The 64,215-nt window shown below is 38.8% G+C and overlaps 5 protein-coding genes across 6 annotated transcripts; 1 reads left to right on the top strand and 4 right to left on the bottom strand.

Annotated features, from left to right (window-relative positions):
* Positions 1–3,505: 3,505 nt before the first annotated feature.
* s100s (S100 calcium binding protein S) lies at positions 3,506–6,519 on the bottom strand. Of its 2 annotated transcripts, XM_055053840.1 has the most exons (4): positions 6,406–6,519; positions 4,810–4,856; positions 4,436–4,589; positions 3,506–4,233 (listed from the first exon to the last, which is right to left on the bottom strand). In XM_055053840.1, exons 2-4 carry the CDS (start codon positions 4,821–4,823, stop codon positions 4,060–4,062), a joined length of 342 nt encoding a protein of 113 aa, XP_054909815.1. In that variant the 5' UTR covers positions 4,824–4,856; positions 6,406–6,519; the 3' UTR covers positions 3,506–4,059. The 2 variants fall into 2 exon arrangements, with proteins under 2 accessions (XP_054909815.1, XP_054909816.1); XM_055053841.1 differs by lacking the exon at positions 4,810–4,856 and having other exon boundaries at positions 6,406–6,471.
* Positions 6,520–7,917: 1,398 nt separating this feature from the next.
* On the bottom strand, positions 7,918–16,982 carry s100u (S100 calcium binding protein U). Its single transcript, XM_055054002.1, has 3 exons — positions 16,828–16,982; positions 12,540–12,670; positions 7,918–11,569 (listed from the first exon to the last, which is right to left on the bottom strand). Exons 2-3 carry the CDS (start codon positions 12,657–12,659, stop codon positions 11,033–11,035), a joined length of 657 nt encoding a protein of 218 aa, XP_054909977.1. The 5' UTR covers positions 12,660–12,670; positions 16,828–16,982; the 3' UTR covers positions 7,918–11,032.
* Positions 16,983–19,521: 2,539 nt separating this feature from the next.
* On the bottom strand, positions 19,522–22,503 carry s100a11 (S100 calcium binding protein A11). The gene is made up of 3 exons (XM_055053835.1): positions 22,159–22,503; positions 21,950–22,089; positions 19,522–19,826 (listed from the first exon to the last, which is right to left on the bottom strand). Exons 2-3 carry the CDS (start codon positions 22,076–22,078, stop codon positions 19,695–19,697), a joined length of 261 nt encoding a protein of 86 aa, XP_054909810.1. The 5' UTR covers positions 22,079–22,089; positions 22,159–22,503; the 3' UTR covers positions 19,522–19,694.
* Positions 22,504–23,607: 1,104 nt separating this feature from the next.
* pbxip1a (pre-B-cell leukemia homeobox interacting protein 1a) lies at positions 23,608–35,521 on the bottom strand. The gene is given in 11 exon segments (XM_055053834.1): positions 23,608–25,543; positions 25,546–26,034; positions 27,103–27,283; positions 27,425–27,511; positions 28,042–28,097; positions 29,507–29,740; positions 30,341–30,944; positions 31,158–31,225; positions 31,305–31,389; positions 34,499–34,626; positions 35,401–35,521. Coding segments are annotated over 10 exon segments (2,313 nt in total). The 5' UTR covers positions 34,571–34,626; positions 35,401–35,521; the 3' UTR covers positions 23,608–25,106.
* Positions 35,522–37,656: 2,135 nt separating this feature from the next.
* On the top strand, positions 37,657–40,595 carry cks1b (CDC28 protein kinase regulatory subunit 1B). Its single transcript, XM_055053867.1, has 4 exons — positions 37,657–37,770; positions 37,963–38,030; positions 38,169–38,296; positions 39,949–40,595. The coding sequence occupies exons 2-4, from the start codon at positions 37,972–37,974 to the stop codon at positions 39,996–39,998; spliced, it is 237 nt and encodes a 78-aa protein (XP_054909842.1). The 5' UTR covers positions 37,657–37,770; positions 37,963–37,971; the 3' UTR covers positions 39,999–40,595.
* Positions 40,596–64,215: the final 23,620 nt, after the last annotated feature.

Genomic DNA, 64,215 nt, shown 5'->3' with positions numbered 1-64,215 from the left:
TGTAAAAAAAAAAACAGTTATTGAGTTTAGGGAGTAATAAATTTTTACATTAACAAATTAAATAACAATTAAAAACTGGTTTTGTGTTATCTTGCTGCAATATTAATATGCATTTTAAATGCAAAAATGTAATAAATCTGCAAGGAAGAAAATATTTTTCTACTGTACATGTTTATTTCATGTTGGTTTCCAATGCGGTATTTCCACTCCCCACACTTATCCTGCACATATCTGCCACATGTGCTGCAGATGCTGAGCAGACTCATTGTTTTTGGCATAAGGGACACATGGAGTTATGACTTTAGGATGATTCGTCTGCAGTTGGGAGACAGCTGGCATTAAAACGCTGCATGGTGTCAGAACTTTTTCGCTCACTTTGGAAACAATCTGCTGATCCTTTTGAAGGTGACAGCAGATTATTACAGAGGCTGTAAATGATTACGGCATGCGACTCGGCTCTCTTAAGGGTCACAGCAAGGTTAACATTTCTGGACGCTGCTTCGGATCGGGAACCTGTCAGCGGGCTGCGCACACTGAAACCATTCAAACAAATCTATCAGAGGACACCTTTAGAGAACGCAGATGGCCGAGGAATGAGAGCGGATCGAGTGAGCCCCGCCCAGAGGACAACTGGCTGACCTGGAGTTAGTTTCTAGAGTGTGTGTCGGTGTGTAAGGCAAAAAAGAAATTGTTTAAGATTAACAGTGTACACCCAGATATGAAGAAATCCCTCCGGATGATAGGATCTGTGTTTCAGCTGTTTTACATTTGGCCCTTTGTCTTAGTTTCAGTCTGAGCAATAAAAGCCAACGTGGTGAAGGAGGACGTGCTAATCTACTGATGTGCATGCATGACGGACAGAAAGAGCTGCTTACTGTAACAGCAACTCCAGCATTCCTCTGTGATTTTATCCACCGCTTCCCAAGCTCTGCAGTTCAGTAATGCACTTCACAATCTGGATCCCCTCCAAGTCTTTGCTGTCCTTTATTCACACCATACTGACACAGGCATGCACGCATATCCTCTCACATATCACGCCCTCTTTCTGTTTTCTCTTTCCTCTCAGCTCCTAAAGGAGTTTTCTATGCAGATTCAAGTCAAACATCTGGGTCAGCTTAGATCTAGCAGAGCAAGACTCGCAGAATATTGTTGGCAGGATGTGATGTGTGAGCCGAAGCAGTTTACTCTGTGGGAATCCCCAACAAAAAAGACGCACGCACACAGAGCGAAGAGCATGCTCACACACCGACACACACTCACTGCTGACATCCTAACTGCTCGATCTCATATCCAGGTGCCACAACTCATTCCAGACGTTTTAATGCACAAGTATGAGGCAGAGCGTTTCCAAGCACAACCTGGGTTTCTCAAATGTTGGGGTGCTGCTTAAATCTTTCTGTGTTGCATCACATCTTCTTGTGGAGTGTTTTCTCAAGGGAAAGGGAACAAAATATTCTTGTGCAGCACTAAACAAAAGTCTTAAGCAATCTTTAGTTTCCTTGTATTTTGCTTCGAGCCATTTCCAGAGAAAAAAGTTGTTTGAAAGACATAAAATAGAATTTCAGCATCAAAAAAGTGATTTCCAAAACAATTAGCCGAGAACTTGCTTCACAATAGGCTCCTCGGGTCGTGCATCAAGGGTTTGCTGGGTTTATTTTATGTTCAATGAACTGCATAAGCTATCATAGTAACAACTTTTCTGTTTACGTTTACACTTTACACATCATCAGTAATTAGTGTTACAGTAATCTAACATTAGAAATGTTACTGAGGAGACCATTTTTAGATTCAATAATTAGCTAAATGACATTTTGTTTGGTCTAATTACATTTCTTCAAGATTATACATGTAAAGCTTGAAGGAAAGACAAAGTACAGACACATGATCTGTTTGTTTCTTTGACTTAGATGGGAAGAATAAACATTTTGTTGCGGCAACTAATTTTTATATGTAAACGTGTTGGAGCAAAGTCTGCAGAGAGTGACGTAGATTAAATGAAAAGAAGTGATCTTTCCCCTTCAGTTACTTTCTGGGAAAGGACATCGAAGAAAACAATTGTTTTTGCCTCAGAAACTTTAGGCTCACAAATTTCACCCACGGCCACCATAACAGTCACAATACTGACTCCGCTAGTGATGTTTGTCATAGCTGTGGTTTGATCTGTGTTGTGTAATCACTCCCTCAGTTTTGAACTGAGTGATAAGTCTGGAGCGATAAGTGTTACCAGCAGAGACAGTTGTTTTTTGGTGGGGGTTTTTTCTGGATAGTTGTTCCCATAAAAAAAATGTCTTTGTCATGCTCTGCGTTCCTTGGCAGCAAATCATTTTCCATCCAGGTTGATGGCTTTCATTTCACAGATGTGTTGCAGTAAAGGCTCTGCTGGTGTCGGAAAGGGGTTTATGGGATTGATTATTTGCTTTTAAAGCAATAAAAAGCTGATTATTATGATTCAGAGTTTTCTGTCTCTAACATAGAATGACATTTGACCTGTAAGGACTTTTATTCCAAGCCATTAATCTGCTTTTGGTTCTGCTCAGTATTTGGAGTGGAGTTCTTGGTAATAGCTTTCTGTTACAACAAAAAGCTCCAACAATGTTTATTTATTTAGTTTTTAATGCTTCACCTGAAAGTGTTGCTTTGTTTATTATTTCTTGGTATGGTAATAGGTCTGGTTGAAGTGTCTGGTAAGATTTTGAAGAGTACTTACGTCCCAGCTAGTTGACTTCTACAACAGGCAGATGGTGAGGAACCTCTGTTGCATTGTGATTAGACTATTCTCAATTTAACAAAAATGTACATAAAGTTCCCACAGTAAAGACCGAAAGGTCCAAATTTAAGAGCTGCATCCTTCGAATGTTGCGTTTGTTGATAAGCATTTAAAATTTATTAGCGGTTGGAAAACAAACAAACAAACAAAACGACGAAGACTCCTCCAAGCGCGGCCTTGAATGTTTTTTTTTTCCTCCAGATTGATGAACAGGTCTGGCGTATGCTCTGGGGATCAGCTTATCCCAAGAAGCATTGCGGGCCAAACGTGAGATTTTTGTTTTTGTAATAAAAGTGGATGAAGTAGGAAAAAAAACAAAACAAAAACCCCCCACAACTTTAAATATTAGTATTTTATAAAATCTGGCTCCACTAAAATAAAAAAAAAGTTTTGTCATTTCAGTTTTTAAGTAATAAAAATTGATCAATTGAATAATGTAATAGATAAAAAGGGATTAACTGAAAGTTGTAATTTTTTTTTGCCATATTTCGAACTGAATATGAAGGTAGACTGTTCAATTTTACAACCTGAGTTTTTCCTGATATAATAATGCATGTGTGGTTTGAAGAGTGCAGTTGTTGCAAATCAATTTTGCATTGCGCAAAATAAAAGCTACTAACCATTCCTATATCCAAAATAAACTTTTGATGTTGATTTACCGTTTCTAAAACCAGAGAAAATAATAATACATTTAAAGGATCAGCATTTTGGGTAAAATGAGACGCCACGTCATCCATGTTGGTTAAATGCAATGTTTAATATTTTGCAGCACTGATTATTTCCGTAAAAGATTAAAAAATAGGTGCAACATCACCTATCTTTCAACGCTGAGTACATACAATGATATAATGATCTGAAATTTTATGTATTCATATATATGTTCACAGATACTCCATTGTGCAAGAAAGGATCAAACACACATTTCCAGTCTGGTGCCTTCTCATAACCTCCCCTACTGTAAAACTCGGATGAGTCTGAGCTGAAACGTGATGAAATAAACCCTGATGTGTACATTAAGTCTCTCGCTGCGCTGAGAGGAACTTGATCCGGATTAGTTGTGGTATGAATAACATTTGCATGAGGAAAAACAGCACTCCCACTGAATTCCTCATGTTCTGTGAACCCCATAAACTGAGCGCCGGACATCTCCTCTCATATGGGTTTGAAATTGCATAAGACGAAAAGTGAAAAAAAAAGCCATTAGTTTTACAGTCCTTTCCCCCTCCTTCTCCTTTCCTTCGTTGTTGTCTTCCTCCTCCTCCTGTTTTTACGCCGGCCTCTCTTACACAGTTTCAATCTTTCTTCTCTGCCCCCTTGTCTTCCGGTTTTGAATCCAGGAAGAAGTCGTTGCAGGCCACTGTGAGGGCGCCCATCAGGATGATGAACTCTGTGAAGTCCACCTCGCCGTCGTTGTTGGCGTCCAGGTCGTTCATCACCTTCTCCACGGCTTCGTTATCTTTGGAGCTCTGTTAGAGACAGAGTTAATAACATTAACTTTTTATTTTATTTTTATGTGTGTGCAGGATCACAAAGCTGCACAGGCTTGTCAAAACTTGCACACGAGAGTATAAATGTGCATACCTCTACTTGTGTCACACATGTTTGCAAATGCACTCTATCTTTTTCTTCACAACCACATATTTATCTTGTGAGACACTCCACACTCACCCCTAGATAACTCCCCAGCTCCTCCGTTAGCAGCTCCTTCAGCTCGCCCCTGCTCAGGGTGTACTTATCGCCCTCCTTCCCCGAATATTTGTGGAAGGTTTTTATGAGCATCTGCATGGCACTCTCCAGGTTGGAACTGGGCTCCTTGGACATGCTGGAAGGTGAGGTGTGAAGTAGAAATCATTAAACTCTTGTATTAAATGCCCGCTCCAGCCTCTGATTGCCATGTGTGGACACATGGCAATCAGAGGTGAAGCAACCTCAAAGATGAAATGACGGAGGGACAGGTAGATTGATGGACAGGAGGAGTGTGTGGTCACATTTTGGAATAAAGCTTAGGAGAAGCTTTACTTTTGCTGAACAGTCTTACACACATTGTGTCCGGCATCTTGGAGCGTCTTGTGCTGGACTCGTGGGGAGACTGTGCACACACAGACACAGACAAGTCACTGTCAATAATGTAAAGATGGGTCGTTTGAATCCAAGCAACTGATGCATGCCATTCGTCTGGTTATCTCTCTTGTAGGTTGCTCTGGTAATGCATGTAACGCTGTTGTAAAACACGTCTCCGATGTGACACCTAACACTTACATAGAGAAACTAAGGAGGCGAGTAACCCGAGGTGCCCGTGCAGAATCTACCAAGCCATTCCCATAGATGCAGTCATTGAGGTGACCTAAAAAATACGCCTAAATTTGCTCTACATGGCAACTAAACTCTTATCATCATTGTGCAGAATTCTTAAGTGTTTAGGTCTTGTAATATTGTTAATAGGCTACAACGTTACCAAAAGAGATAATTAAGCTCTTAAAATATTTGTGGATAGTTTCAAACCTGCAACTTCAAACATCTAAACATTATTTATACGAATGTTTCTCAAGCATTTGTAACGTAGAGTAACGTAATAGTCACCAAAAGAGACAAGATCTCGACATTTTTGTGCAGAATTTTATCTACTCTGAACAACATAATGCAAGTTAGTTGGAAATATGTACATCATATCACCAACTTAACAGTTGCACAAATAATACTTGTATGCAATCATAATTTCAGCCTGATATCAACAAATAAGTCACTTTTAATGTTCATTTTGTTGAATATGTTTTACACATCTTCCATAGAAATGCTGTTTAAAGGCCCATATGTACATAAAGAGTAGTTCTCTCTATAGGCTGCAAGAACAAAATGGCTGACTTCTTTTACAGGTTTGGGAGTTTTGATAATTTTTTCTTGAAATATCAACTTTTTTTGCGCAGTATCTAAAAGGGATCTATGAGAAACACACAACAGCTCTTTAGCCAAGTTTTTGTGAAGTATGAAGTATCCAGGCTTTAACTTTATTCTTCGTACCTTGAGTAAAGCAGAAATATTTCTTTCTCTTATATACAAACATATAATGTATAAAATATAATTTTTAAAATAAATACATGATTACAAAAGGCTAAAAGAAAAAGAGAAAATTAGTAGATTTTTCTTTTCAAAATATTCAAACTGTTATATTTTTAGAAATGAGGGCTTTCTTATAGTTATTTCTTGCATTAAACTGCTGTCAGTTACTGACAATCAGGCCTGATTAAGCTGCTGAGGGTTCAACACAAGGCTGGCTATCTGGAAAATCTATATGGTCAGTCGTCTCACTGGCTGACACGATACAATAGATGCAGATCGTATCTGCAACACAACACCGGACCTTCGGATAATGGACATACACTTAATGATGAAGTAGTTCAAGCTGAGGGATGCGACCAGGTTGGTAATTTGCCGAGGAAATGTTTTGGAGGAGATATTGAGGTATAAGCTGTCTTATCTATCAGTTTGCTGTCATTGTCCTCTTGTCTGTTCTCCAACAAACCCCGTCTGGACCTGTCCGGTTATCTACTTCAGCTGCACTGAATAGTTTGCAAGAAACTCTTTTATCAGCGGCAAAGGAGAAAGTCAAGAAAAGCAGCATGTCTCTGTGTCGGTCTTACCTGAGTGCTGATGGAGGGCCTCCTTTGTCTTCAAAGAGCAGCAGGGTACAGAGCCAAGGCAGAGATGGATGGGGAGAGAGTCTGCCAGTGGCTTAAATATCACCTGCTCCTCTTCTCCCTCCTCCCGCTCCCCTAAACTTTATCACCCCCTTTAGACCTGAAGGTGTCCTTCCTCCCTTCTCCCGTTCCCCTCAGGTAAAAAACATGGCAGAGTATCCCTCGAGCAAGCATTTATGTTATCTATTGGGATCTTCTGCTATAAAACAACACAAAGTGTGGCATGATAGTGGAGTGGAAAGACAAGAAACAAAGGTCTTTCAAAAATATTTTACATATAAAATTCTGCAAAATATTGCATACGTTTTTTATTCATCCCTGTTTTCTCAAACTCAGCCAGAATTGGGAGGAGAAAATCTCAACTGGACGGGTCATTCGGACACTGCAGGGTTATAATAGTTTGGGATTTTTTTTTGGTTTAATCTCAAAAAGTCACATTTTATTGTGACTTTTTGCTTGTCTAATTAAGTTAGTTCTGATGAGTTTTTAGCTATTTTTTATTAGGCATTACTAGTTAAATATTGTTTCGTTTTAGTTCCTTTTTATTAGTTGCATTTGCATTTCTAGTTTTTCATACTTTGGTTAATTTTCAAAAGGTCAATGTGTTGCATTGTGATAATTTGTACATCAATTGGGTAATGAAGACTCAACAAAATTTTTTATTATTTGATAAAAGAAGAACATTCCTGCCCTCAACTGTCACAATCTACAACAATTTTGAAGATTATTTTTTTATTACTATGAGTTACAACATTTATTTTCCATTTGTGATCCGTGAAGTATTTCTGAATTTGAATCCATGTTTTTTCCTGGGAATTAAATATTCAGATTGATTTGCAGTGTTACTTTGCTACACGGCAAATAGGGAAATACATAAATATTTTGTTTTTTTATTCAACAAACTTTTAGGGGCATTTCTGGAATAAAAGGTCAACTTATAGCTCTTGCTTTGACAGCTTTTCCCACCAGGAGGCCCTACGGCCCTCTTGGCTGAATCTATTATTCATTTTCTTCTTGCAAGTCTTTCATTTTGGCTGCGTTTCTTGTTTTATAAGCCAACCAACAAGTCGTGTCTGACTTGTTAGTGTGATTTTTGGTCTTCATGTTCCTGTTTTTTCACTAATATTCTCAAACAAACCGCTGAGGCCTTCGGAAAGCAGCTGGATTCATAATGAGATTAAATAACATGCAGGCAGTCTATTCACTAATTCGATGACTTCAGAATGCAGTTGGTTGCGCTGCATTTCAGAAAAGGATATCAGAATAAAAAGAGCTGAATGTAAATTCACACCACTTGTTTCATATTTGTTAAGAATTTGAAAACCAGGGAACTTTTATGTTTAGCTTTAACTTGGGTAAGCATCACATTGTGTTGGTCAGTTAAATAAAATCTCACTAAATATTGACGTTAGTGTCTGTAGTTAAAGTGTGAATGAACACGCCACACATTGAAAACATGTTACGGTCACAGTTTTATTCAGTTTTATTCTATTCTAGCCAGTATGGAGATTATAAGCAAAAAAACAAAAACCGATACAGCGTTACATATGAAATAAGAGAACAGTAAAGCTCACTGGGCATGACAGTGGACTGATGCAAGTCCTTCTGCCGAAAACACACACACACACATACACACTCCTAGAAAATAAGTAAGGCCTGCACGGCATCCTGGGAAACATCCCACTACCCCAAACATTTTGACTCCAGAACCCAGAAAGACACATTCGTATATTTATACACACTTGCTGCTCCAGTTTGGGGATTAATTACTTTTATCTTCGTCGACTGCATCTGAGAATGAATGAGAGATTTATTACGTGGCAATGCAAACACTCTGTGCTGCGCTCCACTTCCAGTATAGTAATCATTTAAAAGCTGGGTGGACTTTTGTTGTGGGACACAAAAATAAAACAGCATCATAAATAGTTAAAAGGACGATGGGTTCAAATGAAGAATGTTGATTATAAATCATCTCCCAGAAGATGTTAAGGCTAAGTGTGCTCACATTAGGCTGGAGTCCAGTGGTTGTGCAATTTGGTAAACCATCTTATGTACCTTAACCAAACTGTCACAGGCCCATAGGAGGTGGTGCAGGAGACAGATCAGTCCCAAAAAGTACCAACATGCATTTAAAAAAAGGAATTCATTTCAATAAAGATGTTATAATAAAATCACCAAAAAAGTCCAGGAAGTTTGTTAAAGGCAGCAGGAAGCAATGTGGACTGTGAGCGTAAAAGTTGCACCGCGTTAGTGTAAATGAGAGTATTTACAATGGGAGTGCCTCAGTGAGGCAAGGTGATCACATGATCTGTGCTTATTTATCTTTCTCATTTTCACTTCAATGAAGTGCTGCCTGCTCTGACAGGGAACAGTGTAATGTTTTAGTAGTGCGTGGAGGAGCAACAAGCTGCAGAAATGCAACATTTGGTACAGAATTTGGTACTTTGGCACGTAATCGCTGCAGTGGTTAAATGATGAGTTAATACATTTTAAAGTTAGAGGTACAGAAGAAAGAAAAACTTGAATGGCAGTGGAAATGGTTGTGAAATGGCTTTTTAGGCAAAAGGTAATACGATACACTCAGTGTTGTTCCTTGATTTCAAGAGGCACAACCACCGGCAGGCATGATGAGCAACCCCATATCCAGGATTACTTTCATGAAATTGTTTGGGTCTTTGGGCGTGTTACTCATGAAAACCCTAATCCAGTAATTTCCCAATGACAAATGCCCTCAGGATCCAGTTGCAGGCCGAACAGGGTGTTCAAAAGATACAAGGGTGGGATCAACAAAACATAAGAACAAACAGCTGCAGTTCAAACCATCACAGTTTAGAAAATAAAGGTCAGACTGTAGCGTTGCCAAGTATTTGAAGAAGCAGGTCACTATTAACCAGCTCATCTTATTTCCAATAAAATTCGTTTTTAGGCTCCTTGGTGGTTTGTTGCAGCCGTTTTTCTTTCTACTCATATCGGGGGGATAAAGTTGCACAAGCACCTTTTCTAACCTGGCCTGCTGATCCCCAGCCCACTCCCACAGGACTATTCTGGGCTCCCTTTTTGACCTTATTGGTCCTTTCGGTGTAGATTCCCTCTCAGTGACTTAATTATTTAACCGAAGGTCACACCCAACGCTTCAGTTCCCAGTTAATGTCTGAATCTGACTTAAGGGAACACACTGAAGGAAACAGACAAAGAAAAAGTGAGAAAAAGAAATATGGCAATGAGGAAACAATTAAGATAAGTATGCAGAACTTAAACGAATGAGTTTGTTTATTGTGTTGTTAAATTAAGCCACATCACCGGCTTAGAGAAAAATACAAAAAGTGATGTAAGTGCATCCAATAAAGGAACATTTGGACATGTTACAGGGACAAATTGGACATAAACAAAACAAAAAGTCAATTTCTGGGGAAAATGAAGCTAAGCTATATGTGCTACTTCCTTTAAAGTCAAAACTGAGATAACCAACTTTGCTGCAACAAAGTAAAAAAAAAAAAAAAAAAGTGGAATTTGTGTACAACTCTTACGATGGGATTTAAAGCACCAGAACAGAAAACACATCTGATTTTATCAAAACTCAAAATTTTTACCTTCCAAGTAAAATGAAACGTGACATTAGCCCATGAGAGAAGTGGAAAGTAGCTATTTTGTATCTGTCTTTCTACTTCTGCTAAATGTATAAGCCAACTTTAAAATCTTCTTTGTATCTTTCAATTTAGTGTCAAGCTACTGAATATTTAAAAAGCGTATTTACGTGCACCAAATACAGAAATATTTTCAAAATGAACAACAATAATATGCTATCAGGGTATCGAAGAAGCTAAGCCTGCATGGAAATACAGCTCTCCTTACTGTTAGCTCCAGAAGCTAACATAAAATTGTGTTTGTATGGAATAAAAACATTGATGACAATGTAATCAATAAGATTTACCGGTGCCTGTTAATTTTATTATCATTATTATCATTTTTAATGTTAAATTTGATCAGAATCAAGCGTTTGGTAAGTTCATTTGATGTACATTTTAGCTAGCAAGTTCCCAAAACGTCCCGTTATTCCTTTATGTTAGACATGCCTGGCAATGTGATTGCTGGCAAAGTATTACAAAAGAACTGTTTCGCTCTACTGTTAGTGGAAAAGTGACAGAAAGTGAAAAATTTCCAGATAGAGAATGCATGGGTGGATGGAAGGCCTTATGATTGTAGTGGTGAGTTAAGATATTTCAGTCAAGTGTGCAGGAAAATCATAGTTTCCAGGGAAGCTTTCACATAGATACTGCATGCACATTAAAGTGAACAACTGCATGCTGTCATAGTACACCATCATAATGAGGTAGATGTGCTATATAGTGGGATGCACATCCTGTACATATAAACATAGTGGTTAAAGTAGTACAAAGCTACTGTCATGTACATAATCATATATATAGAATAGTGTTTCTGTTGTGTTTAAACTGTTGTATTTTAATATATATCAAAATGGTGGCTTTCCAAATTATTTTGGAATTAATGTTATGTTTCTCTGCAGGGTTGATTTCTGTAGTGTGATTTTGGTGAAGGAGTGGATTGTCCCCTATGAAGACGCCTCTTCTGTCTTCTCCGCTTCGACCTCCTCCTCCTCCTCTGCAGCAGCAGGCGACTTCTCTGTTGGCTCCTCTGCTTTTGGTGTTTCCTCAGCTTTTTCTGGCTCTTTCTCTGTAGGTTTTACCTCCGCCTCTGCCGACCCTGCTGCTGCTGCTTCCACCGTAGTTGCCTCTGGCTTGGTTTCCCCCTCCGCCTTTGCTTCTACCTTTACCTCTGCGTTTGCATCCGCTACCTTTGCCTCAGCAGTCGGATCTGCCTTTGTTTCGTCGTTTTCTTTTGGTTTTGGTTCCTCTTTTGGCCCTGCGTTCTCTTTTGGTTGTTCTGCTGTGCCATCAGGGGAGCTTTGCACCGCTGGTTGGGATGCATTGTTTTCTGCAGGTTCCTCTTTGCTGAGGACACGCTGCTCACTGAGCGAGCAGGCCAGGTAGCCTATCAGCTTCATGTATTCCTCAAAGCCAACCTTGCCGTCAGAGTCAGAGTCTAGTCCCTGGCTCATATTGTTGATTGCTTCTTTGTTGTCTGCACCCTACAAGTTGGACATACACAACCATAAGTCAGTCAACAGTAATAGTGAGCAAAATAAGCCAATGCTCTTGATTGACACTTATCAGTCATAACATAGGCTACCTTCACATAGTAGGTAAATGCAACCCAAACTCACTTTTGTGCTGCTTTTTCAACCTTTATCTGGATTTTTCACAGCAGCCTGAATGACTCAATTCCGATCTTTTCACCTCCTGAGAAATTCAATTTGTGCCATTTTCATGTTTGGTGCTAATTTGGATACATATCTGGCTCTTTTTAAAGCATTTGTCTGAATGGTCATGCCGCACTTTATCCAGCTTTTACGTCATTGATGTGAAACATGCGTCATGCAGCATCAGAAAAAGCCAGACATGGTAAATCTGAACGTAAACGACTGAAAATTAGAATTATAAACGTATGAATGACGTTTGAGGCTCTGAGACGCATCACATCACAATCCCACCACTTCACATGTGAACAAACATTCCTACTGAAGTTGCAGTCGGTGCTCCACAAAAGGCTGTGCCGTTGGTTTTACTTTCTCTTTATTATCCTGCTTTTGTTGTTGATCTTGTGACGATAATGTTGGTTCATTGCTGAACAAACTTTGAAATCGATCCATAAACGGCTCCTTCCTTGCTGTGCGACGTCAATAGTCTGTCTGCGCATGCAGGCCACTTTGGGGCTGTAAACCGTTCACACAAAAGCCTCATTGCAATCAGGTTTAATTAGCAGTATGAACAACCACGCAAGAATAATAATAATAAAAAAAAAAATCAGAATCAAGCTTCAAGACCTCCTGTGTGAACGTAGCCTTAGTTATTTTTGGAACATTTTCTGAGATTCATCCACTACTTTCACACAACGGTTTGACTAATATTCACAAATTTCAACTTAGAACAGGTGAGTCTCATAAAAACTTTTTTATGAATCAGTTGCATAACAAACTCTTCAGAGAAGTTTGCTCTGACCGAAAGGATGTTGCCGAGCTGGGATGAGACGAGGTTTTGAAACTCTTTCTTTCCTAGACTCTCTTTTCCTTTGGATGACTTCAGGAAGGTTTTCACCACGGCCTGGATGGCGCCCTCCATGTCTCCCCTGTCTGGGATAGAAGAAGACACATTCATTAGGGAAGCAGATCAGATTGATATCTATCAATCTTTCAGTCCATTTGTCTACGTTTGGTCTGAAACTTTTTAAACCTTTCAAAACTCCCAACAGGAGCTAAAACACAAACGGTAAAATTGGATGTGCGATTGACCAAAACAAACAGCTTTTAGTTAAAAGTTTGAAAACCAGTAGGATTGACCAGTGACCAGACTAATGAATACCAATAAGAGCTTATTTTTCTCTGCATTTTCAACTGAGCTGTGTGTGAAACATTTAATGAGACAATCATCAGTAGTGCAAATAAACTGTTTATATGCAAGGCAGTCATTTTGTAAATTATGGATGCAGTTAAGAAAACCAAACAAGCAAACAAAAAGAAAACGTAGAATTTTGATTTCAGGCCTTTTAATTATTTTTTACATTTTCCAATGTTATAACTTCAAGTCATAATTTGAACACAAACAGTGCCGTGCAAATGGATAAGATTTTTTTTCTCTTTTATTTTGTGACAAAAAAAAACTTGCTGTGCAACTTTCTGTTTTAAAACATCTGCAAAAATACCTTGAAGACCAAGAAGACACTTTCCTGAAATCGTTTGGGAACCACTTATCTTGATAAATATTGAGTTTTAAGTCATATTTTTTCAGACGGTGCATGTTCTGAGAAAACTGAAACCAAGGATCCCTGCAAAGTTTTTTGTTTCAGTTGTCAGACTCCTGAGCTGCGGTTAGGGACGAACAGTGACGTGAGATAAGTGGAAAAGGTGAGAGGGAGTCTGACTGAGAGACGAGCTGTGATGGACAATGGCGGCTCTGATCTTTGATAGGTCATCTGATCTTTCTAAACTGGCAGGTAAGCTTGGATTACCAGAGGGATTACCTAGTCCTTGTCTGCCCTTCTGCCTCTCTCCCTCTCTGTCTTCCTGCCCGAACCTCGTCGTTCTCCAAGCTTTCCTCCGATGCACAGATAATCTTCACGTGTTGCACAGACTGAAACTAGCCAGTCAGGGCGACACGTTTGCGGGAATTCCTCTCATTGCTCTCTGCGGAGATCACTTAGACAGGAATTTACAGGCTGTGCCTCCGAGCTCGCTTTGCCCCGAACCACAGAGACCATGTTCATTGAAGGCAAACGCGCTCGGCAGTCAGTTTCGGTATTCAAATGCTGCAGAGCAAATAAACAGACTGTTGACTCTTTGTTTTAACAAGGATGCAGCAGAGCTTGCGCCGCGCATAGACAGCATGTTGACATCTACGTTCCTGGTGTGCATGTCAGGCTGAAAGACAAGCAGTTTCCAAAGCGCACATTAAATATTACCAGTTAGTGTCGCTACGCCGATAGAATGACAAGGACCCATGAGCTGTTCAATCTAACATTTCACTTCTCTCTTTTACGTTTTTTAAAAAAATGTTTAACACCAGCTCATTAACCAGCAGCCACCATTTAGAGTCTCCTGTGTGACCCATCAATTACACGCTTCACTAGTGAGCCAACACCAGGGCTTGCCTCTTTAATTTTTTAATTAATCTAATTTAATAAATTGCCAGGTCAAGTTTACTCGTTTGGTCTGGCAGTGGAGTCGGAGTGAAGTGCTTCAATATTGACGCAGTCGAGCTGGAAGGGATGAATCGATTTCAATGGAAGTTTGTAATTTATTGGTAGTTTCTTTGCAGCTGCAGTGACGTCATGTAGCAGATTTGACCCGTCAATATGGATCTGTGAAATATCACAATCACATCAAACTACTTGGATCATAATTGTTGGTTCTGAAACCAAAAGTAGTAACACAGTCAGGGTTTCTGTTTTTGTTATATGTGTATCTTTAAATTTCAAACAGATTTTTTTTTTTTTAAAAAAAGAATAAACATTCTGATTCTTTATTGAACTTCTTTTTTAAGCAACCAAATGGTTTAAGTTCATGTTTTCAAAAGTTGACTGATGTGAATTTGATCATTTCTTTATAATTGCCAAAATCACAGTGTTCCCAACTAACCAACAACAACAACAACAGTGTCAGGTCTGTGCATGAAATACAGAGAAATAAATTCTGACTGCAAAAAGAAATGTTTAAAAGTCCAGTGTGTAACTTTTATAACAAGTAAAAAAGTTTTAACATATTTGTTAAACTGCCACCATGTTGTGACAGTTTGTTATGAGACAGATAATCTGTGAAAAGATCACCTAGCTGGTATTGCCGACTGAAGGAAAACAACCAGTCAGAGCCAGAGGGAGGGCCTTAGCGCTGTCAATCAAACTCAAGAACTCGCTGCTAAATGTGCTAACGGTGGGGAAACATCTTATCCTCACAGGAAAAGTGTTTATCTGCCGTCATTCGTGGCCATGCTAAATAGATTTAGCATTCATGACAAGCTATGCTAGCTAAAGCGAGAGGAGAGGGTGGAGTGAGCAGCGCTACAGGGAGAGGTGATTGACAGCCCTAAAACTCCTTCTGACTTTGGCTGGTTGTTTCTATTTAGCACTGGGAGAACGCAGAGAAACTGGATTTCTTTTTTATCTGTCTCATAGCAGACAGTTTCAACAAATATGTAAAAAACATCAATAAATTTATTCTAAAAATTACATACTGTTGCTTTAAGAAGGTTTATAATATTATTTACCAAAACCCTCCTCCTCCCCCCCAGAAATAGATACACATAAACATAAGTTAGAAACAACCATTTTGTGTTTTGGTATTGTAAGCTTTAGTCTTTGAGGCAGGGCTGCACTGTACTAACACACTTTGATGCTGTAATATCTGCAAAGTATTAAAATATTGGTTATGATTAACTCTTGTGCAAGTCTTTTCAATCATCAAGCTGCCTCCTGCTGTCCAGGGGCTCATGAAACTTACTAACCTCTACCTGAGTTTTAGCATGGGGGCTGACAGAGGGAGAACATGCTCAGTGAAATATGTCAAATATGTCACTAAATATTGTGAATATTTCGTGAAATATTGTCTTTTCCAGTTACAAGCTTCTACAGCATCCAAGAAGGTTTTCACACTTTGCAAATTGGACACAGAATAAAATGACCAAGGGCTCAAGAGTAACCAAAGTAATTCCAACACTTAAAGTGATCCTGAGCTCAGCTGGGACTTTAGGGGACTTCTTCCTGTGCCGGACACGCCCTTCCAGCCCTGAGTACACAGGGGCCACACACACACACACACACACACACACACACACACACACACACACACACACACACACACACGCACACACACACACACACACACACACTGCTGGCTCCTTTCCATGAACAAGTATAGACAAACATATTCCTCACACTCAGAAAAACTCAATTCATTCAATGTCATTTACCTACTCCTTCAAGAAAAACAACAAAGAAAACAAAACAAAACGCAAAGCAAAAACACAACAGCGCAAATAATTCAACGCAAAGTCCTACAACCGGGAGTTTCGCGTTTCGCCGCAGAGACCCGGAGGGGGAGAGATTGGGTTTCAAAAAGAAGAAGAAAAAACAAACGGATGAACGTGATACGGTCCGTGCGCAGAGTAATGACAACACTACCGCTGGTGTGGCATGAAATATTAACAGAGGAACAGGTCGGGCTGCGGCTATAAACAGTCCCTGCCTCCCACCCAAGTCAAATCCACGCGTCCGGACCCGCGGCTGTGCGTAAAGGACTCATGATTGACCAGATCGATTGGTTTAAAAACAATCAAATAAATAACAGAGAAAAAACTTGACGCAAGTTGTTGCTCTCGGCTTCCTGGTCAATAAGGTAAAAGTTGTAACACCCGTGGGGTGTGTTGGGTTCAGATCACCTGGATTCTGCAGCTGATCACTCAGATCAGATCCATATTAAAATATCTTTAAGTGAATCTGATATGGTTGTAAGCTCAATGAGAAATAATTATTTTTTTAAGCTGCAAATGTAGATCAAAAAGTTGGATTTTTTAATTTCTTTCTATTAAAGCGCAACTTGAGCCGCAAATCAGCGGCCAGTGAGCGGCTCCTGCAGTTACACAGCAGCAGGGATCCATCCAGCCTCTTGCGGGAGTTTAACGAAACGTGGCAACAGGAGAGAGAGGGGGAAAAAAAGGAAAAAAGTAAAGAAAAAAAAACCCCGCCGCTCCCACGCAGGGAACACTTTGAATAAACCAAAAGAAAAACAACCAAACTCACCGTTTGCGGTCTGCGGGAGAAGATAACTGTGCGAAATGTGCGCCAAAAGTGACTTTCGCAGCTCTCCTCCGCCTTTTTTTATCTGCGCTGCTTTGAGCCCTGCGGACTTGCCAAACTAGTAGGACTGCAGAATCTCTTCCGTGATTTGGGCTCGTTTTTTTCCCCCCCTGTCCTGAAAAGTCTCCCCCCCCCTTTTACAAGTCAAAGGGCGTGTACCTGGAGAGTGGGAAGGAGGGCAGAGGAGTGGAAGACAGCGACCCTGGAGAGCAGGAAGGGAGCTGGAAATACAGGCAGGGAAATACACTCAAAGTTGGTTTTTCTCATTATTTCGTTATTTAGACGTTTCTGGTTGTTGTTGGGCTGATTGGCCAGCTGTTTGGGCGTCATGCGTGATTTCCTCAGAGGCAGGGTGGATGGGGTGACGTCATTTCGCTTTTTGAATCAACTTAAAAAAAAACACAAATTATTAAGCCACAACCCTTTAAACTTTATTTTGAGTTATGAGAATGCATTTCAAAACGTGTAAAATGGTGAACTGCATTAAAGCAGAACTGAAATGCACATTTTGATCTGAGTGAGTTTTTTCTGTCATATTTGTTGGTTTAAGAAATAAAATACATTTTGTCACATCAGACCAACAAACATTAATATGATTTATCAGGATTTTGTGAGAGACCAAAGGAGAATGATACACAGCTTTAAAAATACAACTTAGAAATAAAAATCTGCTTTAAGCCGCCAAGCCTTTTAACTCTGATGCCCCTAAATAAAATTCAGCACACCCAGATACCTTTATGTAGGCCATCTAATTAAGAGATTCCACCTGTTCTGAATATAAATCTGAATATAAATCCAGCTATTCTTTCAGATATTTAAGTAACATTAGTGAACAATGTTTTTTGAAAAACAAGAAATATTTCAGGTAGTTTTATGCAGGGTTAGGTTATAAAACAATACGCCAAATTTGCTTAATAATATTTCTGGCTATATTATCACATATAAAGGTAACAAAATAGGTTTTTAATATATATTTGCAAAGAATTTACAAAATAGGAAGTTATTCATGTTGGAACAAGCAATACTGTTTTTGCAGTCCAGCTTCTATTGTTTTCTGGCCTTAAATAACAGCATACATGTATTAAATTAAATATTTATTGTCCCACAGTGGGTAAATGGAGCTGTACCAGCAGGAAGTTATTTTTTTCAGCAGGAACAAGAAAGTTGTCAGTGTTGATGGAAAGATGGAGCTAAAACTTGTGGAAAAGTTCAAGGGTCACGAACACTTTAAAAGAATCACTGTATTTCAATCAGGTGCTGTGAAAATACAGTGGCCAACTTTTAGTCAGCTTAGATTTTGAAGACAAGCGGATGGAACAAACTGGAATATGTTTCATGTGGATTTGTTCTTTTACAGCCATGTAAAAGATTTACATCTGCAGATTTTATCTCAGTTAGAGAGGCGTGGCTTAAGGATTTAAATGAGACAGATGCTTATCTGAAGAAGCAGCCGCACTGCAAAAAACACAAAATCTTACCGAGTTATTGGGTCCAGTTTCTAGTGAAAATCACTCAATACGCTTTAAGTATGACTAAACTAACTTACAAGTAACTTTTCAGCACTCTATGGGAGCTCGTTTTAAGTAAATAATTCCTTAAAAGGTGCTAGTTATAAGAGAAATAATCAGCCAGTGCAACAAGACGTTTTAGCTAATATGGGGAAAATGTCTTATTTTACTTTTTACTCAGTATTAAGGAATTATTTACTTAAATTTCTTGCAAGTTAGTTTTGTCTTATTTCACGCGTACGTAAAAGATTCACATTAGAAACTAGACCACAAGTACTTGTTAAGATGGTGTTTTTGCAGCGTGCCTGCAGACAGACAGACAGACGTTCCCATTTCAACCGTTGCAGTGACTCATCTGACCATCCATCCGTCCCTCCCACGCCCACATTGTTACACGATGAGGGGGTGGAGGGGGGTAATTTGGATACAAAGGTCACATTTACCTATCGCGCTGAGAAAAGGCGCAGTCTCACAGTCAGGCCAGTAGCAAATTAAAACAGGCCCACAGGCGATTAAACGGCAGGGGAGCCTTCCTGCACACATAACTCTGTCTAGACATTAGCGTTAATGCTGAAATGACCCGATAAAGGAAAACACAAGAGGATGCGTTTGTGTCGCTCGTTGCTGTCCTCACTGCAAAAACACAAAATTATATTACCAAGTATTTCTAGAGCAAATATCTTAGTACAGCTGAATTGAGACAAAAACTAACAAGTAACTTTTCAGGACGACGGGAGATTGTTTTAAGTCAATAATACTTTAATATCGGCAAATAATTTCACTTATAACACTGGAAAACGTCTCGTTACAAATGAAATGATCTGCCAGTGAAACTGGCACTTTTTCATCGAAGTTGAGGAATAACTTCAAACTAGCTCCTGTGTCTTTATGAAAATTTACTTGTAAGTTGCTTCATCTTATTTTAAGTGCACGAAGATATTTGCGCTAGAAACTAGACATAAATTCTTGCTGTGTTTTTGCAGTGTGGATCATAAAGCTATGCAACAGATAGCTTTATGCAGGACGGCTGCAGACTTTTTAAGATTACAAGCTCTTAAATCACTGCAGCTCCAATCTGGGTTTGCTGGAAGTCGTATAAAGCGGTGAATAAATGACAGCCGAGTCCAAGTTGGTGGTTCAGAGTTAAAAACAACAAAAGCTTTAATTCAAAGTTCCTCCCATCAAACAAATGGTTAACTATGCAGCTACACATTTGGCTCTGGCACAGAGAGATAAAAGACATCAGATGCCCTCTCTCTCCGTCTGCAGCAGGAATCAACCGAGCCGACTGGGTCGGGTCGACTAGCTGAAGCCTCCCTGTTTGCTCGCCAGTTTTCCAATCAGCTGCCAGAACTCGGAGAAGGTCAGCTCCCCGTCGTTGTTTTCGTCAATGGAGCTCATGAGCTGGTCGATGGAGGCGGGGTCACTGGCGTTCTGCGGGCGATCACAGATGAGACGCAGATCAATATGAAGCAGGAACCGAGAAACTGAATTACTTTACGATACTCAGTTACACTTTAATGGGTGTCAATAAGTTGTTGGTCTTTTACTTTATGGCGATCGCACACAGAGGTTTTTAAAGATAGAAAACGTCTTCCTAGTTGTAAAGCCTGGCTCAGAGAACAGACTTTAAAATAATTCTGTTAGTTTACAGCAAAATTAGAGCCAAAACATTTGGTGCCGTTATATCACTCAGGTCTTCTGCTCTACATCCCCAGAACCAGAACCAAACATGACGAAGCAGCTTTCAGCTTCTGTCCACCACATTTCTGGAACAAATTTACAGAAAACTGCAAAACAGCTGAAAAACCGAGTTCCTTTAAATCCAGAATAAAAAGACACCTGATTAGAGTTGCCTTTGATTTATAACAGCTGGAACATTGATCAATATATTTTATGTGTATTGATAATCAATGATGGCATTTGCCATGATGTAACTTGCATCACCAAGACACTTTTTGTAATCTTAAAAAGTCATGAACAAATTTCTGTCAGGATTTCTGACGGCTTTTAAATATGGAAGCTCAATGTTGATTTATTAATTCCAAAGCCAGTTCTGATTTATGTTTTAGATCTCTGGATTAAACCTAAACTACGACCCTCAGAATAAACTGAATCGGTTTGGACAGAGCACCGGCCGTATGCTGGACAGCCACAGTCATTTTGACACCAACGTTGAGCCCGAGAAAGAATCTTCTACTCCAAAGTCCGAAACGTTTGACTCGGTACATAGACTGAATAAAGGTTTAGGATTTAAATGAGACAAAGATTCTTGCTTGTTGGCCCAAACAAGGAGTAAAAATCCAAGGACACTGTTACAAGGGGGGAGCATCATGCTGAGGGGCTGTAATAATAATAATAATAATAATAATAATAATAATAATAATAATAATAATAACGACATAACTTCACCTCTCATCAACAACTAGATGTTAAAACTCAAAGATCCCAAACATATCAGAGCTGATTCTGGAAAGAGAAACCAGGAGCTTTTTGATGGCATGTGGTCGAATTAAGGGACATTTATTCAAATATTAGCAGCGTATGTTTATCCTCTAGCCTGTTTGTTCAACTTTGACCCAGAGTCTTGCCCTGTTCACCTGATTCTTGTTTTTGAAATTCACTCCAGTTATTTGATGCATCATCCTCAGCAAAAAGATCCATTCAAATGCATAATTAGCACAAAACCTGCATCACAATCAGTGACATGTGGTTCTAATGGGAACCTCATGTCAGCAAGAACAGGAAAAGGAAGTTCAACCTGAAACGACTGCAACACTTAAAAGTTAATTGAGCAAGACAATATAATGTTGTAATAAAAAATAAGTCCTGTTTTACAACGAGGAGACTGTAATTACTTTCAATAATTTTCTCATGAATACATTGTTCAACATATTTAGTGAAGTGATTTTGGCCACTTTCTATAAAATAGTTTGTGAAACAAGGCTTCTTTTAACCTTGTAAATAAAATGAAACTAATGAAGAGATTATAAATAAGACAATAGAAGCTCATGTGTAGTACAATATTTAAAGCTTTTTGTGAAAATGTGTATGTTTGCATCAATATTTTTGTACTTTTGCAGCTGATATGTAGGGAATTGCTCAAAACTGCAAAAGTAGAAGATTGCACAAATATTTGTTTTTGTAAAATACAACTTGGGAAAAAAAAACAAAGAGCCCACTGATCTGAATCCCATTAAAAACCTCCTGGTTATTCCACCAAATATCGATTTCTGGACTGAATTAAAACACTAGTATTGTTGTTTCTAAACTAATAACTTGTTTTCTTTGCTTTTTTTTCCATTATTTTGATAATTTTTCATTTTCTGCTAATAAAAACTGAATGTTTGCTTTGAATTTCAGTAGTTCATAGAAAAAAAAGAACAATATTCATTTTACTCAAACATTAACCTATAAAAACTAAAGTCAGAGAAACTGATCATTTAAGTGGACTCTTCATTTCTTTGCAGAGCTGTATTCAGAGCCTTCAATGGTGGATGATAAACAAATATCAGCAGAGAGAGAGAGAGACAATAAAAGCAACTGAAGAGACAAACCTTGACGACGTTGGGAAGCTGAGAGGTCACCAGTTTGTGAAACTCGTCTTTACTCAGCGTGGAGGAGGATCCCTCATTCCCAGCGTACGCCTTAAACTGGGAGACGATGGTGGTGATGGCAGCTTCCATGGTGACTTATGCTGTGAATAAACCAGTAAAAGCTAAGAATGCATTTTTATATAAACCGGAATAAGCAGCTGATGTGTTACCGTGACGAGTTCAGGCTGAGAAGTGGCAGAAGGTGCGAAAGGTCCTCTCCTCTTCGTCGCTGTCCATCTCATCTCTAAATATATGCGCCTCATCTTCATCGCCGCTGCACACATCAGCGGAAAACCCCTCATCGTCACTCCCCTCCTGCCCTCATCTCTGTCGGATTTCCATGACATCAAACAAAAAAGAAAGAAAAAAAGAAAAAAAAAAGGAACGGTGACCTACAAGAGGTCACGGCGGATCCTGACGACTGGACAAAACGCCGCTTGAGTTTGTCTGCAGAGATAGCATCAGGCGAGTCCAATCAACTGACTGAATCGTGCATTATAAGCAATAATTAGTTTATACAAAACATGACTCAAATAATGGTATCGAGGTCCAACACACCCTCTGTTGTCTTCAAAAAACAAAGACAGAAATGATGCTTCTTTACGTGATTTTTTTCCTTTTCTTCATGTGTTAAGTTATTGGGATTTAAACTTCTTAAAACCAAAGCAAACGTCATTCCATGGAGGGAGCGGTGAATTCGTGCCGAAGCGCCTCTAATTGCCTGGTTGTGTTATTCAAAGAATGGCAGGCTCTGTCTGCGCTTTCGTAATGAGCGACTTGTTCTCGTTCATCAGCATTTCAGCTGGATGATATCAATGGAAGCCAACGTGGAGATCGAGCCTTTTGTCGAGGCACAGACTCGAGTCTGCGTGGAAACGCTTCAGCTGGGCATCACAGCTGAGATGGTAGATGCCAGTGATGCCGTCAGCTCCCGTTTTCAGCACATAGCGAGTCGGAGGCGGCGTGTGTCACACTGGGCTGGGCGGCTCCAGACTCCTTATTGCTGGGAATTGTAGTCAGTTGCTGTATAAATCATTGCAGAAGTTTATAAACTCCAATCATGCAGCAGTTTCTTTCCAGTTTGGAACAGAAAAAGATTTTAAGTACTCCAGTTTTTGGACTGCCACTGTCCTGCATCTCTGCTCTAGCACACCTGAATGAAAAGACAGAATGACCTCTTTGGTGGGTCAGTAAGTTCTGCAAAAGCTGAGTAATTGACCAGTAATTTGATGCAGGTGTGTTGAAGCAGGGACGCATCCAAAAGCTGCAGGACAGTGGCGCTTGAAGACCCCTGATCATACTCATCGGATCGGACAATCCTCAGAACAATAGGAATGTCTCAGGAAGTCTTCCAGGTTATGGGAAAAGATTTTCGGATTACAATTTTTTTTTTTTTTAAGAAACATTTTTAGGATGTCTTAAAGCTTCGTCAAAGACCAAACCGTCAACCTCTACCGATAGAAAACTTGTTAGGATGTTCAGGAAGAAACAAGGAGTTACCAATGGACTGAGAGGACAACAAAAATGTCTTTAAAAAATTTTGATATTTACACAGAACAAATAATCACGCTAGCCTGGAATTAAACTTTGTCAAATGGACCGAAATAAGCCCATAAAACTTCAGAAAACAAAAAGAAATTTATTGAACTCAACATTTATTTAATCAAAACAGGAGACAACTGATGATGAAAGAAATTATATTTGCCCAGGGGGTCAAATGAATTCACATCCGTTAAGCCCTATTGTCGCCCCGCGGACACAGAAACACTTTGAAATAGATTAAATTCTCGCTTCGATCTGTGCTTTGAGGACTCCTTCAAACACCTTTGGTCAGGCAGATCTTCAGAAATAAATCAGCACAATGGCGCACAAGTAAACTCCACAACATCGACTCTGCCCTGCAAACAGCAGGACGGATTAAAAGTCGCCGAAACTTCTTCCTTTTCTAGCAGAAATCGAGTGAAATCAGAGACCTCTGGTCCAATCTGAGTTATTCATATTGTGGAAAAGGCACGTAAGCAGCAGCTGGTACGCAACGTAAACGAAGGTCGCTTCAACATTCAGCGTGAACGGCCCGGGTCAGAGTCCGTCGCTCCTCGGATTCATACAAATGACAGAAGTAGTGACAGAATAAATAATCACGCCAGAGCTTCTCTGAACAATCCCGACCCGACGGTTTTAACTTCACATCGACACAAAGAGGAACCGGTGAAAGTAAAAGGAACATACTATGAACTTTTCAGGCTCGTCTTTGTGCTGTTTTTCCACTTTCACCCGATGTGTGTAAATTAAATGCTTTCATGTCTTTTATAAACTAAACTCTGGAAACAACGTCTAAATCACCTGCATGCAAGTCAACCCAAACTTCTGACCAAAACAAGAGGAGGAAAGTTACAGGTTTGGGTGCAGAACAAATTCTGCTGCATCAGCAAATGAGCTGAAGGAAGTTCTCCATGTTGAATAACCCAGACTGGTCTGAGCGTTATGTGCTGCAGAAAGCAGTGGAGGAAATGTGTCTGACAAACTTGAGGAAAAGTGCTAAAGTGGTAAAGAAGTCTCAACTCTTTGCTATTGCTTTTTTCTCCTGGAGCAGATAGAGTCAACGCATCAACAAAAAATGCTGGAGGCTCATAACAGATCTCTCTCTGTTTGCTTGGTGAAAAAAAAAAAAAAATGCTGACAAAGAAACCGGTCGGACCTGATCTGATAATGATCGGCGAACGCAGCAGGATCTCCTCTTCAAGCCGGAGAACCAACTGGAAGAATGATTTACTGGGTAATACTGATCGACTTCATGTCGCTTCCTGTCTAATCTGGGTTTAAATACACTTCACTGCAACATGCACTGATTAAAGAAAAGAAAAAAAAAAGCGTGACACAGTTTACGGTTACTCTGAATCAGGAGCCATGACCGGGACAGAGGTAGGTAACAACTAAGCCCAAAATGACAAACACAGTCTAGCTTATAATTAGAGACTTTCAGGGACACAATTAGGAGTCCGTACCAAAAGCTACGACAACTACAGCTCAGAAGAGGAGGAGAAGGAAGGGAAATGTCCTACAAAACCACCACGAGAACTGTTCTTGGGTTTTAATGCTTTTGAATCCTTCTTGGCTTCTAAGCTGTGGCGGCAAACTTCCACAGCGCCTCCCGCTCAAACTCCTCCATCTCCTCCTCCAGGGAGTCGCTGCCCTGCATGACGTCCACCATGTCTTCCAGGACGTCCGCCACGTCCTCGGCGAAGTCCCCGAAGCGCACGCGGTCGTGGATGAAGACGCCGTCCTCGAAGAAGTCGCCGGTGACCTTGCGGAGCTTGTCCTTGCTCTCGTTGGAGGAGCCCTCCAGCTTGCTCAGGTAGCCCTCCAGCAGCTCCTCGAACTCGGTCAGCTCCACCGGGTACAGACCCTCCTTGGACGCGCAGTCCTCCAGCGAGGAGCAGCCCAGCTGGGGGCGGACATTGCGGTGCAGCTTGAGCTCCTGGTCCCTCCAGAAGTCGTTGTGGTGGTGCTGATGGTGATGCGGCTGCCGGGCCTGATGGGAGTTTTTCCCGGCCGGCTGTGCCACGGCTTCTCCTTCCTCCTCTCCTCCCGGTCCATTCTGCGCTCGCTCTTCCTCCTCTGCCACTCGTCCTGGTGTTTCCTCCAGGACTCTTTGTGAGAGTTCTCCTTTTCCTTCTTCTCTTCCTTGCTGTGCTTCCACTCCTTGTCCTTCTTCTCCTCTTTCTTCCTGTGGTCCCTCTCCTGTTTTTTCTCTTTCTTCCCTTTCCACTTTGGCCCATGTGGCTTCACCTTCTCCCAGTTCTCCGCCTGTTTGGAAAGCTGCTCCTGGATCCCATCTAGGTTCTCCAAAACTTGGTTCCCATCCGCTTCGTCCTTTTTCACCCCTCCCAGTCTCTTCTGGATGTCGTCCAACAGATCCTTCTGACCGTGGAGCTCTTCCTCCAGCTTTTCGCCCTTCTTCGTCTCTGGTCTGGCTGCTGTTTGGGAGCCTTGAGCGTCTTCGCCATCGGACTCAGAAGACGAAGTTGGAGCAGACGACGTCATTCCTGCATCATATGAAGAGAAATGAGGATATTAAAGATTAACTGATGGTGCGAGTACTGAGGTATTGAGCAAAGGCTTAAAGCGGACTAGTTTTTTCATTTGGGTCTTAACTTCTTTTGAAAACAGTTCAAGTGGTTGAAAAACAGAAAACAACAAAAAACACCCAGCAGTTTTTTGGCGACAAGTTCATCTTTTTTTGGTGCCTGATAAATGAGCCATTTAGAAAACCTCCTGAATGTTGAGTCCCGTTACCTAACAGCCCAAGTGGAGCTCCACCACATTGGTTTTACCGCTGTATAACTGTTTTGTTGTTTATTTACCATTCAGAAACCACTTGCTGCATTCTTGTTGGTTGTGCAGGAGCCCCTTCTTCTGCTTCTCCAGGATGTATGGTTGTGTAATTGCGGCTGTTTGCAGCCATTTTCACGTGGGAGTGTAGACGTCGAGTTGGGGAGGGCGTAGCCAGCAGCAGATTATTTGCATTTACATTGACAAAACAGCTGAAAGGAGCTCAAAATAGTCAAAACTGATCTAAAAAGTGGATTATTTAATCCTTTTTTTTTTACTTATAATGAATTTATTTAAATTCATTATACAAGTTTCTGTAACAAAGTTACTTGTAAGTTAATTTTGTCTTAGTTGAAGTACACTAAGATATTTGCACTTGAAACTAGACCAAATTTACTTGGTAATATTTTAGGTTTTTGCAGTTTTCACCCTAATTAACAAAATGATGAGTTTATCTGAGCAAAGTTAAACTTTGTAACCAAATCCATCCAAATATCAGGACAGTCATCACATTCTGAGAGATTAGGAGAACTTCTTCAAGTAAAGAAGGGAAGTCAGTCAAGTCTTGCTGATAAACTAAAGATAATTTCATAATTATATTAAGGTTCTAAAATAAAGCATTAGCTTAAGAGTGAGTAACTACGCTATTGTAGTTCTTTTTTTCAAGATTTTTCCATCTAAAAAAGGCTTATTCTTCCTTCCTCGCATCACAAAAGGCCAGCATTGTAGCAGGAATGTGTTTATTTTTCACATAAATCAGATTTGTAACGTCGCAGTCGTACCTGCGAGCCAGTTGTGTTCATTCACTCGGACCCGCACACTCTCCAGCTCTGTGCTCAGCGTAAACAGGGCCACCAGGTCCTCCCTCAGCTTCAACTTCCTCTCCTCCAGACCAGCCTTGTCCTGTTCATCGTCGTTCTCAGCCATCATCTGCAACTCGGAATCAAGTTGTTCTTTCCTAAGCTGAGGCAGAAGGCAAAAACGAGATAGGTTGCAAATGAAACACCAAAGCTTCAACAATAAATACGACGTGAAACATCTGCACTTCAAAGTGGCTTCAAGAATGAAGGTAAAGAACTGAAACCAATAGGATTACATGCTGACCTGAATTTGAGTCTCCAGATGAGTGATTTGTTCTGTTATTTCATCTATCAGCCCTTTCATATGCTGTGGATCACAGGAAGGCCAGTCCTGAAGAGAAATTCATGGGTGTGTGAATAGAATGCATATTTTTAAAATAAGTTGTTTACTTTTTTATTGTTCATCTGAACAGCTTCAATGCTGATGATTTCTTGAACAAAAATGGCTTGGGGGTTTACTGAACAATATTTTTTGGCCTAGTTTTAAATGAAAACATATTAGTCCTCTTGAAATGAGAAAAAACTAACTTACAAGTCACTTTCAAGCAACAGTGTTTTTAGTCAATAACTCCTTAAAATTTATTTTTTAAACATTTTTACTTGTTCCATTGGCAGATTATTTCACTCATAACATAGAAAACATGTCTCTTACAAGTTAAGTAATCTGCCAGTCGAACTTTTGCTTCAATATTAAGAAATTATTTACTTAAATCAAAGTCTTATATCTTGCTGAAAGTTACTTGTAAGTTAGTTTCATCTAATTTCAAGCAAACTAAGATATTTTCACTAAATACTAGATCAAAAATATTCGGTAGGATTTCGTGTTTTTGCAGTTTGTGAGATTAAAAGGTAAAAGCTGACCTGCATTTGGTCTTTGACTTTGTCTTTGTCAGTCAATTCAGGGCTGTCAATGTCCCCTGCAAGACAAGCAAACAACTTCTCCATAAATCTGGGGAAAAGATGTTTTTTATCAACAAATACTTTCAACCGCAGCACACAGCCAGCACATGTCAGCTGAAAAGGAATCATGTTTCTCACTCCATCGAACATAAACATTCCAACATTTCTGCGCAGACATCAAACCACGCCCTCATGATTCCCCCTAAACAGCAACAAACAGCGTCACTCTCCACTTCAGAAAGAGTGTTATTTGCTTTTTTCCTGCTGTCACTGCAGGAACAGTCAGAGCAGATAAATCCCCCGACAATCTGCAGAGCACTGGCCAGTGAGGGCTGAAGCTTACGCTGCGCTCTCATCTTTGACGCTCGACCTAGCGCTATCCAGGTCAGAGAGGAAGCCTGTTAACGTAGCGCAGCTTAGTCAACAGGATTCAAAAACGGACACCCGAATTTTGCTGACGATGGCAAAGAAACATGTTTACGTGACTCAAATACAGTCGTTCTCTAAACAGAACAGAGAACGAGCTTCGTTGGAACTTTGCACAAACTCAAACTACTTAAAGGTTTTCGTTCCACACATCAGAGATAAAAACAACACAACTTAAAAAAAAAAAAAGTAGTGTCAATTATCAATGTCATGATGATATTTTATATACCACAGCAGGGACTAGGATACCTAAGATAAATCTAAAATTTTTGTTTAGAAATCTCTCAGACACACACACATCTTACACACCTGACTGGTCTGAGAACAAAACACTAGTTTAACATAAAAGTCTAATAACTGAAAAAAAAAACTTTTGTGTAAATTACAGATATTATTAACTTGTGGAGCCATTAGTAATAATAAACATTCATTACATTGAAACAATCCAATGCTTTCTAAATGTAGGCTTTTAATCAAATGTTAGATTGCACTTAAATACAAAAATGTGGAGTTTTAATATCAAACACTTTCTAGAATCTTATACAGAAATCAAGCACTTTCCAAACCTTGAAAACTCATTGAATTGAAAACAATTCAAGGATTTCAAGCACACATAGAAACACTGAAGCTGGTTAGAAATTGAACCTGTTTGTCATGTAAAGTACCATCAGGGGGTTTTTGCTGTGAGTTGGTACCAGAGAGAAGGATGTGGGGCGGATTCAGAGGGCTTGGAAACATTAACGTTAAATGCAAAATTAAATTATTGTGATCTTTGACTCCTACTCTCAGGTAGGAATAAATTAAAAACAAAGATAATTAGGAGGCGAAGATTAAGTCAACTTGGCATTATTTGACTCGAAATGTTTCTTGTAGTCAGTTTCACTTACTTTTGTTTTTAATTTCTGATTAGCTTTGGCCGTCTGTAAACAGACAATTTTTGCTGCAAAAAGCTTTAGAAAGCAGAATCACCTGCGATTAGCAGCGCAGAAGAGGAACTCACCTGACAGAAACAGGGAACCTAAGAAGAGCAGCACCAAAGCAGCCACAATGCATTTGTTCATGGAGAACCACGGCTTGTCCTCCTTTTTCTCCGACATCTTGAACTCAAGGTCCTCTTCGTCGTCCTCCTCATCGGAGGTTCTTGGTCTTGGCGCTTCAAATGAGGGAACATTCCTCCTCCTTAGTCCATCATCAAAGCCGTTCACATCACCCATCTCCATGCTGCTGGACTGATCTGAAAAAAAAGAAACAGAAGATGAAAACAGAAGATGGCAACAGCAGAGTCTTTGTGCCAACAAGCCTGAAACTCAACCGCAAATACTCAGCTGTCCCGGCATACCACTTCAATTAATCATTTCTGCATCTTTTGAGGCTACACTGTCAAGTGTTGAAGCCGTTTCCAAAATGAAAATCATCCACTGGCAGACCGCCCAACATACAGAAAATGCCATGCAAAACAAAGTGAATTTTGCAAACACCATGGGAGAAATGCCGGTGACAAAAGCAGACTGTTGCTTGTGGAAATGGGTGACATTTTTTCCCCTCTAAATTACAACAGCAGTAATTTCATGCTTGAGGGTTTATGCGTTTTCTCAACGGGGTGTGGGACTCGCTGTCAGACTAGTAAATCATATTCCAGATGTTAACATGACACAGATAAGAAATGTGGTCACAAATCATCTCAGAGTCTGCCTCTTCTACTTCCTCCAATTTGATTTTGTGCTAGCTTTTAGCCTTCAGGTGTTGTACGTTTTTTTTTTTACTGTATTTAGTTTTTTATGATAAATCAATTAATGAGAATGTGTTTTAGAATAGTGATTGGGACCGATTGTACCTTCCTCTTCTTCATCCGCGTTCTGTGACTCGGATGGCATTTCTTCCTCTTTCTCAACATTAGCCATGTCTTCTGCTTCAGCAGAGCCAACCGTCTCTGGGTCAGGACTTCCTCCAGGCTTCAGTTGCTCTGGGACCGGACCGGTAGGCTCTGCAGCAGAGCTGGCCTCGGCCTCGACATGAGGCGGGGGCTCAGAGGCTGTAAGGGTCTCCGTGGGAACGTTAACGTCAGGTTCAGAGCTCCAGACGTCGGAGCTCTGAACACTCGCAGGCGTCGGCTCAGAATCAGTGGGCGTGTGGAGCGCAGCCTCGGCAGAGGCGGAGACGTCCCTCATGTGAGGGGGAGACGCGGTGGGGTCCGCTAGCAGAATATCAACAGCTGGGGTTTCCAACTGAGCGGACACGTCGATGCTGCCCACCAAAGGCATGGCGCCTTGAGGCTCGTTGTCGCTGGGAGAGGTGGTCACGATATCGTGGATGACCGGGGGCTGACTCTCCGTGTCGATGTACGAGGTATCCAGAGGGTTGGAGGGCAGAGGGCTCAGTCGGGACGGGCTGGAAGGGATCGGACCCTCGCCAGACTCTGGGGAAGTTTCCTGACACACCTGAATATAAGAGAAACTTATTAAGGGTTTCACTTTTTTAACTACTGAGCTCAACATATTTAATTATTGCTGCAACTGATCTTATATATATATATGTCTTATATAATTCAATAGTTTCAGCCCTATAGTTCAATATTTCATGATGAAGACTCTTTAAAGGTTTGCTTCCTAAACATCTAAAAGGTCTGTAATTGCACAACTATCGGTACCAACCTGATGGCCTTCTTCAGACAAGACCGTTTCTACTGGAAGCTCATCTGGTTTCTCCTCTGCTGCAGCTCCTGAAACAAAGTTCACACCATGTCGGAACAGAAACAGCAGCTCATTTACACCCCCAGGTAGAGATAGACTGGTCAGTACCTGCCACCTCCTCAGAGAGACTGGGGGCATCGCCCAGACTCTCTGTGCCATCATCTGCAGGCCCAACATTTTCAATGGCAGCTTCCTGTGGGGAGAGACGAACCAACAGGACAGAAAAACATACATGTCAACATAAACCACTAACAGACACATCCGATTAAATGATTTATGTTTGTGATGGTAGGAACTAGTAGGTGTGTAGATGGCATCTAATGTTTGAAATGGAGAATCTTTGCTGTGGCTTTCTTTATAAATAAACATAATTATTCCTGAAGGGATTTTGTTCCACATTGATAACAAAAACAAATTAAAAGGCTGAATTTGCCTTTTTTTTTTTTGTTCCAGCCTAAACCTTGATTATTTCAACAAAGCGCCACAATAAGCAGGTTTTGCAGCAGAAGCCTCCAAAGTTGAACAGGATAAATTGCATTTTACATTTTTCCCACCTGAGGAAAACCCAGAAAATTATGACAAAAAAAAAAATGACACAAAGGTAACTTTATTATGTGAATTTTGATCATTCTAATTTTTTTTTGTCATTTTAAAAGAAAAAGCATAAACATTTCTGAATTACATAAAATATCCTCCGAGATAAAAGTTAATATTTTGCTTTTTTACTATTTTTATGCCATTACCAAATTTATTTAGTAGCCTATTTGATCACATTCCAGGCTATATTTACAACTTCTCTGTTTCTTTTTTTCTACAGATTGCATCAAAAGACAGCTGGGCAACAATCCCTGCATTTGCCTCCTTAAAGGAACGAAACCATTGAGCCCTCTTCACACCTGATGCAGACAAAACCAACAATGCAATTACATTCCTCTGTCGTAAAAAATGGCAGAGGAAGGAGTGGCTTTCATTCATGCAGAGCCTTTTGTAAGGCTAGTGACTCATTATTTGGTTTCCTGCAAACATCCGGTGCATTTTTAGGATTTCTAGACTCCAGGTTACAAGTTTAGACAGGAAATGTTGTACTTAAACTTGCATTCACAAGTCAGGTTGACATCCACTTTAAGGGATGTCTTGATAAGCATCTCTCCATGAACAAGAGTTTCATTTCTTACATAGTTGGCATGCAAATGTTTCCTACTGAAGTCAGGACACTTAAGAGGTCAATTCTCCTTCATCAAGATTAATATGTCAGCTCTTTGTAATGTAATTCATCCAACTTCATATATAAAAATGCTTAATTGATTTTGAACATGATGTAGAAAGTATGTACTATACACATTAAGAGTGTACTCATGAAAAGGGATGTAATTTATTGTCTAGCCAGTGACTGGAGAGTAAGATGAGGTTGGCTGCAGCAGATGTCCAGTATAACTACTAAGTATTAAAGCAAGCGGGATTAAAACTCACCCTAAAATAAACTAAATTAAAATACTTTCTTACATTTTCAATAAAAATAAGAAACTACAGCATTTTCTATTTTTGAAAACTCTCTGCATCACTCTAATTCAGTTTATTTTCTTTTCCTGACCAGTAAACTGGATGACAATAACAAACAGGAGAGGAAATTGCATCTTAAATGCTCTGGAGCAGCTTTGTTCTGTTTTCAGAAGTCTTGGGTCTTTGGTTGCCCAAATATTCTGATGACTTGACACCCATCACCTCCAAACCACAGAAGAACCGGATTGTTTGTTTACATGTGCTAATTGAGTGTGGTGAAACGCAGGTAGGCAAAGACTGCATGCAATTTTTTTAATACTAATATTAAATTAGAGTTGGTTGTCATAGATGCAGTGAAAAAGCAAAACTCAAAAAAGCTTAATATGAATTCTTTTTTTTCCCCAAATAATTCTTTGTACCTGTTTTTTTTTAATGCAGAGAAACAAACATCTTCTTTATTGTTTATATGTTCAGTAATTTGTTGTGACTCAATAGGTTTTTATAGGAGATTATTAAGTTGTCTTTCATAAGCTACTCATCAGTAGTTGGTGTTCTTTATTTTATGCTTGTGCATAAAACTATGATTGGATCTCTTATTTAAAAAAGCGGTTGCTATGGAAGTGTTTTGGTTACAACTCAAATACAAAACCTTTTAATTAAGCATTAAAAGGTAAAAGACAACATTTTCCTCTCTAACATCGCCCCCTGCTGGTCGTTATGGTTTTGTCATTATATGTATGTTGCCATACTAACACAATAAGACATTTAATTAAAATAGCGCCATCTTTCCAGGGACAGAATTAAAGATTCAAAGCTTTTATCCATTTTGGTTGTGGCTGCTCATTAAGGACTGATAGTGGGCTTTAAAGTCAGATGAGTTGGAGCCAATGGCCTGAAGCTTTTTTTTTTTTTTTACCTCTTTCAACAATGAAAGTCAGTCTGACTAAAGCAAATATGTGAGCCCTGTACTGGACAAACAAATGAATCCATTTATGAGTATATTTAAGTTTGAAATCCTCCAAAAAAAAAAGAAAAAAAGAAAAAAGGTTAGGAGTTAAGTTTACAACATGAATAAGCTGAAATAATCACACATACATAATATTTCAAGTTGAAATATTATGTATGTGTACGCTTTCTGATGTAACTCAAAATCTTTGCCTTTCCCTTTGCTTTAAACATCACCTGAAGCCTTGTGACCCAACTTTTATAAGTGATCAATTTGCTTTATTTTTTCATCCTCCCCATACTGGAAATAAAATTCCAGTATGTTTACGACACACGAAGATAGTATATTTATCCATATTTTACAAGCCAAAGAAACCAGTAAAGGCAAAATTGAATTCAGAGGTGTTTTGATGAGGCCAACATTGAAATGCAAGAGCTCAATCTTCTTCTACTACCACCGTATCTACTTACGTACAGCATATAAGAACATACAACCGTTTTCCCTCACTGAAATTAAGCAATATTAAGTGGTGTACTTAATGGTGCAATTTTTATCTGTTCATTTATATTCAGGTCAACACTGAGAATTGTGGTTTAGGCCAGGTCTGGGTTGAAGTGAAATAAAGACAAAATAAAGAAATAAGTGAGAAAAGAAACAGCATGTTGTTGAATCTCCATTATTTTGGAGACTGTGGAGTTTTTGAAAACTGAAAATATCAGTCAGCAATAAACCGGCACAGTCACCTGTTGTCCTGTAAACAGCTGCTTCACTTAAAGTTCTGACTAAGATGTGATGAAGCTAAGCCAAAGGATTTGGACTTCCTGTCAGTGCGTGGCTGCTAAAGTTTGGTTCTTACCTCAGGAGAGAGGAGGGTCCAGCTGTTGGTGGAGGAGCCAGTGCTGCCTGTGCTGTTGCTGCTGTCAGACATCGCCCTCTGGAGGCTCAGGTTGGCACAGCACCACACAGATTCACCTTTATAATATCCTGCACATGACGAAAGCAACAACGTGTCCTCAGTGGACATGTCGAAATGGCACTAATCTTTTCAAGCAAATTATCCTAACTCAATAAACTGGCTGTGATATTTTTTGTAACAGTACTGCATATGTTGTGCGTGGTTTTAAAGTAGAGGAAAAATGCTAATTATAATAGGCACATTCTCCCACAATGCATGCAGTGTTTGAGGTGATTATGCAAACTGCTATTTAAAAGGACACAATTGTGCAACCTAAGAAAGGTTTAAGCAACAATTCGGAGCTCAGGCGGGATAAAGAGCTGATTGTGCCCGATTCCAGTTATGTAATGGGATGGTGGCATCCATAATGCACAGCTGCGCAGTGAAATTAAGAAGGGAAAAAAAAAACAAACAAGCGAAACACCTGACTCAATATCAACAGACAAGCAATTCATCTACATCCATTCAGCCAGACAGTTGTGAGCGGCAGGTCAATGACCAAAGATGGAGAAAGCTCAGCTTGGAGCAGCTCATTGATCCAAAAACAGGCAAATAGAGACACATACTCACTAACCCGCAGGCTCAGGGGTGCAACGGCTCCGTTTAAATCAAACTAGACATACTTTACGGGCTGCGGTTGTTGTAGCAACCAATTTGAAGGTACACTCCTGATGGTAAACAAAGGATGGTTGCCTGAACATTCCCACTCCCACTCTTCCGCGTTCCCACTCAGGCCCAGCAGCGAGCAGGAGCGTCGAGAACGCCGAGCTACACCCGAAAAAAGACGTCTTATTGACACAAACCTGCTTATGCTCCAGTCGCTAGCTGATTTTTCCTCCAAAACCTCTTGCTTACTCCTAAAATCAACGCTCTTCTCCTGTGAACTTGGGAACTTTGGGAATTCCAAGCTGCGTCACGTCAACCAAGGAGCCCTCTCGGCCAATAGGATTTCAGGATCTGCCAGGGAGAGCCCGCCCCCGGACGAAGGCTGAACCACTCAGGCAGAAGCGCCGCGTCTCGAACGGGACGTGATTGACGCACGCAGGTGAAAAAAGCGGCAGGTGATGGACGGGGCTTCTTCTCCTGGGTTTATAATAATACAGATTCATGTGTGACCCCGACCCCAAGGTTGCAAGTGTGCACACATATTTATACACAGCAGGGAGAGGCGGAACGGACCAGCGGCTCACTGACACGTCTGCACAGCTATATTTGACTGTGGGACTTACCAGAGTGGACAACACCACCGATCCGGTTGCTGCAGAGTGGACACTGGTTTCATCATCTGATTCCTTATCCTCTATAATTAGTGTGTTTAGCGTTCAGACTGTGACAAGCACTTTTCTGCCTTCTACAACATTGTGATCTGTATCAAAGTATGTAAACAATGTGATAAAACTATATAGAGAGTCTTTCATGTTTAACTTATTCCAGTCAAAAATATTTCTGGGCACATTTAACATAGCAGGTTAAATGTGCAGAAGCAAAAGACCATTTGCATTATGTTGGGGGTGTGAGAATAAGAGCTAGTCAGATAAAATCAAATTCTAGCTTTTTGTCTGAAATGAAAAATACTATACGACTTGTCTTCAGTTTGTCTCACCCACCAACAAGTATGGTGGCAGAATCATTCAAATTCAAAAGTCAATTCAAATTCAAAAATACTTTATTAATCCCAAAGGGAATAAATAAATGTTAAATGCTGTTGTAACTCATTAACTTAGATTCTTCAAAGAGTTATTGAAGATCATTATGGCTGTTGACTGAGGCGGCCCATCACTGCACTGAATCTGAGGAAGCCTCTGACTGAGGATGGTCTCCCTTCCCAAGACAGTCTCGTGAAGAGGATGGTCAGGATTGTCCAAAATTTTCTTGATCCTTCCTATGAATGCTTTGCGAATGCTTCAAAGGGTTGGGAAAGCTGATGATGGAAAGATTAATGTTTCTGTACAACTGGGTCAATGTGAATATGTGTTTATGTTGCTGTACAGAATCCTGGCCTATGCTTTTTCTGCAGAGGTTGATCTATCTTAATTCAGGTCAGGTATGTGATTGTATGTCCTGTGCCTCTTGTTACTTTAAGATATGCCATTTGGTAAAGAAAAGAGAGAAAATGGCCGATTTTACTTAAGGTAAAACAGTAAAATGAGGCTGAATGCAATTGCATGGCATTTTTCACAATTCACTTTTCAGAATTTTTATTTGAAAAGATAGTCTTAAATGTTCTACTTTGTGCCGGTCTATATCAATAAAATAAATTGCATGCATGGATTCTCCAAAGGCGTCCAAGCTTCCTCTCATTGTCCCAAAACAAAATGTGGGGTTAGCACTGTAAGTGGTCAGTAGATGTGAAAGTTGGTCCATGCCCCCTACTACACATGTTACACATGTTTGTGCTTAAAACTACTGGTATCAGATTGAGATCTTATAGTCTCAAATGACTGGACAGAAAATAACCATAAACAAAACACTCCCTTTATTTCTTTTAATTCACAAGAATCTTATTTTCTTACTAATAATTAAAAAATAATAGAAGTTTGACCAACCAGTGTCAAAGATGGAACAATTGGATTTTTTTAGGTGTAGAGGACAATATCAAATAAAGAAAAAAAAACAAGTGCTAGTATTTACAGATCTATGTATTGTAGAAAATGCCTCCTGTTGTGACACAGATGGTAATCGATTTGAAAGTAAAAATTAAATCGTTTTAAATGCAAATTATAAAACATCTGTACTTTTTCAACTACTAAACTAATTGCAAATAGAGCAGACTTTAAGCTTCATTACGTGATGAGCTTTAATTTTTAGTTTCCGATTAATTTGGGACTGAAGTTGTCAAATAAATGAAGAAAATCGCAAGTTTTATTTAGTTTTACGTCCACGACCAAATTGTGCTGGCCAATGGGAAAGTCAGATGGAAACTACGTTATTCCCGCTGATAGAATGTATTAGCCAATGAAATCGAGTTTCACTCTCACAGCAGCCAATGAAAGGTAAGCTTGGTCTTCTGGTTGACCAATGAGGGGAAGCCATGTCTTTTTGAACAGAGTCAAGCGGGCTTGAAAATAGTCGAGAGGGAAACAAAGAGAGAGCGAACATCCTGCTATTATCGGACGTGAATAACTATACAAATTGGTTATTTTTCGACCAGAGTAACTTTGTACTTTCGTACGGTAAGTTTAAGAGTCATTCCACAGTCGTTCACAACAGTTAAATCATGTTTTGTTGTTTACATGTCTCACCAGTTCATGCCTAACTTAAAGCCGTTAGCTTAGCTGCGCTGGCTTTACTGAAACTTGCTGCTAACACGCTGCTTAGCCTAGTTTTACTTTGGACGCTAACTAACGGCTGAAACTTATTTCCAGGCCTCCGCCATGTCTCACAAACAGATCTACTACTCTGACAAATATGACGACGACAAATACGAATACAGGTAGGCTTTATTCATAGTTTTTAACTTCCATGATTGACATTTGTTGGCCCAACTGTTGCATGACATACTACTGAAGCTGGCAACCCAACACGACCTGAACAGGCGTCCAGTTTATTCTAATGTTGTATCGTTCTGCAGACATGTAATGTTGCCCAAAGACATCGCAAAACGTGTACCCAAGACCCACTTGATGTCTGAGACCGAGTGGAGGAACCTGGGGGTCCAGCAGAGCCAGGGATGGGTGCATTACATGATCCATCAACCAGGTATGCTTGGAGTTAGCTGGGACATATATTTACCTTTACACGGCCACATTTCTGACTTTACCCTTGCTTATTTCAGTTTCTTTTTTCCATACAAGTCACATGTGGAAGTTCTAGTCTTGATGGAGACCATGTGTTTAGATCCACACCTTAACATAACTACCGGGTTCTGAATACTAAAATGCAGTTATCCATGCTGCTTGATTAACCTGTTAATAAAAAAGGTGAAAAATTAAGTGAAATGCACAGGTATGTTTCTCCTATGTTGTCTGGCTTATTAAACAATTACTTCACTATAAAACTATAACGTGGTTGCGGCAGGACTTATGTTCTGAAATTAATAAAGATGGGTTATAAATTATCTTTGGTTTCGATTGATGTATGCAGTGTCTACTTTGAGAAATGTTGGCACTTATGATTTGCTACTCTGACTACTGTGGTTGTTGTGGTGTGGAAAAAAATTTAAAAATCTCTAATGCAATTAAGTGATGGGTCTATCAAAAAGGAATTTACCTCCAGACATTCAGTTTTCCCCCAATTTGAGAAATTCTGCATCTGAATTGTGACTATTGTAATCGATTGGGAGGCAAGCAAAACGGCGATACATGAAACGTGCACAGCAACAAAACGAAGTTGGGTTGGAGTGGAAGTGTTTACAACTGAGTGCAATGTGTCAAGACCCAAGAAGAGGTTTAAGCTTTGGTTATTTTGGTTGTGCATGCTTGTACTGGTAGTATTGATGTTAGATTATATACTTTTTTTTCTGTAGATGCAGTTTACAAAAGATGCGTCTAAGTTTTCTTAAACTTGTAGATGCAAAACTTTTTCAGTTCTCAGTGAAATGCAATCTTTCCTCAATGAACATATTTGCTGGCTGAAAGATGAGCTTGTCAAGGCATTTGAATAGATTAAATTCTTAATTTCCCTCTATTTTTTCATCCAAGTTTTTCGTTAATAATTGGATGTAGTAAAATTTTATTGCTTTTGTGATTTAAAAAAACTGTACAATGAAAAATTTTCTCTCAGCTGCCTAAAACTGCCCTTCCCTTAAGGTTTTTTTTCCTCCCCTAAATCACCTCAGTGCATCAAAGTTTCTTGAGATTTGCTTGTTCTTTCCACTTCAAGATGTCTATTATTCTGAAACAAGATTCTTTGTTTTCAGAGTTTCATCTTTTTTTGAGTGTCTGATACAAGCCTGGGCGTGGTTCTGTTTTTAAATGAGTTTCTATATTGAAACCCAACTTGTTGTGGAGCAGATTAGGGTTCCAGTAGAGGCTCCTCTGTTAACTCCTGCATAATACAGTCTCTCTCAATGTTTCACCCATATATGATCTTAACACTGGGTCTGCCCAAGTCCAGTTCTTGACTTGCCGATATGTGTATGACGGAATGACGATGACAAATGCGTCACATCTTGATCGACCGACTGACTCATTAGCAGGCCTCTGTAGAGCTGAGTGTCTGATGGGATCCAGGTGTGTTTAGAGCAGGAATCTGTTTGGAAATCTGATTATGTAGCTGTGGAGGACTGAACTTGACCATAATATTATTGGTTCTGCAAAGGATGTTGAGCCCCAACGTGTCTAAAGGTTTGATGTCAGCTGTTTTGTATTTTTGTATTTGACATGTTTTGTTCTGCGTCTTTCACCTTCCAGAACCTCACATCTTGCTGTTCCGGCGCCCTCTGCCTAACCCAAAATCTTAAAGGTATTTTTTGAGTCCTGCAAAGCTCAGCCTTTATGTGCCTCCGATCAGAGTTCCCATCATGCTGTCAAACCAAGCTGCCGTTGGATCAGATCTCTGTGGTGATGATGCTGGACCTGGAGATGGACTATGATTTATGAACAATGGATGTGGAGTGAACGTGTTGGAGAGGGGGAAAAAAAAAAAAAAAGATCTGTCTTTATGTAAGAAAAGGAATCAACACGTCATCTGACACATTTAAACCCTTTTTGACTTTTTAAAACGGCTTCAACGTCTGCTTGGATCTGCAGTTTATTAGAGCGATTACTATAGTGTGGTGAACAAAGCTTTAACAGGAGTTATACAGTTATGAAACCACTTGATCGTGACTCTAGATTAGTTTGACTCAAGCCGACATGTTGCTGCTTGGTTGTATGAGACTGTAAATCTGCATTTAACACATGAGAATCTGCAACTTTCCTGTTTTGAACTAGATTTGATTTTGTTTTCATTCTGCTTTTGAGGATTTCATTTCACTTGGTCTGAATGTACCAACAAGCTGCTCAGTATTTATGAATTGTGTTGCCCTTCAATAAATAAATGTAAACTTACAATTTTACTGACGGGTTCATTTTTTTTTTTCTGTTTAGTGTTTCGGTATGTCTAGAGTTCAACATGATATACTTTCCCAGAAACGGTGAAGTGAGTTGTCCATCTCTTGTCCAACCTGTTTGTATTTCTCTTCAAGACTCTGAATCTACTAGCAAAAACTACTGGAATAAAATGTAACTTTGTGTATATACATGTACTTTCCTCCCCCCCCCCTAAGATGTATATCTTTTGTTTCTCAATGCTTTCTAGATATTTTAGTTTTGTCCTGTTTATTTCACTTGGCATTAGGGCAAATTGTTGTATTTTTTTAAGTTGGAGCGGTGTTTGCCCCTGGCAGGCTCTTCATGTTACTTCACTTTTGGATTTGCTTTGGGTTTTTGTTTAAATTTCTATTTGATTTACTTTTTTAAAATCCCCCCAGAATATCGAGTCGATGCCTTTAAGGACAATCTGAGGCTTAAAAAAATGGCATAGGAATTTTTCAGCTGGTTAAGCCACTAAATGATGATGATGTGTCAATCTCTAATTTTGAACTAAAAACCAAAGGTCAACCAATGCTTTCTAATAAAATGTTAAATTCAACTACAATTTTAATATTCTAAAAACCTTTTATCAATTTCCAGACTTTTACTGTACATGATCAAGGATTTTGTGTTAAAGTTGGAACAGTCTACATCAGATAAATGAAAAGATGTCCTAATTTATTTTCTCCAGTTTTTTGTGATTTCTCTTGTCTCTGCTGTCTTTTTCACCTTGAACTGTAGAGGGCAGTGCAGCACAATAGTAACGGAGATAATTTACATTGACTGGTCTGTCTTTTTGCATAAATAAAATCAAATGTTAATCCTTCAAAAAAAAAAAAAAAAAAGTAAGACCTGTGGGTATTTAAAGCAATGCCATCGCTTTGAGTGCCAATGTAAAGTTTTGAGATGTGGAGATGTCCTGTGGAGGACAGGATGTTGTGTTCCAGATGCTGGCAGACTGACGGTGGGTGCAAACAGCTCATGGCGACTCTCACACACCGTGGGTAGTAACTACGCAACTCTACAAGTTGCAGGGAATAGAAGAAAAATAATGTTTTGTGAATCACAGGAAGATTTGTGACAATTTCTGCAAAGTGTTCCCTGGGTAATAATCAGGCTGTGATGGTCAGCAACGTGAGCCGCCTCCTGCAATGCAGAGACTAGGCAGGAAAGAATAGCAGGAAAACATCACTGCCACATTGCCAGGATTACTCCAGCTCTCAGAATTTTCTTTTTCCTGGGACTCAGATGATGTGTGTTTGCTCATGATAGCCTTAAACATAATATCTGAACTGTTTAATTACTTATGTTGGTGTGTTAATTCTTCTGCAGCTTGTATAAGTATCCATGCAACTTGACATTTCTGAATTTTGTCACAAACACATTTTATTGTATTTTATGAGTCCATAGATCAGCACAAGAAAAATAATAGGTGATTTTTATATTAACAAAAAAAAAAAATCTCAGAAATGCATCCCTTTAGTGGTCAGGCCATCTTAAGAACAACTTGTGGCTCAAATTTAAAAAAAAGAAATTACTTTTAGGAGTGACATTCCACATCCCAAGAGCCAGCTTCTGCAACCGAGGATCAAACTGCCAGGGCCCCTCCTTTGGCCGCCATCCATCACACACTGCACCCGACCCCTTTCACCCCTCTCATGGGTGGTCTCGATTTACCGGTTGATCTACGTTCCCACCCTCATCTATGGTCATGAGCTTTGGGTCATGGCCAAAGCTCATGACCCAAGAACGAGATCACGGATACAAGCGGCCAACATGGGTTTCCTCCGTAGGGTGGCTGGGCTCTCCCATAGAGAGAGGGTGAGAAGCTCAGTCATCCGGGAGGGACACAGAGTAGAACCGCTGCTCCTTCACATCGAGAGGAGCCAGTTGAGTCTCGGGCATCTGGTCAGGTGGACGCCTCCCTGGTGAGGTGTTCCGGACACCTCCCACCAGGAGGAGGCCCCGGGGAAGACCCAGGACCTGGTGGAGAGACTATGTCTCGTAGCTGGACTGGGAATGCCTTGGGATTCCCCCGGAAGAGCTAGAAGAATTTCCAGCTCTGTGGAGAAGGAAGGAAGTCTGGGCCTCCCTTCTGAAGCTGCTACCCCCATGACCCGACCTCAGATAAGCGGAAGGCGATGGAATGGATGGATGGATGGATGGATGGATGCTTTTAGGAGTACTTTCAAATATTGCTACTTTTACTTGAATAAACGTTCTGGATACTCTACTAAATGTGATTAACTTGATTAATGAAGAACAAACATGTTTTAGTTTAAAATTAACCCAACAGCAACACAAACCTACAATATATGTTGAAGTGAAACTTCTTTATCTTGCATCAGTGTTGCTTTATATATATATATATATATATATATATATATATATATATATATATATATATATATATATATATATATATGTGTGTGTGTGTGTATATATACATATAGTGCATTTAATAAGTCACAGACTGTTCCTAGCACTGTGTAATAAATAATACATGACTAATCATGATAAATGAATAATAATTAAAAATAATAGTGTATAAATAGCTTAAGACCAAATGCAAAAATTAAATCATATACAAATCAATTAATATCATGTTAAATAAATTAAAATATATTACTTTAAGTATTTATGTCAGCTTGAGTTATGCAGAACTGATCTGATCGTTGCTCTGGAAACGATCAGAAGCAAGATGTTGCGCCACAAGTCCAGTGAGGTCACTGATGAGGTCATAGAAGACATTATTTACATCACAATAGATCAAAGAGGTTCTGATGCTTAAATGATTGAATCTGAAAGTATCAGCCAGATCAAGACTGTTTTTTACAGAGTGACAGTTGCACAGAAAAATCATGTTTGGACTTGTTCCCATGTTAATCCCCCTGGGCTGGGGCATTGGCTATGTGATAAACACAGGGATGAAAAAACTTACGGATCGTTACAATCAAGGCAAGGACCCTGAAGAAAGGAAGGACCATGAAGAAAGGAAGGACCCTGAAGAAAGGAAGGACCATGAAGAAAGGAAGGACCCTGAAGAAAGGAAGGACCCTGAAGAAAGGAAGGACCATGAAGAAAGGAAGGACCCTGAAGAAAGGAAGGACCATGAAGAAAGGAAGGACCCCGAAGAAAGGAAGGACCCTGAAGAAAGGAAGGACCCTGAAGAAAGGAAGGACCATGAAGAAAGGAAGGACAATGAAGAAAGGAAGGACCCTGAAGAAAGGAAGGACCCTGAAGAAAGGAAGGACCCTGAAGAAAGGAAGGACCCCGAAGAAAGGAAGGACCCTGAAGAAAGGAAGGACCCTGAAGAAAGGAAGGACCATGAAGAAAGGAAGGACCCTGAAGAAAGGAAGGACCATGAAGAAAGGAAGGACCATGAGGAAAGGAAGGACCCTGAAGAAAGGAAGGACCATGAAGAAAGGAAGGACCCTGAAGAAAGGAAGGACCATGAAGAAAGGAAGGACCCTGAAGAAAGGAAGGACCCCGAAGAAAGGAAGGACCATGAAGAAAGGAAGGACCATGAAGAACGGAAGGACCATGAAGAAAGGAAGGACCCTGAAGAAAGGAAGGACCATGAAGAAAGGAAGGACCCTGAAGAAAGGAAGGACCATGAAGAACGGAAGGACCATGAAGAAAGGAAGGACCATGAAGAAAGGAAGGACCATGAAGAAAGGAAGGACCATGAAGAACGGAAGGACCTTGAAGAAAGGAAGGACCATGAAGAAAGGAAGGACCATGAAGAAAGGAAGGACCATGAAGACAGGAAGGACCCCGAAGAAAGGAAGGACCATGAAGAACGGAAGGACCTTGAAGAAAGGAAGGACCATGAAGAAAGGAAGGACCATGAAGAACGGAAGGACCATGAAGAAAGGAAGGACCATGAAGAAAGGAAGGACCATGAAGAAAGGAAGGACCATGAAGAACGGAAGGACCTTGAAGAAAGGAAGGACCATGAAGAAAGGAAGGACCATGAAGAAAGGAAGGACCATGAAGACAGGAAGGACCCCGAAGAAAGGAAGGACCATGAAGAAAGGAAGGACCATGAAGAAAGGAAGGACCATGAAGAACGGAAGGACCATGAAGAAAGGAAGGACCATGAAGAAAGGAAGGACCATGAAGAAAGGAAGGACCATGAAGAAAGGAAGGACCCTGAAGAAAGGAAGGACATTGAAGAAAGGAAGGACCCTGATAGATATAGCCTACATATGAAATTCATATGTAGGCTATATCTATCTATCTATCTATCTATCTATCTATCTATCTATCTATCTATCTATCTATCTATCTATCTATCTATCTATCTATCTATCTATCTATCTATCTATCTATCTATCTATCTCTCTCTCTCTCTCTCTCTCTCTCTCTCTCTCTCTCTCTCTCTCTCTCTCTCTCTCTCTCTCTCTCTCTCTCTCTCTCTCTCTCGCTCTCTCTCTCTCTCTCTCTATCTATCTATCTAAATACACATGCACACACATATATAAACAAAATATAAAATATTTTATATAAATATATCAACATGTATTTATATAAAATATGTTTGAACATATATATATATATGTACATGTATATATATATATATATATATATATATATATATATATATATATATTTTATATATATATATATATATATATATATATATATATATATATATATATATAGTGCATTTAATAAGTCACAGACTGTTCCTAGCACTGTGTAATAAATAATACATGACTAATCATGATAAATGAATAATAATTAAAAATAATAGTGGATAAATAGCTTAAGACCAAATGCCAAAATTAAATCATATACAAATCCATTAATATCATGTTAAATAAATTAAAATATATTACTTTAAGTATTTATGTCAGCTTGAGTTATGCAGAACTGATCTGATCGTTGCTCTGGAAACGATCAGAAGCAAGATGTTGCACCAGAAGTCCAGTGAGGTCACTGATGAGGTCATAGATGACATTAGTTACATCACAATAGATCAAAGAGGTTCTGATGCTTAAATGATTGAATCTGAAAGTATCAGCCAGATCAAGACTGTTTTTTACAGAGTGACAGTTGCACAGAAAAATCATGTTTGGACTTGTTCCCATGTTAATCCCCCTGGGCTGGGGCATTGGGTATGTGGTAAACACAGGGATGAAAAAACTTACGGATTGTTACAATCAAGGCAAGGACCCTGAAGAAAGGAAGGACCATGAAGAAAGGAAGGACCATGAAGAAAGGAAGGACCCTGAAGAAAGGAAGGACCATGAAGAAAGGAAGGACCCTGAAGAAAGGAAGGACCATGAAGAAAGGAAGGACCACGAAGAAAGGAAGGACCACGAAGAAGGGAAGGACCATGAAGAAAGGAAGGACCACGAAGAAAGGAAGGACCCTGAAGAAAGGAAGGACCATGAAGAAAGGAAGGACCATGAAGAAAGGAAGGACCCTGAAGAAAGGAAGGACCCTGAAGAAAGGAAGGACCATGAAGAAAGGAAGGACCCTGAAGAAAGGAAGGACCCTGAAGAAAGGAAGGACAATGAAGAAAGGAAGGACCCTGAAGAAAGGAAGGACCCTGAAGAAAGGAAGGACCCCGAAGAAAGGAAGGACCCTGAAGAAAGGAAGGACCCTGAAGAAAGGAAGGACCATGAAGAAAGGAAGGACCCTGAAGAAAGGAAGGACCATGAAGAAAGGAAGGACCATGAGGAAAGGAAGGACCCTGAAGAAAGGAAGGACCATGAAGAAAGGAAGGACCCTGAAGAAAGGAAGGACCCCGAAGAAAGGAAGGACCCTGAAGAAAGGAAGGACCCTGAAGAAAGGAAGGACCATGAAGAAAGGAAGGACCATGAAGAAAGGAAGGACCCTGAAGAAAGGAAGGACCATGAAGAAAGGAAGGACCCTGAAGAAAGGAAGGACCCCGAAGAAAGGAAGGACCATGAAGAAAGGAAGGACCATGAAGAAAGGAAGGACCATGAAGAACGGAAGGACCATGAAGAAAGGAAGGACCATGAAGAACGGAAGGACCTTGAAGAAAGGAAGGACCATGAAGAAAGGAAGGACCATGAAGAAAGGAAGGACCATGAAGACAGGAAGGACCCCGAAGAAAGGAAGGACCATGAAGAAAGGAAGGACCATGAAGAAAGGAAGGACCATGAAGAAAGGAAGGAAAATGAAGAAGGGAAGGACCATGAAGACAGGAAGGACCCCGAAGAAAGGAAGGACCATGAAGAAAGGAAGGACCATGAAGAAAGGAAGGACCATGAAGAACGGAAGGACCATGAAGAAAGGAAGGACCATGAAGAAAGGAAGGACCATGAAGAACGGAAGGACCATGAAGAAAGGAAGGACCATGAAGAAAGGAAGGACCATGAAGAAAGGAAGGACCCTGATAGATATAGCCTACATATGAATTTCATATGTAGGCTATCTATCTATCTATCTATCTATCTATCTATCTATCTATCTATCTATCTATCTATCTATCTATCTATCTATCTATCTATCTATCTATCTATCTATCTATCTATCTATCTATCTATCTATCTATCTATCTATCTATCTATCTATCTATCTATCTATCTATCTATCTATCTATCTATCTATCTATCTATCTAAATACACATGCACACACATATATAAACAAAATATAAAATATTTTATATAAATATATCAACATGTATTTATATAAAATATGTTTGAACATATATATATATATATATATATATATATATATATATATATATATATATATATATATGTACATATATATATATATATATATATATTTATATATATATATAAATATATATATATATATATATATATATATATATATATATATATATATATATATAGTGCATTTAATAAGTCACAGACTGTTCCTAGCACTGTGTAATAAATAATACATGACTAATCATGATAAATGAATAATGATTAAAAATAATAGTGGATAAATAGCTTAAGACCAAATGCCAAAATTAAATCATATACAAATCCATTAATATCATGTTAAATAAATTAAAATATATTACTTTAAGTATTTATGTCAGCTTGAGTTATGCAGAACTGATCTGATCGTTGCTCTGGAAACGATCAGAAGCAAGATGTTGCACCAGAAGTCCAGTGAGGTCACTGATGAGGTCATAGATGACATTAGTTACATCACAATAGATCAAAGAGGTTCTGATGCTTAAATGATTGAATCTGAAAGCATCAGCCAGATCAAGACTGTTTTTTACAGAGTGACAGTTGCACAGAAAAATCATGTTTGTTCCCATGTTAATCCCCCTGGGCTGGGGCATTGGGTATGTGATAAACACAGGGATGAAAAAACTTACGGATCGTTACTATCAAGGCAAGTACCATGAAGAAAGGAAGGACCATGAAGAACGGAAGGACCCTGAAGAAAGGAAGGACCCTGAAGAAAGGAAGGACCATGAAGAAAGGAAGGACCATGAAGAAAGGAAGGAAAATGAAGAAAGGAAGGACCATGAAGAAAGGAAGGACCCTGAAGAAAGGAAGGACCATGAAGAAAGGAAGTACTCTGAAGAAAGGAAGGACCATGAAGAAAGGAAGGACCCTGAAGAAAGGAAGGACCATGAAGAAAGGAAGGACCCTGAAGAAAGGAAGGACCATGAAGAAAGGAAGGACCATAAAGAACGGAAGGACCTTGAAGAAAGGAAGGACCATGAAGAAAGGAAGGACCATGAAGACAGGAAGGACCCCGAAGAAAGGAAGGACCATGAAGAAAGGAAGGACCATGAAGAACGGAAGGACCATGAAAAAAGGAAGGACCATGAAGAACGGAAGGACCATGAAGAAAGGAAGGACCCTGAAGAAAGGAAGGACCATGAAGAAAGGAAGGACCCTGAAGAAAGGAAGGACCATGAAGAAAGGAAGGACCATGAAGAAAGGAAGGACCATGAAGAAAGGAAGGACCCTGAAGAAAGGAAGGACCATGAAGAAAGGAAGTACCCTGAAGAAAGGAAGGACCATGAAGAAAGGAAGGACATTGAAGAAAGGAAGGACCCTGATAGATATAGCCTACATATGAAATTCATATGTAGGCTCTATCTATCTATCTATCTACCTATCTATCTATCTATCTATCTATCTATCTATCTATCTATCTATCTATCTATCTATCTATCTATCTATCTATCTATCTATCTATCTATCTATCTATCTATCTATCTATCTATCTATCTATCTATCTCTCTCTCTCTCTCTCTCTCTCTCTCTCTCTCTCTCTCTCTCTATCTATCTCTCTAAGTATCTATCTATCTATCTATCTATCTATCTATCTATCTATCTATCTATCTATCTATCTATCTATCTATCTATCTATCTATCTATCTATCTATCTATCTATCTATCTATCTATCTATCTATCTATCTATCTATCTAAATACACATGCACACACACATATATAAACAAAATATAAAATATTTTATATAAATATATCAACATGTATTTATATAAAATATGTTTGAACATATATATATATATGTACATGTATATATAATATATATATATATATATATATATATATATATATATATATATAATATATATATATATATATGTACGTATATATATATATATATATATATATATATATATATATATATATATATATATATATATATATATATATACATACATATATATACATATATATATATATATATATACATACATATATATACATATATATATATATATATATATATATATATATATATATATATATATATATATATGTATATATATGTATGTATATATATATATATATATATGTATATATATGTATGTATATACATATATACATATATATATATGTATATATATATACATATATATATATATATATATATATATATATATATATATATATATATATATATATATATATAGTGCATTTAATAAGTCACAGACTGTTCCTAGCACTGTGTAATAAATAATACATGACTAATCATGATAAATGAATAATAATTAAAAATAATAGTGGATAAATAGCTTACGACCAAATGCCAAAATTAAATCATATACAAATATATAATTTTTTTTTTTTTTGCTGATCCTATTGTGCCATTTTAAGATCAAGTGAATAAACGAAACACTATAGATCGTCACCTGAACTACTTTACTGTTTCCTGTATGTATTTATATGTATATTTTCACTTTCGTCTTTGAAGTACGATAATTTGCACATTACATTGCATTTTTCTCCATCTGAAGAAATTGTCAGTGTCAGTGTCTTGAGAAGCTTTAATACACAATATGTTTTTACTCTTACTAAAGTAATTTTGTTGATGGCTACTTTTTACTTTTACATGAGTAAAAGTATTTTAAAGTAGCGCTACTTTTACTTGAGTACAACTGGGTTACTGCTACATTTGTCCCTGCTCTGGACTGTCTTAATTTTATTTAATTGTTTATTTAAATTAATTTTCACATTGTCAAATTCAAGGATTCAAAGACTTTGTTTTATTGTCATGCAACCTTTTCTTGTTTATGGTATAAAATTCGGACTCAGGTCCCAGATTAAGATATTTAATACAAAAATAAAATAAAATAAATAAATAAATTAAACATTTTATATGATACAAAGACATGTACACAAAAAAATGTGTGTGTGTGTGTGTGTGAATAATTTATGAGATGAAACTGTATTAGGTGCTGCATGAGTTCAGCAGTCTGTCATAAATGTTGACATAAGTAAAAGTTTTGAATGAAAACAAGTAGCTTGAAGAAAAAAACAAACTTCTTTGCAATATTACATTTTATTATTCTCTTAAGTAAAAATGTACCTACTTGCTTTAGACATGTTGTTCCTTATACACAATTTATTTCTTGTTCGTTTGTTCAATTCTGCCCTTTTTTTTTTGAATATCCGATCCTTATACCTTTACAGATCATGAATTATCTACTTTACATTAAACACAAATTGTGAACATGTTCTGAGGTATGACTAGTTTATCTGGGACCTGCATGTAAGGATTGAATCCTAATCTGTTGAGACAATAATCCTGTTTCCACCTCTGAGAAACACAACATCAGAATCACAGCTCGGTTCTATCAGAGCACCTGACATTGTACCTCCATTCAATAACATAAAACTTCCAAAAGAACTCCAGACTGTCATTAAGTTTGGCCAGGTGTATGAATAATTTAAGCTAGAAAGGAAAGCGGTGAAAGAGAAGTGTGATGGATGACAAGGCAGTGTGAAGATGTGCTCAGTTAAGGAAGAGAGCAGAGAGCAGGAGGAAGAAGAAAGGAGGCGAGGCTCAAGGAGACAAAGCCAAGCTGGGCTGACGTTCCTCTTCAAAGTGAAAAGGTACAGAAGTCTGTGAATGAGAAAGTAATATAAGAAGGGTGAGGAAATGGAGACAAAGAAGGAGAGAAAAGAGAGAGGGTAGATAAGGAAATGAAATGTGCTTCTTGAAGGTGGCATATTTATTGGTGTTGTCAGCACAGTGGGACACCTCCTAAAAAGAAGCCAAGTTTGCTGCAAAGTGCAGGAGGGGGAGGATATTTAAAAGACGCCTGATGAAACTTTGAGCCATAAAATTGGCTCCATTAGACCGTCCAGAGGATAATATTCCAGAAATGAATTTCAGAACAGCTTAAATAATTCATACCACCAATCTTCCACAGTACACAAGGAAGAAGAAGAAAAAAAAAAGATTCATATTCTGCAAAACAACAAGCTGCCCGATACATTAATCCTTCATTCACACATCTAGCACAATATTTAATTTAGCTAACATTATGCAGCAATTTCCTCCGGAGTGGCCATGTGAAAGGAAATCTAAATATTAAATAATTTCCACCCAAAAGATGCAGGAGCCTCGAGGCTTCGAGGCAAACACGTTTAAATCAAACATCCCGGTGGGATTATAACTGATCCGACTGCGAGTTACTGAGAGAGGAAGGAAATCATGTTTGAGGTGGACATGTGACACTTTGGGCTGATTTATGTTAATAATTACTGACATTGGTCTGAACGCTTTTCGGCTCCACATTGAGGCCCAGTGGTGGACGCGTGGTGATGTGGGGATGTTTTTCTTCAGGGGGATCAGGGAGGCTGGAGAGAAGAATGTGCAAAGATTTCAGTCTGCAGATGTGCAAAACTCTTAGACATTCCCCAAAAGATGAACAGCTGCAACAGCAGTGAAATGTAGCTGCAAATTCATCCGTCATGTCAGGTTGGAAAATATATATAAAAAGTGAAAATCAGCTTACTTCAGAATTCCAACTTAGTGTTGGTTTATCACATAAAAAATAGACTGCAGTTTGTGGTTGTAATTTGAAATAAAGCTAATTAAGATCGGGGGATGTGAATACTTTCTACTTGTGATGCTAGTTAATAAGTTTTAGCAGCCTGTTTTTAGAGATAGGATACTAAAAATAATGATCCAGGCAAATCTATTGATGTTAATAAATCCTTTGACCTTCGCTATCTTCTTTGCAAACCATTTAGGCATTTAAAAAGTTGGAAATACCTCTAAACAGCTGCACTGCATCTAGTATGTGGCTAAAAGTGTGACTGCATCTGTTATAGGGACTCAGTCATGCAAATCCTGTTAACTTCCAGATCAAATCAGCTGTGGGGAAAACTTGAACCAAAAAGCTTGACATTTTTCCCTGTCTTTATTCTCATGTCATTAAATTAAGGAAATGAAGAAGCAGACAACTCATTGAGAAATGTCAGTGATGCACTTTATAAAATGTTCAGGCTATTTTAGATTCTAAAGTGAACCAGGATGCAATCCCTCTGAGACATAATTTACTTTAACATTTTCAGACGTCCCTGATTTTCACAAAAGCCTTTAAAATCTAATTAGGTGGTAATTAATTAACGCTAGATGTCCTCCAGTGTGAAACTTGGCATTTAAACACCTTTTTGTATTGTAGTTTAGCCCTAAATGTGAAAAACAACAGATATAACGGGGTAAATGGAGGTGGTTAGGAAATAAACATGGCATATATTCCAGCGAAGAACTGCTTATATCAGGGTTTGTGGGGTCAAAACAAGACTGAGTCTACAATATATCTATATATATCTACGATAAGCTGCTGTTTGCCTTACATGAATTAGAAGGAAATACAAACAAAACAACAAAACCAAAATAAAGACAAAAGGTAAGGGAGTAGTACATAATTTATAAACTAATTGGGGTTTCTCTGGATCTTAAATTTATTCTGGATTAGTTAGGTATAAAACTAAATACTTGTTCCAGTTGTTCTGTGTTGCTATGTAGATAGCATTTGCTAAGTTTGTTCTAGATTTGTAAAGTATAAATCTAAATGTTGGTTCTCCATGTTTGATTCTTGCTCTGGGTCGCTAACAAGACTCAGTTTGCTTGTTGAATCATGTTTGTTTTTCATTCAGTGTGTAGAAAACCCCAAATTTTTACTCAAGTAAGAGTAGCAATACCTCATAATAAAATCACTCAAGTACAAGTAAAAACAAATCCCCCCCCAAAAAATATTACTGAAGTAAATGTAATTGAAGAAATGCAACTAGTTGCTACCCACTTTTGGGTAGTAACTAGATCTGGGCAGATCTGAGAAGACTAAAATCTCCCAATCTAAGAATAACTTTGTGGAAAACATGGAGTGAGCATGCTTAGTGTGTGCCTATCCTAACCTGTTCAAGGAAACGTAATGAGTCACATTTACTTCTGTTGTTTCTTTTAATGAAGCTCCTGCTTGTTTAATGCGATCTCAAACAACTTTATTCACTTGTCTCACAATAAGACGTTAAAGGCCACGAGTGATCACCCAGTCTTCCATATTAAACCAATCACTGCCGCTCTTAAAAAGGTTCTTTAAAGGAGGCAGCCGGCCAGGCATTGATCCGGTCCCAGAAGCTCCTCTGGAGATGCAGATTTTAAGACCCGCGCTTCAGGGCAGCGCTGCATCTGTTTGCATTGATTGACCCTTGCAGATCGAGCTTATTGGACTTTATGACCTGTTTGTGTGAAAAGTTGTTCTATGAATTGTGGTATCGAAAAGTGTAATGAGGTTGGGAGCAGGAGGCTGTCGGCTGTTTGGCAGACTGCATCCTGAAAGCAGGAAAATCCGTAACGTCTGTCGATACGGCCAGCAGAGGTCAAGCCTCCTGTCCTTACAAATGCTGCACCATAAGGGCGTTACGTAGACTCTCAAGGCCTCTCACTCCTCTCTCCGTCACGCCATGGCGGTAAGGGTTCAAACATTTTGCTGGATCGTGTCTTCATCTTTTTCAGACTCAAAATGAAATCAGCCTTAAGCGCAGAGGCGCCGGCTCATGTATTTTCAAAAGCTATTTGTGTGAGGTCGGTTATAAATCAATTGTGGAGTCAAGCGAGCACTTTATCTTGATTCTCAACCTTGGCAGATCTTTTCGGGGGTCTTTCAAACATTAGTATATTTCTTGCACCGGTGCGAGCCGGCTGAGGCGTTTCAATGCTCGCCGTATGTAGAACAAGGCAACTCAATCTGGGGTGATTCACTGAGCCGCTCACACAAATGAGGCACATTTAAGCGCACCTGAGGTTAAGAGCAAATGGAGTGTGTGTGTGTAAGTATGGCTTATCGATCCCGCTGGAGGAGACCTGAGGAGGACTTCCACATGGCCTTGCTGTGTGAAATGCCGTCTAAACATCAAGACTGCTCTATTGATCAGCATGTTGGGCCTAAAGTAGCCGCTCCATTCAGACCCTTTTGACAATAGCCCTCCAGAAATGACAGTAATCAATGTAAATGGTAAAATGACTCCCCTCAACCCAACTGTTATGAATAGTTTGGGCACAGCAGAGTTATTTTTGGTGGATTTTGGAGAACTGCATGACTTATTGGCCACTCGTACCCTCCCTCAGGATAGCCACTGTGTCAAACTGGGCTTGTTGTTTATGAACTGTACCAAGAGCAAATCAGTGAATGAATTCTTCCTTCCCCTGCTGCTGCAAAAGGCTCTTTGTGCATGATGGATGGGCAATATAAGAGCCATTTTCCCCTTTGCACTCCTCACTACTTGTAATCCAAACACATTTGAGTCTGATGGTTTTCAAATGGTACTGGGTAATCAGACAGACAGAAATGAATAATGCATGGAAGTATGTCAGGATATCATTGTGCTGATTATTGTCAGAATGAGCCAAAGCTCTCTTGTTGAAATAAAAAAGACACAGCTTGGCTCAAGGCACTCATCTGAAAGCCAAATATACATTTTAAGTCGGTTTTAAAACATGCAGTCTACATTTGTACTCAAATCTATTCTTACCCGTTCAGTTTTATTCTAAAGCAACAAACCTCAATGTATTTTTTTGGATTTCATTTTGTAATTTACAATTAAAAAAATGAATAATAAACATCCAAAAAAATGTGGCATGCATTTGTATTCACTTTATAAAGATCTGTGTGGAAAGGTTGAATATTAGCAAAGTCACAGCAGGTTGGATCTAACAAGTGCATTTGTCAGTTTTGTAGCTTTATATACAAGGCAGGACCTGCCGTATCTGGGAAAGTGACTGAGGAGCATTTATCTATATTTAAATGTTTTATCAAAGTGATTTCAGTTTGATAAATAGCATTGAAGCCAATGGGTCGAAGGCTCAGTTGAATGTTCACAACATGCGTACAGAAACTAATCTTTCCTGGCAGGACTCTGACATTCGGGTGCCGCTATCACGTTTGCCAGAGTGTTACACGATGACAAGGCCTCTCCACTTTTATATGAGCCTCCATGCTTTTCGCTCCTCTTCCTGAATTGGCTGTCAGGGCTCTGCCGTATCCTCCTCAATGCTTCTTCGGAAAGATCAAATGACTGAATTAGGCCTTACCTTTAAAGATAATTGCCTAATTGGACTCTTTTCATATGCTGTCGGTGGCTGAGGACCCGAGAAAGCCTCTGATAACTCTGTAATTACGTGGATAAGGCAGATATATACGCATTAGCACCAGGGTAGTGAAGAATGAGATGACAGCCCACTGCTCTTTATGCGTCCACATTCCCTACTTGGGCTTTGGCGTGTGGATGAAATTGCCACTTTCGTTACAATTAAATGAAAACGTCGCTGTCTGAATGAGTTCATGTTGAGAATCTTGAATGCAGCTGGCCGAACATGTCTAAATCCAGCTATGATGGAGGTAACGTGTTTGGCTCAGCTGTCACTGTGGCTTGCAAAAGCATGCTTGTCATCCAGCGACGACAAACCTTAATGTGTTTTATTTGGACTTTATGTGACACAAAAAATCCAAAAAGTTTTTCTTAATTGTAGTCTAGTGTATTTTCTTTTCACGAAAAAAGTCTGAAAACTGTCAAACTCTTAGTTTTACATTTTGAAGAACCACTTTTTGTTTGAATTGAAGCTTAACGTGTCTTAAAAATCGTAACAGCATTCTTCTTGGAAAAGTACACTCTAAAAAGTGAATATGGGTTGTAGTTCATGTTTTGAACTTATTTACATTAATCTCACTTAATTATTTTGGTTTAGTAACAACAACTTACTTTCATAAGTTTCATTTGTAACCTAAAAGTTACACATTTTTAACTTAAAGACATTTTTTACTTTGACTTTTCTTGAAACAATTAAGTTCAATGCTGTGTTCGCGTCTTAAACCTGAAGTCAGGATGCAAAGCTTCACCAGGGACAGATTCTGTACATAAGGAGACTTTAGTCCTCAGTGTGGCAGTGGGAGGTTTGATTCCTGTGTGATGCTGCACTTCCTGCTTAAGTACTCTCAAATTAAGGCTATCTGAGCCAACAAAACCTTAAAAATGATCCTTTATTAGACTCTCCATGCCTAAACTTCATAAAATGTGAAGAGAACAGCACCAGTGTTTAATTTTCTTTATTTACACTTCCCTATTAGTTATTATATTATATTATATTATATTAGTTCACAAATACGTTTTCCTGTTGAATGCTAGGATAATGATAACATTTAAGCTAACACTAGCTTTTTAGCTAAGTTTTAATAAAAAGCCAAAGCTAACTTACTGAATGGATTACATTATTATTTATCAGCATGTTAGTACATGATAGTGATAACCCTTAAGCCATCATTAGAATTCAGATTATATCTTATAAACAATTGGTTTCATACTAAATGGAGTAAGTCAGTCAATATGCCAGTAACAGGGACATCAGGGACAAACTGTGGACCAAAATCGTAGAGTCAAAAGTAATCATGGGACAAAGCTAAAATCCGATAAATAAATATGTGCGATTATGTCCCAAAATACAATCAAAAACATCCAGTTTTAAATTGTATTTTGGGCTTCATTGAACGGAGTTCTCAAGAACTGGACACTTTTATTAAAAAATAAACACAGATGCGCTATATTTGCTAATTAAGTTACTTATGAATGCAGTTGTTTGCATAGGATTTTACGCAGCTTAAGACTTAAAGATGCAGCATGTAACTTTTATGAAGAACATGTTTTGTTTTTACAATTTTGTCAAACTTGTCGGAAACACTTTATTTGATGGGTTGTGAATAAGACTGTCACGACACCGTCAGAAACATGACATAACACCTTCATCTCCTTGGCAGAGCTCCTGGTCCCAGAGTGTCAGATGAAGTCCTCTTCTGCAGGATATTTTGGGTTGTAACATCACTTACATGGCACCGGCTTTCATAAGAGCCTATTCCCCTCCGTTTTCCACAGACTTTCCTGTCAATATGACTTAGAGCAACGGAGATGTGCTCCGGAGGGGAGGGAGCAGGAGGAGAGGTAAATACAGTTATGGGTTGAGGTGAATAACAAAGGAGAGAGAGGGGAAAGAAGTGTAACAGGGAAAAGAGGAAGAGGAAGAAAAGTGAAGGAAGAGAGTAGTCTGTGGCGGGGGAGGAGGAAAGAAACGCAAAGGGGAGGAGAGAAGAGATGAAAAAGAGAGACGGGTGGGAGGATTAGTGCCACTTCAGGAATGACAGGGTGTGGGGGGGAGTGAGAGAAATAAGAGTCGGTCGGGAAATGGGAGGAATCCTGGGAGTTTAGTTAGGATTAGTTTTGCTTCAGGGACTGGGGATTGAATGAGGAAGAGGGGGAAGTTGGGTGATCTGGTTGGCGTCAGGAAAACAAAACCTCTTATCAATCAATTGTTGGCAGAGTGAGCTCCAGAGCAATCTCTCCTTCATGCCCTCCACTCTCTGTCCCCTGGGTGGTGTAAATCTACTGGGCATCACAGGCAGAACAGTTTCTATACCTGTTCTGGTGCCAAAAATGTTTAAATTAGCTCCTTCAGAAATAAAATGAACCCCTACAATGAACCTTTTCTCCTCCAACTCCATAATGGGCTGACATTTATAGAACAGTCCTGACAGCAGTTTGTTTGTTTTAGACCTTCACGGTTCTCAGATGATGAATCCCAATGAGTTTATTGATTTTCCTGACCTTTGTTTATTGCACTGTCACAACTAAAGCCTTTTCCTTACAAAAACTGTCAGGAGTTTTAGATTTCTGTACTCCATTTGATGCTCTGATGTAATTATTGTTTTGCTTTGCTTGTGTGTTTTTTTTCTTCTAAGTTTATTGCTTTGTCTTATTATTAATGCAGACTGTTAATGATTAGTCACCTTCTCAGTTTTATTTGCATTATGGCTACACTCCTCCAGGTATGTTTAAGCAGATATTTATTTTCCTTCCTCATTGATACACTGTGAAACATTTGAAGGTGGTTTAACTTGAAAATGAAAGTCCACCTGGTGCCTTTAAGGAAATTGTTTTGCTTTTAAATTAAAGTTTATGAAGTCGATTCAACAACAGAATTTTGTTTTTTAAAGTGCAATAATCTTGAATTGCGAGTTTTAACTTAATGCTGCAATTTGAACCATTAATTATTTCACAATATGCAAAAAAAATAAAAAATAAAAAATACTGATTTTACTTTAGAATAATCACATTCTTGTTTCACATTGCATGAACAAAATTTCTGATCTGATATTGAACTTTATTAAACATCACAATAAATTCTGGTCTGAAACATTTAGTGTTAACAGGACATTATCCTCAAGCTTTGCAAATTGAGAATTGCATCAAAACAAACTTTTGCACATGAGTCATTTCACTGTAACGCACAAAAATATGCCGCTAAGCATTCTGGGAAATAGTTCCCACTTCTGTCTTTTTCTTCTTTCAGTTTTTTTAAGTTCTAACCTAAAAACTCCAGTTTATTCAACTTTTGGCCATTTGACAGAATTAATAAGAAGTTAAAACAACTGACTACTTTATGTTTACCTTTCACAAACTCAAACATTTAGCTTCAAAAACTCACTAAATTTGTTAGAGAGAAGAAGACTGCAGACAAAACTAAATGCGGCTCAAATGTTTTACAGTGCAGTGTCGATAGATGGCGATAAAAGCTGCATTTCATCGATGAGGTAATTGCTCAAATTGGAAATACAAAAATAAATTTGCTTAATGGAAACATGCCAGTTTTAAAAATGCACATTTTTCAAGAGAAATACTTTTTGTTTGTATCAAAATGGGTCATGTGGTCAACAAGTGGATGTCACCACAGGCAGAGGAGACGAAGAAGAAGACGACAGGAAGTGGTAGGAGGATGCGGCATGTTCTTTTTCTTGACTTATCACATTAACAAACTTATCAATTTATTATTTCAATTGTGGTTCTTATTTAATGGATACAACTGGGGATTGTGTTCTTTCGATATTAGCGGATTATCAATGAAGTTTTGTGAATATGTATAATGGAAACTGGGCAATAATTTACATTCAACATGCAAAAGAGAGTTGTCACATTCTCAAGTCTCAGTCGGGCTGGTTAAGATCTGGTTTGGTTCTAAGAAGAGCAGCTTCATAGAGGTTTATCTGTTTATTATAATAGTTCACACCAACAATTCAGACAAAAAGGTATCACTCTTTGGTACTAAGTCTGACGTATAATGTCACCTTATGTCAGTTATTTTGGAAAAACAAGTCAGCTAAATTAGAGAAACATAAATATTCTTTCAGGGAATTTCCTTAAGCTCTCTTAAAATGTCAGAATTGACATAAATCTCCTCAGTATTTGGTAGAACTGGTGCTTAGACAATATGATTTGGGTCAAACATTTTGAGTTTTATTACACAAGTTTCTCAAATCTCCTTTTGTAAGACTTGTTTATCTTTAAACTTCAACTTCCTGACTGATGTCTTGAAACGTTGCTTCTATATTTCCACATTGTTTGTTCCCTTATGACGTCATCTCTATTGTGAAGAGCACTAATTTAGGTATTTGCACAACAAAATGAAAAAAAATGTTTTCTGTTGTTTCTAAAAGCGTTCTTTTAGAACAGGCCATTATTTCTCATTGTTAATGTTATACATAATGTAAAAATCCCCATATTAGTTTACATTGCATATGTTTCCACTGTTGGAGCTGACTTTTAACCTCATTGTGCAACAATATCGAGTACCGTGACAAACAATACATTGAATTAAATTGAATTCAGTCTCTTTTGAATCTTAACATCTCCATGATGAAAGTCTTCCTTCAGTCACTGGATTGGAATAAAATCTGGAAGAAGCACAGAGAGAAACAAATCATTGCTGTTTGGTTCTGCACTCCTCAGATCACAGCATTATGACAGGATGAACCTTTAAAATTAGGAAACATATGGTGTGTATCAGCATACAGCACATGCTCTTTGTGAGAAAGTTCCTAAAGCACATGGGGTGATAAATATATAGAGGCATCAATACACAGAAGAACATCAGACTTGACAACCAATCATTAATTAACCAATTAAATTTCAAATTTATTGTGCATCTAATTAAAGGTGTTACTGACTGTGTTGCCTGAGCTCACAGCTGTTCTGCACAGTTACATTATACATATTATCACCTTACCAATCTGCCAGGAAAGAGACTCGAGTAATGTTTTTGAAAAGTTGGTATTTTAGAATACACAAAACTACAATCACAACAACAAAAAAAATATTTAAATACAGAAACAAAGGCCAAGTACATCCTGGGGATTAAAAACACGGACAACAACCTTTAGTATGAATAAATTAAAGTTGACATTTTATTACTGAATTTATTGTTCTCTCCAAATTATAATGAGAGATGTTGGTAAACATATTCAGTTCATTTTGGTTTGCCATTGTTTGCTTTTCAAAGAAATCTGGAGTAATTTGGTGGACAGCGACATGTTCTCCAATAAAACCTCCAGAAAGTTGGGCATCACTGATCTATTTCAAACATTGTCTGACGAAAAATTAAACATTTGTACTGACTGGTTTCTACTCTAAAAATTTAAAGAAAAAAAATCTTTCTCCTGGTAACCCTTCAAAACAAGGTTCAAGTTTTTAGGATTAATATAAGCAGCTTCTCCAAGGTTTGCACTGATGCACACCCACACGCTCAAAATTACTAAATTGCCAAAACTCCTACATTTAATCAAGAACATTAAATTAGTCCTAATGGATATTTTCCCTCTTAAATCCTCATGGCTGCATTGACAGCCATAGAAATCATGTTTTCCCCACAGATCCATGCATGGAAATGTTGCTAATGTACAATATATCAAAGTGAAACGATATAACAGAGTATACAAACGTGTTCTAAAATATTAATCCGACTTTCTCTGTTTTCTTTGCACTCATTTATATTTTATTGAAGTCGTACATTCACATGAGCACACGCAGCTCATAGGAAACTGTTATGAGATTTAAAGTCTTAAAATTGCTTGGTGGTGTCCTGCATATTGTTAATGCAAAAACCAACTCTACTACCACTATATGTGGGTGACACCTTAATGTAAACACTGAACAGAACATTATAAAACTTTTTTTTTAATGTTTATAAAACGTTAGAAAGCAAATCTAGGATAGTGTTTCACAGGTTCTTCAGCGTACAAACGCGAACACCCTTCAGCAACATTTAGATGCAATTTTAATAAGATTATTAATCATTCCCACGGTTATGCAAATCTATCTGGAAGGCCTGACCCCCAGTTTGGCAGCCAATGTCATACATTAATTTTGTGTCTGCTTATAGAACGGTGAGTAAACGGAGTGTAACGCACTATCTACAGATTATTCAAAATACCCTTTTTTTAATTTAGTCTGTTGCTAAAAAGCCAAAAGTCCAATACAGGAATCTAAACTGCAGCGCATGGATTGTCAATAGTTTTTTACAACTAGCATGAATCTTTCCTTACTTTTTTTGTGTGGCTTTTATCTAGTGAACTACCATTTGTGACTAATTTTCTGTAATTTATTTACGTTTTAATTTTCGTAAATTTTTTGGCAGTATTCAGGTTGAGATTGTAGTTTCTGCTCCAGTTCTGATCAGCATTGCTCCTTGTCGGCTCACCTGCATCAGCACTCTACAAGTCCTGGGTTCTGTGAATGGAAGCATCCAAAAGTCTAACTTTTCTATTCTCACAAATATAGAAGAGGTAGGTTTAATTTGGGAAGATTTGAAGTCCTCTATTGTGAAGAATTATAAGTCTAGCTTCACTGAAATTTGTAGTTTTCTTTTTCTTTTTTCTTTTTTTTTGCAACATTTTTATTTTTAGCTTTACATGATGTTGTGAACTTAGTTTGCTAATAATTGATCTGTAATTCATCTGGCTCAGACTCTAAGAAAGAAAGAAAGAATCACTGCTGCAGCCTGTCAATGTGGCAACAAGCATTGAGAAAGAAAGTTTTTAAGAAACATTTTACAAAGCAGTCAATGTACATCAGCAGATGTTTTAGACCAAAGAAAACACATTAAACTCAAACAAAACAAACAAAATAAAACACTAAATTGAAATATTTACTTGTCTAACCCTCAGCTTAGGGTTTTCCTTCCCTTACAGAAAAGATTTTATATTTTTCATAGTACTGGAGTTTCACTTTTTACCTTCACAAAATCAGTTTTTGTTTGCAACAGGATCTTTGGAGGAAGTCAGAGCGCTCACTCCATCATTTTTTCTGTTGCCAGTTTGGACCCACACATCCATCTACTCCTTCTTTTTATAAAAGTTTTGTTTACAACAAAAGGCCTTGTGGCTCCATTTATATGGTAATAAGAGCCAAACAAATCATTTTGAGACTGTATTTTAAAGGGTTTTATCTGAAAAAACATTGGAACAACTGATTATGATTTATTAATGTTTCATACGTTCAAGAGTTTTAGGCTTATATTTGCTTTTCAAAGGTATTATTTAGTGAAAGAAAGTGCTGTACTGTTACTTGCCAAGACAGGGAGTAAGAACATTATGCAAAGACAAACATATTTGGTCTCTGGTGGTTCACCAGGATAAAAAAAAACTGCCAAGTTTTCTTCCCTGAGTTATTATACAAGCCGTTTGCACAGAAGCCAAAAACAAATATCAGTGTTTAATGAGAATAAACACAATTGCTGGATCATATGTTTGCCTAATCAAGTTTCCTGGATAAAACCCATTATACAAAAATGTGGCAGCAACAGATGCCTTCTAGTTTTCTGTGCCAACATTTACATGCAGTAAGAAAAAAAAACAATAAACAATTTGCCAGGTGAATATCTGCATGAAGCTGCAGATTTTTACTCCACGGAGGCTTGATGGGAAGTGATGAGTCTGAAAATAAAAGAAAGAGAGAGAAGAAAAAACATGGCTACGGTTGGCCTAATAACAGGACCGACTGTCAGTGTCAGTGGGCTCAGCTGTGGACGGTTCTGGGAGAACATTGTTAAAAAGGAGCAGCACTGTCAGATCTGGATATTCTCCGAAAGTGAACACGAGGTCACGGGGTGCACGGCGAACACGAGCAAGAAGGGGGATAACAAGTCCTGTGCTTTGTACAGATTGACTCTGAAGACTGTCCCAATGTGAATATCAAACCTCTGCCGTGACAAATAGGCAAAGAGGGCGAAGAACGGAGTGCCGGGCGAGAGTCGTGAAGAGAGGGGCAAACACGAGCGGAGTGATGGAAAGAGGTTGCTGCGGGGGAGAGAATGCGAGGCAGACGGAGAGAGGTGACGGTGCAGAGAGGCAGAGGGGGGAGGAAGAGTCTGAGAGGAGAATGGTTTGTGTTTAATTAGTGGCCCTGGAGAGAGTCCTGTTTGAGCCAAGAAAGAACATGGGATGTTCTCTAATTGGTCCTGCTTTGTGGTGAGCGAGGACAGCAAAAAGGAGAGGAGACGGCGCCAGAGGAAGGTGAAGAAGGTGGGGGGGAAACTGACTGGACTCCTTTCTGCTTGCTGTTGTCCAGAGAGGCTTAAAGCCTTCGTTAGAGCTAAACTACTAAAACGTTGAATTAATTAGATGGGATAAATGTTTTGACTTTATAAGTAGTATTAAATGTGATACTCACTTTAGTTATTTGCAAATTAGAGACTGGAAGCTTAGCTAAATTCCAAAAATCAAGTATTTTTTGGTGATTCTCACCGGGGCTTAGTAGCGGGCTTAAATGGTTGCCTGCCTCTGGATGGACTGATTCATTTTGGGCTTTTAACTATTTATTTTACTAGTAATTTCACACCTGATGTCTTGACAGTGCAGTGGTTTGCACAGTTGCCTTGAAGCAGAAAATTTGTTGCTTCAACTCTTGACCTTTTTCTGCGTGGTGTTTGCATGTTCTCCCCATGCATGCACGCATTGATTCTCTCTGAAGTCCAAAAACATGACTGTCAGGTTAACTACTTACT

Source organism: Poeciliopsis prolifica, unplaced genomic scaffold, assembly GCF_027474105.1.
Source record: "Poeciliopsis prolifica strain line A6 unplaced genomic scaffold, Auburn_PproV2 SCAFFOLD038, whole genome shotgun sequence".
Taxonomy (NCBI): Eukaryota; Metazoa; Chordata; class Actinopteri; order Cyprinodontiformes; family Poeciliidae; genus Poeciliopsis; species Poeciliopsis prolifica.
This window is presented reverse-complemented; position numbering and strand designations above follow the sequence as displayed.

Excerpts from the sequence above, each read along its gene's own strand:
- s100s (XM_055053840.1), bottom strand. Across the intron at positions 4,234-4,435 it reads AGCTGGGGAGTTATCTAGGG|AGCTCCAAAGATAACGAAGC; the intron begins GTGAGTGTGGAG and ends TGTCTCTAACAG.
- s100u (XM_055054002.1), bottom strand. The coding sequence starts at position 12,659 with ATGGAGGGCGCCATCCAGGCCGTGGTGAAAACCTTCCTGAAGTCATCC. Across the intron at positions 11,570-12,539 it reads AGCTCGGCAACATCCTTTCG|GGTGCAGACAACAAAGAAGC; the intron begins GTCAGAGCAAAC and ends TCCAACTTGTAG.
- s100a11 (XM_055053835.1), bottom strand. The coding sequence starts at position 22,078 with ATGGAAGCTGCCATCACCACCATCGTCTCCCAGTTTAAGGCGTACGCT. Across the intron at positions 19,827-21,949 it reads AGCTTCCCAACGTCGTCAAG|AACGCCAGTGACCCCGCCTC; the intron begins GTTTGTCTCTTC and ends GATCGCCCGCAG.
- cks1b (XM_055053867.1), top strand. The coding sequence starts at position 37,972 with ATGTCTCACAAACAGATCTACTACTCTGACAAATATGACGACGACAAA. Across the intron at positions 38,031-38,168 it reads GACGACAAATACGAATACAG|ACATGTAATGTTGCCCAAAG; the intron begins GTAGGCTTTATT and ends ATCGTTCTGCAG. Across the intron at positions 38,297-39,948 it reads TTACATGATCCATCAACCAG|AACCTCACATCTTGCTGTTC; the intron begins GTATGCTTGGAG and ends TTCACCTTCCAG.